Source organism: Humulus lupulus, chromosome 3, assembly GCF_963169125.1.
Source record: "Humulus lupulus chromosome 3, drHumLupu1.1, whole genome shotgun sequence".
Taxonomy (NCBI): Eukaryota; Viridiplantae; Streptophyta; class Magnoliopsida; order Rosales; family Cannabaceae; genus Humulus; species Humulus lupulus.
Window position 1 is genome coordinate 123220702 of NC_084795.1, and position 72089 is coordinate 123292790.

Here is a 72089-nt window from a genome sequence, read left to right on the forward strand (position 1 = left end):
TTGTGTCTACTCCCATCCTTTCTCAACTTTTGATGGAGAAAACTTCCTTAAGTGGAAGCAGAACATCAACATTGTGTTGATTGGTGATAACTCCAAATTTGTCATGACTGAGGAATCCCTGAAAGTTCCAGCTGAAATAGCTACTAAGTCTATGAGGGATAAGTATGAGTGTTGGCAGGTGGCTAACAACAAGGCGCGGTACTACATGTGGACTAGTATGGTCGACACTCTCAAGACAAAGATGGAGAATGTCGAGACGGCCAACGAAATCATGGATTCGCTCCAAGACATGTTTGGTGCCAAGTCAGCGCAGACTCGTTTTGAGGCCACCAAGACATATGCCAATGCTCGGATGGCACCTTCTCAACATGTTCGTGATCATCTTATCAAAATGACAAACTACTTTTAGGAAGCTAAACTGCATGGAGCAACAATAGATGAGGAAACTCAAGTTAGATTAATCCTCAACAGTCTCTCTCCATCTTTCGTGTCGTTCACCACCAACTATGTGTTGAATAAACTCAACTATGGTCTGACGCAGCTCATGAACGAGCTTCAGACTTTTGAGTCTATCATGGGTGGACCAAGTAAGGGAGGAGAAAAGAAGACAACTACTACTACTGCTGCTGATCCAGCTAAGGCTGAAGCTATCCAAGCTTCGTCTTCAAAAGCTAGGAATAAGAGGAAAGGTGGACAAAACAACAACCCCAAGCCTGAAAAGGCTGCAAAGACAAGTGCACAACCAAATGCACAGACGCCTAAGGGGAAGAACAAGAAAAACAAGAAAGGTAAAGGTAAGTGTTTTCACTGCAAAGAGAAGGGGCATTGGAAACAGGATTGCCCCAAGTTTCTAGTAGCTAAAAACAAAGTTAATGATTACAGTTCATTGATCTTGGAAACATGTGTTTTAGAGAATGAAAAATATATTTGAATTGTTAATTCTGGATCTACTAACCATTTTTGGAACTCTTTACAGCTTCTTGAATCGTGGGAGGAAGTGGACGAAGGCGGCTTAAAGCTTAGAGTTGGGAACGGAGCATTCATTGCGGTCCAAGCTAAAGGAAGAGCTCGTCTGAAGTTCAGAAATATATTTTTAATTTTAAATGATGTATTTTTTATTCCAGATTTTAGTAGAAATTTAATTTCAGTTTCCATGTTGCAATTAGAACAATTTGTTATGACTTTAACAAGTTCTAATATATCTATTTCTTTCAATGGATGACAATTGTGTATTGCATGTTTGGAAAATGGGCTTTTTATTTTGCGACCTAATGAACCCCTCGCTCTTAACAATGATTTATTCAAAGTAGCTAAACCTAGGACCAATAAACGTCAAAAGACCGAAAACGACAACATGACGTATTTATGGGATTTGAGACTAGGTCGCATTGGCTATGATAGAATTCAAAGACTTACAAAGGACGGGCCTTTGAGGGAACTCACCTTAGGTGAATAACCTGTTTGTGAATCTTGTCTAGAAGGCAAACTGACCAAGCGTCCATTCTCTGCAAAGGGTGATAGGGCCAAACCCACTTGGACTTGTGCATTCAGATGTTTGTGGACCTTTGGCTGTACAAGCCAGGGGTGGTTTTGAGTATTTCGTCACTTTCATTGATGATTACTCTAGATACTCATGTCTTTACCTAATGCATAGGAAATCAAAAACATTTTCAAAGTTTCAAGAATTCTTAGCAATGGCTCAGAACCAATTAGGTAAAACGTTAAAGATCTTGCAATCTGATAGGGGTGGAGAATATTTGGATATGTAGTTACAAGATCATTTAACCGAACTTGAGATTTTATCACAACTTACTGACCTGGGTACTCTGCAACAAAATGGTGTAGCAGAACGTCGGAACTAAACTTTATTGGAAATGGTTAGAAGCATACTTAGTTACTTAACTCTACCAACTTCGTTCTGGGGAAATGTAATTGAAACTACAAACGACATTCTCAATGTCGTGTCGTTTAAATCAATCCGCAAAACACCTTTAGAATGCTGGAATGGTCGTGAACCTAGTTTACACCATTATGGAATCTAGGGGTGTCCCGCCCACGTCCTGAGGAAAAATGAGGAAAAACTAGAACCGCGAATTGAAGTTTGCATGTTTGTTGGCTATCTTAAAGGTACTTGAGGTGGACTTTTCTATAGCCATTCAGAAAAGAAAGTGTTTACTTCTACGAATGCTACTTTTCTGGAAAATGACTATGTCCAAAACATCAAACCACACAACAAAGTAGTTTTAGAGGAGATGGTTGAAGAATTGGCTCCAACCAATGTTCCATCGTCATCAACACAAGTTGATGATGAAATTCTCACTCTTCATGTCCAACTGATGCAATTCAATTTAAATGAAGAAAGTACCATTGTCACGGAGCCTCATCGTAGTGGGAGGGTTTCTAGGAACCCAGTTCGCTATGGTTTGGATGGTGAAACCAATATGGTTGTTGGTGACACTAGTGATGATGATTTGTTGTCTTTCAAATAGGCAATGGCTAGCCCTAAAAAGGAACTATGGCTTGAAGCCATGAAATAGGAAATGGAGTCCATGTACTCAAATTTTGGTCTGGGATCTTGTGGAAGCACCTAGTGAATTTAGGGCCATTGGGTGCAAGCAGATCTACAAGAAGAAACAAGGTGTTGATGGAAATATCGAGACTTATAAAGCTTGATTAGTGGCAAAGGGTTATACCCAAAGAGAAGGCATGGACTATGAGGAAACTTTTAGTCTGGTAGCCATGCTCAAGTCCATTCGCATCCTCCTATCCATAGTAGCCACTCTCGACTATGAGATCTGGAAAATGGACGTCAAGACAACTTTTCTTAATGGAAAGCTTGACAAAGTCATTAATATGGATCAACCAAAAGGATTTAAAGTAGCTGGACAAGAAAGAAAAGTTTGCAAGTTGAATAGGTCTATTTATGGACTTAAGCAAGCTTCTCGTTCCTAGAACCTTAGGTTTGATGAAATAATCAAAACATATGGCTATGAAAAAAATATTGATGAGCCTTGTGTTTACAAACTGAAGGAAAATCAAATAGTGGTATTCCTAGTTCTCTATATAGATGATATCTTACTCATTGGAAATAATGTTAAGAAATTATCTGATGTGAAGAATTGGCTGAGCACTCAATTCCAAATGAAGGATTTGGGTGAATCAAGTTATGTTCTAGGTATCTAGATCTTAAGGGATAGAAAGAACAGACTCTTAGCTCTATCTCAAGCAGCTTACATAGATAAAGTGCTTGAACGTTTCTCAATGAAAAATTCCAGGAAAGGACATTTATTGTCACACCATGGAATTCATCTTTCAAAGAAGCAGTCTCGCCAGACTCCTGAAGAGGAAGATGCAATGAGAAAATTTCCTAACACATCTGCAGTTGGAAGTCTGATGTATGCTATGTTGTGTACTAGACCAGATATCTGCTATGCAGTGGTAGTAGTGAGCAGGTATCAGTCAAACCCAGGACTGGAACATTTGATAGCAGTTAAGCATATCCTAAAGTGTTTAAGGCAGACTATGGAGTATATGTTAGTCTACAAGGATGGTTTTCTAAACCCTGTAGGCTACAACGATTCAGATTTTCATACTGATGTCGATGACAGGAAGTCTACTTCTGGAATGGTGTTTACTCTTGGGGGTGGAGCTGTGATATGGAGAAGCGTAAAGCAATCTGCAATCTTAGATTCCACCATGGAGGCTGAGTACATAGCTGCATCAGAAGCAACTAAGGAAATAGTCTGGCTAAAGAAGCTCTATTCGGATCTTGGTGTTATTCCAGAAATGGATAAACCGCTTGTGTTGTTTTGTGACAATACAGGAGTGATAGCCAACTCGAAAGAACCTTGAAGTCACAATAAGAGTAAGCGTGTAGAAAGGAAGTATCACATTATTTGAGAATATGTGGCTAGGGGAGATGTGAAGGTTACGAAGATTGCATTTGAAGACAATCTTGCAGATCCGTTTACAAAGACACTACCAGAAGTTTCAATTAGTGCAAGTGGGAGTTAGTTGGGATTTTATGCCCTAATTAAAATCCAATTTCTTTGTAATCTCATTTATTATCAATAAAAGAATAAAAATCATTTTTTGACTTGGTCAATCACTTTGCTCACATGTTTTTTTCATGATTATTTGTTTAATATAAAATTCTATTAAATCCCGAGCATATAGCTAATCGTATTTATAGTGACGTAATCACAGTGGAATATAAACATGATTATATGTTCAAATATAAGGTAGTCCTAAGATTAGTCAGTGCATAGGATTTACTCTGACTTGCCAATCTACGATATGATCTACTTTCACATCATAGTGTTATGTTCTTTCCAAAACATTAACAAAGTAGATAAGATTAGATGTATTTGTTACATCAGACTGGACCAATATTGACAATTGATAGGATAAGTAAACATATTGTTATGATCCATTCTAGTCATGTCATATAGTTGACCATAGGTCAATTCAATCTAAATTCTGAGTGGTTAGTATTCTAACTAATTTTATTATCTGAGTTCTTTGACTTGTTCGTTACCAGCTTATCCTACGGACTAGCCCATTCTTCCATCTTGGGAACTCAGTAGTATAATTGAGTGGGAGTGTTAATCATAGATATGAACATCTATAGCTTCTGATGAAGAAGTGAAATGATGTTTTCCTTTTAGTTTGGTTAAAGGAGTTAAATGATAGAGATCTCATTTCAGTAATTAAAGCTATCTATGAATTAGAGAGTGCAAATCTGAGTCTTTAGTTGAGTCACGAGGAATTAATAAGTTAGTAAATTTATTTGTTACATTTATGATAACTTATTGGAGCTTCATTTCATAGGCCCATTGTAACGACCCAAAATCACGAATATGGCTTAAGGGCCTTGGTTAAAGTGCCGAGAGGGCATAATTGGTTTCTGTGTGAATTTATTAAATTAATGTGTGATTATATGATAAACATGTTTGTAAGGCTATATGAATGTAAATGTGATTGTATGTTATATTTGTGAGAACCACATCATTATGTGGGTAAATCTGCAGCGTGTGACTCGAGGTGATCCTAGGGAGCTAGTTAGCGAGAACTCACAACGGGACTTAATATTTGACTTGGGGCAAGTCAAGGGGTATTTCAGGTATTAGATGATTATTTGGGTTATCAGGTTATGGAAATAAATATATGGAGATATATTTGAGGTTAGGAAGCCTAGGCGGGAATATTGGGGAATTTTACCTTTTCCACCTCGGGGACGTTTCCGGTACCCCGAGCCTCGGGATTAACTTAATTAACTAATCTTAGGCTAAGTAAACAGAAAACAGCAGAACAAAAGAAACAAACCGACCCATTTTGCTCCTCTCTTCCTTCTCTTCTCCCTCTTAAGAAAACTACTGAAACCTAAGGGAATTCAACTGGGAATTCAGTTGTTTGGGCTGGAATCTTGAAGGTTTAGTCCAGTGTTCAGCTAAGGAAACTCAACTAGGATTGAGGTAAGGGCTGAATTACACACTTAATCATTAGAATTCTGAGTTTTGGCTGAGTATTAAAAGTGTTTATGGTTTTGATGTTTAAGGACTGAATTGAAGCTGAGAAGCTTGGGTTTTAGCTCATAAATTGTTAAGGAAGTGGTTCATCAAAGAAGGTAAGCTTCAATTCGTAGTTTAGAGCTTAAATTATGAGTTTCATGATTGGTTTTAGAGTTCTTGAGCTACTGGGTTTCAGAAATCAAAACGGGATTTTAATGAATTTTTAAGCTAGGTTTTTGTTGGATTGAGTTGCTAGAATCATGTTAGGAGTCTTGTGAGAAATGGGTTTTTGAATTAGGGTGCTTTGGGGTGGTTTTAAGCAAGGTTAGGATGCTAGAAATGGTGGTTTTTCTGGGCACAAAGGGTTGGGTCGCGACTCTGTTCTAGAGTGTCGCAGCCCTGTGAAGCAAGGAAGAGCCAAGGAGGCTCTGCAGTGGGGAAACACTGTAGCGCCACAGGGCATGGCCGCGGCGCGTGTCTGTAGTCAGAGAGGCCTAGCCTCTGTTTCAGGGGTGGGCCGTGGCGTGGGTTCCAAGGACCGTGACCCTTAAGGGTATTTTTGATCTTTTGGAGGTTTTAAGCATGGGAACCTAACCTAGGGTGCTTGGGATTGATTCCACCACTGTGTTTGGTGGAATTCGATGTCCCGGAAGCTAGAATTCCATTTGGAAATATTAACATGATCATTAATGGTACTCCCTATCTTGGTTGTGACTAGGTATTTAGCTAGGGCTCGGGAAGCGGATCGTGCTCGAGAGGCGTCGCTCGTAATCAGTAAACTTGGGAATTATAGGTGAGAAAATTGCACCTTGTTGTGGATTTATAATGGGACTAAGAGTTCCCTATTTTGTATGCTTTGTAAAGGATGGTATTATGCCATGTGAACAGTAAACCAATGGCCTAAGAGTGCCAAAGTTTACACTAGCGCATAGGGCGCGACTCGGCCACTGGTAGGTGAGGACAACTTATTATTCACTGATCTCAGTTTAATCGGGTTGGAGTCAGTGGGGTAAACAGAGGGTGCGACCTAAGGTGTCGACCCTGATAATTATGTGACTTATTTGTTAATATTGATTGGTGGATTGTTATGCTGTATAGCTGGGTGATAATTAGTTGACTCTTTGGTTGAATCTTCACGCTTTGTGATTATTGTGGTATGTTAAGTATATGGACATGCTTAAAGGGTTATCCAAATGTTATTATTGCTTGTTATAATATGATATGTTTTCTTACTAGGCCTTGGCTCACGGGTGCTTCGTGGTGCAGGTAAAGGTAAGGGCAAGCTTGATCAGCCCTGATTTGGAGAGCTCTGAGAGCAGAATATACATGATCAGCTGCTCAGCCGCCACATTTGAGGGGAGACAGGGACAGGAAAACCTTAAACTTATGTTTTTCCTTTAGAAAGGCTGGTGGTTGTCTGTACACTGAAAATTTTGTAAACATGCTTTTAAACTCTATTTCTTTTGGGATCCCATGTGTAAATGTTTAATTACATGGAAAGTATCTTTTGAGACCAAAACCATTTAACCCTAGCACATTAATGACTTTAGAATTCACGTTTTTAACTGGTTGGCTTGATTAGCATGTCTTGCAGCTTTACAAATACACAGTGTAGTGGTCTTGGCTATCCAGGTCGTTACACCCATGGTCCCCACTATACCTTGGATAAAATCCTCTAGATAGTCTCAATTAATAGATTTAATTATCAATTAGAATTATCAAGTTGACCAGGTCAATTTTGGATAGTTTCACGGAGTTATACAATACAGAGAATAAAATAGAAATTATGACAGATTTATTAATTAAGATAAATTAGTATATAAATAATAATTTTAAATCAATGTTCAAATTATAAATAATTAATTTGATAAAAGATTTGAATAGTTATTTAATTATTTAAATCAATAGAAAATAATACATACCTTGATTTTAAGTCCAACGGGCTTATAATCAAATGGAAAATTTTGCGGGCCTAAAGCCCATGATAATTTCAACCTAGGGCTGTTAATTGGCTATTATTTTATTATTTTTGAATTAAATAAATGACCTAGTTGAGTCTATAAAAGGAGTGCTTAGTCAGAGTTGAAAACATAAGTTGAATCACAATTTTCTAAGAAGATCAGAAGATCTATTAGGTTTTAGATTCTCTCTACTGCATAGTCCTTTTCTAAGCCTCAATTTTTCTATTCTATTGTTCTTCTCTCTATATCTATCTCATGTGTTGAGAATTTCCCACCCTAGTCTAGGTGATTCTAAGGATACTTTGGAAGGCTGTGAAGAGAATTGAAGAACGGTTCAGTGTCTTGGTAATACTCTGCGACAGAAAGGATACAAGGGTTAGAGAAATTGAAGGAATGACTCTTCATTCCGCTGCGTATAATGTAAGTATTCTTATCATTATTTCTCTTTGAATTCCATTTTAGAAACATGTTCTAGGTTGTCTCATATTAACTTGTTTAATATTAGATCTACATGAAAATAAATAAAGAACCTGTATAAGTTTCCCAACATTAACTTCTTGTCATACCACCTTAGTACGCCAAAACATTCTTCCAAGTCGGATACATGGTTACTGGCCATCTTTGATTTAACAAGGATATCATTGGCATACACCTCCATGTTTCTCCCGATTGTTTTAGCGAACATTTTTTTGATTAATCGTTGGTACATAGCACCAGAATTCTTCAGTGCAAACGGCATAACTTTGTAGGAGTATATGTTATGCTCAGTCATGAAGCTGGTATGCTCTTGGTCTGCAGGGTTCATCCCGATCTAGTTATATCCAGATTACGCATGCATGAAAGACGTGAGGGTCTCAGGGTGGTGCCTCCTTATTTTGGGTCAAGTAGGGGCGGAGGCCCTAGTGATTTCAAGAGAAAGACCCTTGACACTTCGACCGCTGCTGGTCCTGATAGGAGGGGTCAGGGTGGTCAGGGCGGCAGTGAACCATGGAGGAGTTATCTGGAGTGCCCGAGGTTTAGAAGACGCCATCAGGGTGAATGTCAGGGCAAGGCTTGCTATGTATGTGGCACGGTGGGGCACCTCAAGAAGGATTTCCCAACACTGAAGAAAAGGGAAGCAGGAAAGGTGGACAGTTTGACTTCAGCTCAAGTGTTCACCTTGACGCAGGCAGAGGCCGAAGCTAGTCCCTCGGTAGTGACAGGTCAGATTTCTAGCGCTGGCTCTCCTTTTTCTGTATTGATTGATTCTGGTGCTACACATTCCTTTGTTTCTAGTAAAGTGATTGATAGACTGTGTAGACCTAGTGAGTATTGGATTGCGGGGTTTTGGACTTTATTTCCTACTGGGGAACTGGTAGTTTCTAGGAGATGGATTAGGGCAGTGCCAGTGATGGTTGATAGTAGGGAGCTTTTTGTTGACTTGATTGAGCTAGATATGGAGGATTTCGACATAATCTTAGGGATGGATTGGTGGGTCAGATATGGGGCTACTATTGACTGCAGGAAGAAGATGGTGACTTTTGAGCCTGAGGGCGAGGATCCTTTTGTCTTTGTGAGTGCAGTATGTGGACCCCACGTACCCATGATATCTGCATTGAGAACCAGAGACTTGTTACAGGGTGGGTGTATAGGTTTTCTGGATAGTATTGTGGAAACTACCAAGATGTTGCCAGTAGGGCTAAGTGAGACCAGGGTGGTATGTGAGATTTTAGATGTATTTCCTGAGGAGCTACCGGGGTTGTCGCCACGCAGGGAGATTCAGTTTGTTATTGAGTTAGCACAGGGGATAGAGCTAGTATCAAGAGCACCATATAGGATGGCAACAACAGAGTTGAAGGAACTAAAGATACAGCTGCAAGAACTTCTGGATTTGGGATTCATCCGACGTAGTTACTCTCCATGGGGTGCTCCAGTTTTGTTTGTTAAGAAGAAGGACAGGACTTTGAGGATGTGTATAGATTACAGGGAATTGAACAAGTTGATTATCAAGAATAAGTACCCTCTACCAAGGATTGATGACTTGTTCGATCAGCTGCAGGGAAAGACGGCGTTTTGAAAGATTGATCTTCGGTCTGGTTATCACCAGCTGAGGATCAAGGATGAGGACATAACGAAGACGGCCTTCCGAACACAGTATGGGCATTACGAATTCTTGGTCATGCATTTTGGTTTGACCAACACCCCAGCAGCTTTCATGGATCTAATGAACAGGGTGTTCAAGGATTTCTTGGATCAGTTCGTCATTGTCTTTAGACATCTTGGTGTACTCTAGTTCAGAGGCAGAGTACGAGTGGCATCTTCGACAGGTTTTACAGAGATTAAGGGAACACCAGTTATATGCTAAGTTTAAGAAATGTGAGTTTTGGTTGCCAGAGGTGACTTTTCTTGGGCATATAGTTGGTGCAAAAAGGATTAAGGTGGATCCGTCCAAGGTGGAAGCATTGATAGATTGGCCGAGGCCAAGGAACGCCTCAAAGGTGTAGCATTTTCTTGGGTTGGCAGGCTATTACAGGCGGTTTGTGGAAGAATTTTCAAAGATTTCTTCACCAATGACAGAGTTGACAAGAAAGAACCAGAAGTTCGTTTGGTTAGAGAAGTGTGAGGTCAGTTTCCAAGAGTTGAAGCGACGACTTATTACTCCACCTGTACTGAGTCTTCCTTCGGAAGGAGGAAAGTTTGTAGTATACTGTGATGCATCGAGGATGGGTTTGGGCTGTATGCTGATGTAGGATGAGAAGGTTATAGCTTATGCATCGCAATAGCTGAAGGAGTATGAACAGCAGTATCCCACCCATGATCTGGAGTTGGCAGCGGTGGTATTCGCACTGAAGGTTTGGCGGTACTATCTGTATGGGGAGAAGTGAGAGATATACACTGACCATAAGAGTTTGAAATATTTCTTCACCCAGAAGGATCTGAACATGAAGCAAAGGCGTTGGTTAAGGATTATGATTGTGACATTCTTTATAACCCAGGGAAAGCCAACATTGTGGCAGATGCATTGAGCTGGAGGGGCTCGGGGCAGCTATTCAGTTTTGTTCAGATCTCGAGAGAATTAGCTGATGAAATGGTCAAGGCAAAGATAGAGCTGGTGGTGGGCCGGTTGGCCAATATTACCTTTCAGTTGACCCTGCTAGAGCAGATCAAGGAGGGGCAGTTGGAAGATGCGCAGATTCAGGAAGTTAGGCAGAATGTCTTAGTAGGGATAGCTAAGGATTATTCTATTTCTGAGGCTGGTATGCTTCGATACCATGGGCGGATTTGTGTTCTAGCGAATGAGGGGATCAGACGAGAGATACTAGATGAGTCTCACACTACGCTATACTCACTTCATCCGGGTACCACAAAAATGTATCAGGACCTACGGACATTATATTGGTGGTCTGGGATGAAGAAGGATGTGGTGGAATATGTGGCCAAATGTTTGACATGTCAGCAGGTGAAGGCTGAGCATCAACAGCCAGTAGGGTTGCTTCAGCCTTTGGGTATCCCTGAGTTTAAGTGGGAAGATATTACGATGGATTTTATGGAGGTTTACCCAAGACAGTGGGACTTTATGACTCGGTGTGGGTAATAGTGGACAGATACACCAAGTCAGCTCATTTTCTACCAGTGAAGTCAACTTACTCAGTGGAGCAGTATGCAGAGTTGTATGTGAGAGAGATAGTTCGACTCCGTGGGGTTCCCAAGTCCATTGTATCTGATCGAGACCCTATCTTTACCTCCAAGTTCTGGGGAGCTCTATAGAAAGCTATGGGGACTCAACTAAAATTTAGCACAGCTTTTCATCCTCAGACTGATGGACAGTTTGAGAGGACAATTCAGGTATTGGAGGATATGCTTAGGGCGTGTGTGATTGATTTTGAGGGGTCTTGGAGTAAGTATCTTCCGTAGATTGAGTTCTCGTATAAAAACAGTTATCAGTCCACGATTGGAATGGCTCCTTATGATTTGTTATATGGAAGGAAGTGTAAGTCGCCCATTCATTGGGATGAGATGGGTGAGAGAAAGTATTTGGGGCCAGATATGGTTCAGAAGACAAGTAAAGCTATTGAGAAGATTCGAGCCAGGATGCTTGCTTCACAGAGTAGGCAGAAAAGCTACGCTGATCCTAGGCATAGAGATGTGGAGTTTCAGATTGGGGACCACGTGTTTCTGCGAGTTTCACCACTGCGAAGGGTGAAGAGGTTTCGAGTAAAGGGAAAGTTAATCCCTCGGTTTGTTGGACCTTTTGAGATTTTAGAAAGGATTGGACAAGTGGCTTACAGGTTGGCCTTGCCACCGTCGTTGTCGGGAGTTCATGATGTTTTCCATGTCTCTATGTTGCGGAAGTATGTCTCAGATCGAACACATGTATTGAAGTATGAGGATTTAGAGTTACAAACAGATTTGTCCTATGAGGAGTGACCGGTTCAGGTTTTGGACTGGAAGGATAAAGTTCTACGGAACAAGACGATTCTGTTAGTTAAAGTGTTGTGGAGAAATAGCAAGGTCGAGGAAGAAACTTGGGAGCAAGAGACGGTGACGCGAGATCAGTATCCCGAGCTATTCAGGTAAATTTCAAGGACGGAATTTTCAATAGGAGGGGATAGTTGTAACGACCCAAAATCACTAATATGGCTTAAGGGCCTTGGTTAGTGTGTCGAGAGGGCATAATTGGTTTATGTGTGAATTTATTAAATTAACGGGTGATTATATGATAAACATGTTTGTATGGCTATATGAATGTAAATGTGATTGTATGTTATATTTGTGAGAACCACATCATTATGTGGGTAAATCTACAGCGTGCGACTCGAGGTGATCCTAGGGAGCTAGTTAGTGAGAAGTCACAACGGGGCTTAATATTTGACTTGGGGCAAGTCAAGGGGTATTTCGGGTATTAGATGATTATTTGGGTTATCAGGTTATGGAAATAAATATATGGAGATATATTTGAGGTTAGGAAGCCTAGGAGGGAATATTAGGGAATTTTACCTTTTTTCCCTCAGGGACATTTCCGGTACCCCGAGCCTCGAGATTAACTTAATTAACTAAGGTTAGGCTAAGTAAACAGAAAACGGTAGAACAAAAGAAACAAACAGACCCATTTTGCTCCTCTCTTCCTTCTCTTCTCTTTCTTAAGAAAACTACTGAAACCTAAGGGAATTCAGTTGGCGATTCAGTTGTTTGGGCTGGAATCTTGAAGGTTTAGTCCAGTGTTCAGCTAAGGAAACTCAACCAGGATTAAGGTAAGGGCTGAATTACACTCTTGATCATTAGAATTCTGAGTTTTGGCTGAGTATTAAAAGTGCTTATGGTTTTGATGTTTAAGGACTGAATTTAAGCTGAGAAGCTTGGGTTTTAGCTCAAAAATTGTTAAGGAAGTGGTTCATCAAAGAAGGTAAGCTTCAATTCGTATTTTAGAGCTTAAATTATGAGTTTCATGATTGGTTTTAGAGTTCTTGAGCTACTGGGTTTCAGAAATCAAAACGGGATTTTAATGAATTTTTAAGCTAGGTTTTTGTTGGATTGAGTTGCTAGAATCATGTTAGGAGTCTTGTGAGAAATGGGTTTTTGAATTAGGGTGCTTTGGGGTGGTTTTAAGCAAGGTTAGGATGCTAGAAATGGGGGTCTTTCTGGGCACGAAGGGTTGGGCCTTGTCTCTGTTCTAGAGTGCCACGGCCCTGCGAAACAAGGAAGAGCCAAGGAGGCTCTACAGTGGGGAAGCGCTGCGGTGCCACAGGGCAGGGCCGCTCCGCGTGTCTGTGATCAGAGAGGCCTATCCTCTGTTTCAAGGGCGGGTCGCGGCATGGGTTCCAAGGGCCATGACCCTTAAGGGTATTTTTGATCTTTTGGAGATTTTAAGCACGGAAACCTAACCTAGGGTGCTCGGGATTGACTCCACCACCGTGTTTGGTGGAATTCGATGTCTCGGAAGCTAGAATTCCATCCGGAAATATTAACGCGATCATTAATGGTACTCCCTATCTTGGTTGTGACTAGGTATTAAGCTAGGGCTCGGGAAGCGGATCGTGCTCGAGAAGCGTCGCTCTTAATCAGTAAACTTGGGAATTAAAGGTGAGAAAACTGCACTCGGTTGTGGATTTATAATGGGACTAAGAGTTCCCTATTTTGTATGCTTTGTAAAGGATTGTATTATGCCATGTGAACAGTAAACCAACGGCCTAAGAGTGCCGAAGTTTACAATAGCACATAGGGCACGGCTCGGCCACTGGTAGCTGAGGACAACTTATTATTCACTGAGCTCGCTTTAAGCGGGTCAGAGTCAGTATGGTAAACAGAGGGTGCGACCTAAGGTGTCGACCCTGATTATTATGTGACTTGTTTGTTATTATTGATTGGTGGATTTTTATGCAGTATAGCTGGGTGATAATTAGTTGACTCTTTGGTTGAATCTTCACACTTTGTGATTATTATGGTATGTTAAGTATATGGACATGCTTAAAGGGTTATCCAAATGTTATTATTGCTTGTTATGTAATATGATATGTTTTCTTGCTGGGCCTTGGCTCACGGGTGCTTCGTGGTGCAGGTAAAGGCAAGGGAAAGCTTGATCAACCCTGATTTGGAGAGCTCTGAGAGCAGAATGTACATGATCAGCTGCTCAGCCGCTATGGTTGAGGGGAGACAGGGACAGGAAAACCATAAACTTATGTTTTGCCTATAGAAAGGCTGGTGGTTGTCTGTACACTGGAAATTTTGTAAACAGGCTTTTAAACACTATTTCTTTTGGGATCCCATGTGTAAATGTTTAATTACATGGAAAGTATCTTTTGAGACCAAAACCATTTAACCCTAGCACATTAATGACTTTAGAATTCACGTTTTTAACAGGTTGGCTTGATTAGCAAGTCCTGCACCTTTACAAATACACAGTGTAGCGGTCTTGGCTATCCAGGGCGTTACACCCATGGTCCCCACTATACCTTGGATAAAATCCTCTAGATAGTCTCAATTAATAGATTTAATTATCAATTAGAATTATCAAAGTTGACCAGGTCAATTTTTGATAGTTTCACGGAGTTATACAATTTAGAGAAGAAAATAGAAATTATGACGAATTTATTAATTAAGATAATTCAGTATCTAAATTAATAAATAATTTTAAATCAATGTTCAAATTATAAATAATTAATTTGATAAAAGATTTGAATAATTATTTAATTATTTAAATCAATAGAAAATAATAGAGACCTTGATTTTAAGTCCAACGGGCTTATAATCAAATGGGAAATTTCACGGGCCTAAAGCCCATGATAATTTCAACCTAGGGTTGTTAATTGACTATTCTTTTATTATTTTTTTAATTAAATAAATGACCTAGTTGAGTCTATAAAAGGAGTGCTTAGTGAGAGTTGATAACATAAGTTGAATCACAAGTTTCTGAGAAGATCAGAAGATCTATTAGGTTTTAGATTCTCTTTACTGCATAGTCCTTTTCTAAGCCTCAATTTTTCTCTTCTATTTCTCTTCTCTCTGTATCTATCTCATGTGTTGAGAATTTCCCACCCTAGTCTAGGTGATTCTAAGGATACTTTGGAAGGATGTGAAGAAAATTAAAGAACGGTTCAGTTTCTTGGTTATACTCTACAACAGAAAGGATACAAGGGTTACAGAAACTGAAGGAATGACTTTTCATTCCGCTGCGTATAATGTAAGTATTCTTATCATTATTTCTCTTTGAATTAAATTTTAGAAACATGTTCTAGGTTGTCTCGTATTAACTTGGTTATTATTAGATCTACATGAAAATAAATAAAGATCTTGTATAAGTTTCCCAACATTAACTTCATGCCATACCTCCTTGGTACGCCAAAACATTCTTCCATGTCAGATACATGGTTACTGGCCATCTTTGATTTAATGAGCATATCATTGGCATACACCTCCATGTTTCTCCCGATTGTTTTAGTGAACATTTTCTTGACTAATCGTTGGTACATAGCACCCGAATTATTCAGCGCAAATGACATAACTTTGTAGCAGTATATGTTATGCTCAGTCATGAAGATGGTATGCTCTTGGTCTGCAGGGTACATCGTGATCTGGTTATATCCAGGTTCCGCATCCATGAAAGACATAAGCTCGTGACTGGCGGTAGCGCCTACCAACTGATCAATTCTAGGTAATGGGAAACACTCCTTAGGACATGCCTTGTTGAGATCAGAGAAATCAATGCAAGTTCTCCCCTTTCAGTTTGGTTTCGGGACCAGAATAGGGTTTGCAACCCAGATCGACTATTTTGATTCTCTGATAAATCCACATGAAGTAGGAAAGCTACATCTTCTTCTAATTCTTCCGACCGTACACTCTCCAAAATCCTTCATTTTTGGGACTTTGCAGGCACATTATTGTCCAAGTTCAAAGTATGCATTATTATACTCGGACTGATTCCCACCATATCTTTATGCGACCAGGAGAAGATGTCCAGGTTGTTCCTCAAGAATTTGACCAACTCCTTCTTCCTTTCAGCTCCAAGATTTTTCCTAACTTTTACAACTCTTGAAGGTGTTTCTGGGTCGATACTGATTTCCTCGAGCTCCTCCACAGCTTTGAGCTCAGATCTATGTTCACCTATTGGTGAATCATTTTCTTCCTGTTGGTCGACCTCGTTATCCCCTTCTCGAGGTTCTTCCATCCCACGAGTAACTTCCATTACCCGGGACTCCTCACCTTCTTCGTCTATGACCATTGCCTGCTGCCCGGGTTGTGATTTTCCCTTCATGGCTATGTTGTAGCATTCTCGGGTGGCGAGCTGGTCTCTACGTACTATGCATATCCCTGAGGTTGAGGGGAACTTCATTGCCAAGTGTTGGATCAAGGTAATGGCTTCAAAAACTTTCAGGGCGGGCCGTCCCAAAATTGCGTTATACGTAGCCGAACAATCAATTACAATGAACTCAAGTATTTTAGTAACAGTCTGATTGTCCCTGTGAACGTCGTCCCCTCACCTGAAAATTCGTACAGTGCATTGAGGTCGCCTTTAGATTGGTCACAGATAATCCCATCTTTTCTAGGGTGGACCTGAAAAGCACATTTACTGAACTTCCATTATCTACCAACAACCTTCGTACCCTTCGATTAGCGAGTTGCACAGTTACCACTAGCCGGTCATTATGTGGGAACTGGACGTGGCTAGCATCATCCTCCGTGAAAATGATTGGTTGTTTTTGCAACCGCTATTGTTTTGAAAACCTTTGCTCCAGGATAAATTCCATACCGTTATGAGTTTTCAGCTCCTGTATATACCTCTTTTGGGCTCCATTGCTCGTGCCCGCCAAATCAGGTCCTCCGGCAATAGTAGTTATATCTTCTCCTACTATTGGAGGAGGGTCGAATTTATTATGATTCATCTAATCCATTTGAGTCCTTGATTGACCTGTCAGAGTTTCAGGAGCTGGATGAGAATTATGCCCAGTAGATTGATTGGGAGTAGCTCAGTTTCAGGCGTACTGGGCTAACGGTCCAGCCCGAATGAGAGTTTCAATCTCATCCTTCAGTTATCGGAAATCATCGGTATTATGACCGATGTCATTGTGGTATTGTCAAAACTTTGAGGGATCTCTCTTCGCCCTCTGATGCCTTAATGGCTCTAGTTTCTTCCACGGAAGGCGACTAGAGTTTGCCAGGAAAATATGTTCCCGTGTATCCATTAGGTCAGTGTAGGTGGCATAAATGGGCTTGAATTTTTCCCCGAACTTGTTTTTCTTTGTGCTTTTCTAGTCGCCCTCACCATTCCCTTTCCTTTTATTTTTTCCCGCTTGGTTATTCTGGGTAACATGTTGAGCTGCAGCTGCACCGCCTATCACTGCTGCAATGGGCCAAATAGGGGCTTGGCTGGTTCCTACAATAGTAGATCGCGCCTCCTCCAAGTTTATCCACTCCTAAGCTTGGGCTAAGAACTCATCTACTAACTCAAATAATACACTAATCCCCTTTACAATCCTCTCTTTCAACATTTTTTCATTTCATACTTCAATTTTTTTAGCACAAATGAGTTATAATCCCTATATCATTTGTCGCATGGTAATATATTTTTTTCTTATGTTTTTTTTTTCTTTTTTACAAGAGAACTTTTCAAGAAAATACATATGGATCAAAACTCAATAAATATTTTTTACAAACACCCAAACTTTTCCAAAATAACCTTTCCATAATATAGCCAAAATTCCCACTTTACATCATATATCCAATCAACTCAACTCAACCTATGTTTATGGTGCAAAATAGGATGAAGGTAAAATTTTCATGTTCATGGCTCAAAGTCAAAAGCCTAAGATGTTTTCAAATAGCAAAGAATAAAATAGGAAATAGGCTCAAAAGAGGACAACAAAGGATAATGCATATAAAGGGTTAGCTTTTTGGCTCAAACGTTCCATAGAAATGCCTTAATCATATGTACACAACAAATATTTAGAATTTTGCCTCAACACATAAATCAAGGAAGTTATAGTTATCCCAATATCAACCAAACAATCCAAGTCTCTTCTTACCCATAGAACCACATTATGCATAGAACAAGTAAAATGACGTGCAATCAAAACATATAAGATGACAATATCAAAGTAAACATGATAAATCAAGCACACAATCCACACATTTTCTATACATATTGAGTACTATCAAAGTACCAGCATCATCATCATCGGTACCCATAGGTCTGAAAGAATATCTTGGTTAATACAGTCATCCAATAATCTGAAATAAACCTAACTACCAACAAAAACAAAAACAAAAACAAAAAAACATAAAGAAAAATTCATAAAAATATGCTCTCTCCCAAAACATAAACTAAACATTGTCCCCATTGTAACACAAATGAAAAATAAATAAAGTATAGAGGACTTCCCTGATTGGATGTGGCAGAAAAAACACTGACAAGTATTGTGATAAATTGGCTTTATGTCCATGCACTTCAACCTTAAACAAATGAAACTAATAATATATAAAAATAAATAAAAACTAGATAAGAAACATGACTTGCCTCCCAAGAAACGCTTTGTTTAATGTCATTAGTTCGACATTGTTTTTCTCCTTTTACTTGGTTTTCCAAGAAAAGTTGCTTTTACATGATCTTCATCGTCCTCATGATAATGCTTGAGTTTATGTCGATGAACTCGAAAGATAGACCCCTTCTCTCCTTTTAAGTTGATGAGACCACAAGGAAAAAGTTTTTTAATGGTAAATGGCTCCATCCACCTTGATTTGAGCTTTCTTGGGAAAGACTTAAAACATGAGTGGACAAGCAAGACTTGTTGTCCTAGTACAAATTCTTTTTGTGGCATCTTCTTATCACACTTTTTTAGTCTTCTCCTTGTATGCATTGGAATGAGTCATAATAGTTGGTAAATGCTCTTTTGAGGAAATTTTCTCTCTACCATGTTGTAAAGGATCTACACACATCTCATCTTTTTGATCTCCACTCACTAAAGGGTAAACTAATTCAATCCTTTTGCAAGTAGTCATAGTTACTGGCCAATTCGCACCATTGTAAATATAAAATTGAACCTTCTCTTCATTAAATTGCAAGGTTAAATGACCTATTTCTACAACAATAAGTGTTCCACCAATGGCTAAGAAAGGGCGACCAAGAATCAATGGAATCTCATTGTCCTCCTCCATATCCAATACCACAAAGTCAGCAGGAAATACAAACTTATTGACTTTAACTAAGATATCTTCTATAACTCCACGTGGATATGCAAAAGAACTATCAATAAGTTGTAAAATAATGGTGGTAGGTTTTACCTCCCCAAGACCCAACTTCTTAAAAACTAATGACGACATCAAATTAATACTAGCATCATGGCCACGCAAAGCCTTGTCAAATGACGATCCCCAATCTTACAAGGAATAGTAAAGCTACCTGGATCCTTTAGATTTTATGAGAACTTTTAATGAAGTATGGCACTACATTCCTCTCTAAGCTTCACAGTCTCATAATCCTCATACTTTGTTTTCTTTGACATAACCTCCTTCATAAACTTAACATAATTGGGCATTTGCTGAAGAGTGTCAACAAATGGAATGTTGATGTTAATCTTCTTGAATATCTCTAAAAACTTGGCAAATTTCTCATTGAGTTTCTTCATTATGAATCTTTGAGGATATGGTATTGGAGGTTGGTAAATAGGAAGGTTATGTTTCTTCATTGTTGGTTTCTCATTACTACTTTTCTTTGCTAATGTCTCCTCCTTTTCAATTTCTCGTACTATTAGCTCACTTTTTATCTTATTATCCACCCTTGTACGAGTCTTTATCTCCTTAATCACACTCCCTTCAATCTCCTTACCACTTCTCAAATAAATGGTTTTACATTGCTCCTTGGGGTTCACTTATGTGTCACTAGGAAAACTCCCTTTCTGCTGTGAACCAACAGTAGTTGCATTGTACCACTTGGACCTCTATGGACTTCATTGTAGCCCTCATGTTAGACATATGAGTATAAATATTATCCAACCTCTCTTCATTCTTATTGAATCTCTTGCTGGTCTCCATCATAAAAGTACCCAATATGTCCTCTAAAGATTGCTTCTTCTCTGCTTGTGGTTGAGCATTAAAACTAGGAGATGGTTGCAATACATTTCGTTATTGGCATAAGATAAGTTCTCATGGTTTCTCAACCCCAGATGATAATAGTTTGGCATATTGTTACCCCGGCAGTTGTAACTTCCATTAGACACATATTGTGCTTGCTCATGAGTTAAACTAACTCCAAACTATTAGGATGCAGTAGCAGCAACGCTCTTAATGATAGATGGGCTATTTTTGGTTGATAAGGCAGTAATCTGAGCTGCTATAGATGTCATAGGATCTAATTGTAATAATTCTTCTACCTTTGGAGGCATTGAACACTCATTAGGCCATTGACAACTTTTAATAGCCATCTATTCCATCAAAATAAGTGCTTCGTCAGCTGTTGTTCCCAATAATGCACCTCCAGTAGCAACATCTATTATAGTTCTAGTTGGACCATTCAACCCATTGTAGAATATTTGCACTTGCATCCAGTTTTCATAACCATGTTGGGGGCAGTGACGTAGAAAATCCTTGAACCACTCTCAAGTTGTCACTATAAATTTTCTTGTCATTTCATCCCATGTAGTAATGGAGAGTGGTGGTAGAGATTGTAACAAACTCCTTGCTCTATCCTTTAGAGAACATGGAAAAAGACGCAGTCTAGTGGCATCATCAAAAAAACCATTCATCTTCAGTATAGCACAAACCTCCAAGAAAATTGCTTGGTGAATATTAGGATCTTCAGTAGCCGTACCCCCAAAGTGATTTTGTTGCACCATATTTACCAATGCTAGCTTCAACTCAAATTTATTAGCGGCAATGGACGGATTAGCAATTCCCGTGAGGTTCTCATTAACAATGGACATACAATAATCACGAACTGCCCGTTGTTGTTGTTTTTGTTGTGGGTTTGGTGGTGGATTTTCTTTGACTTTAGCTGTAATATCCGCTTTCTTAAAAGAAAGGTTATTTTGGGAAATTGGGCTGACCAGGGGTATATTGGTCATTTTGTGAACTATGTGATTTCATATGTGAATGTTTATATAAATTATATATGTTAAGATCTGTCAGTTGTGAGTACAGGCATTTATGTGATTTATATATTTTATGCATTTTATTGATTTTCAACAATAGTGGATTCTTTCAAGCGATAATAGCGAAATGTCACAAAGGGAAATACTCAACTTGGGTCGGGTAGGAATTATTATTTTAGGTAATTAGTAAGAGTGGTATGATTACCAAATTAACCTTAATGATGACTAAGTGGGTAAATAGATGGGAGGGGTATTTTAGTCATTTGGTGAATGGATAGAAAAGAAGACCATTAGCTTTCTCCTTTCATTTTCAGTATATGTTCTTCTTATCCTCATATACTCTCTCGAAAGCTCTTGATTTTCTCTAAGATACCAAGGGAAATTCGAGATTCTTAAAGGGTTAGATTGCTGCCAATCACTTCACCATCATCTAGGATTCAAATCTCATAAAAAGGTAAGGAAATTTATACTTTTGTTCTTCATGTGTTCTTGATGAGAATTTGGGAGGTTTTTCTTGACTTTCGTATATTGATGATCCTAGGTTGTTTAGATGAGTGTATTGATGATAGAAACATGTTTAGAAATGTATTTGAGGCTTAGATTTAAACTGAAAACTATTGAATCGGTTGGATTTCAAAATTGGAGAAAATGGATTTTAGAACCCTAGAATTTCAATTCTTGATTTGAGACTTGGATTTGATATTTAGATGCTACCTAGATGATGTATGTAATTCTATATAAACTTTTTTGGTGCAAAGTTTTGAGTCCCTTAGTGCTTTGGGATGTTTGGGGTCGAAATTGTTGAGAAATTGTAGAAATTTCTTGGTTGTTTCGCACTGGCGTCACGGCTCAAGTAGATGAGCATCATGACTCAATTGCATCTCATTTGGGCTATGAAATCCTCTCTGACTTCGGTAGCGCCGTGACCCTTTTTGGAGGGCGTCGCGGCTCAAATACATTTTATGGTTACAATTTTTCAGATTTCATATTTTGACCATAACTTTTGACCCTGATGTCGGATTTGGACGTTCTTTATATGGTTGGAAAACTTGTGAAAAGATCTACAATCCTAGAACCTAAGCCAAGTTTAGATGCCATTATTTTGGAGTCGGAATTATTTACTAAGCTTGGTATTAATCGATTTTGATCGAATTTGTTTAGGTTTGGTTAGAGACGCTTGAACAGAATCACACTTGGGTCATTTTATGAACTAAATTTCTAGAATTCAGGTAAGTAGAGTGGAAACCTACATGCAGAGAGTATGTTTGGTATTCGTTCTTTCTTATTGAATTATTCTTACTATGATAGTATGATTAACGATATACTTTGGTTTTGGTTATGATACATGTTTGGATATATGCATGTATGGACTGTTAAGAGCATGAGTGTTATTATGAGTGGGTCGTTGCAAGAACGGTATTGTTGAATTATAATGACATGCATAGGTTGTATTTTATTACATTGAAATATGCATTATGATTATGTTGATATGTATTATGATTGTGATGGACTTTCATGTGTTTATGAATTGGTTATGTTTTGGGCTTGAGAGATGCGTCTTGTATAACTTTTCTTGCTAGGCCTTGGCTCGCAGGTACTTTGTATGCAGGTAAAGATAAAGGCAAGCAATGAGTTGGAGAGCTGTGGTGGTTTGAGTACATGTTAGGGACAATGTGACTATGGGTCAAACCACTGGATGTCTTATGTTATGTTTTATCAAGTATTTTGTTATAAAATAACTATGAGATTGGATAGCTGTGGTGGTTTGAGTACATGTTAGGGAGAATGTGACTATAGGTCAAACCACTGGATGTCTTATGTTATGTTTTTATCAAGTATTTTGTTGTAAAATAACTATGAGATTCCGAAGTCTCTATTTTTTTTAGTAACACTGTTTGAATGATATTTTACTTTATTTTAATTTAAATAAAGTAAACTTATGGTCTTTTCGATTAAAGTATTTTATGTCACGTAAGTAACCCTCGGTATGTTGGGGCGTTACATTAGCTCCACCAACATTAGCACCAGCATTGTTGTCTCCTTGATTTCTATTCTCTATTGCAAATAACATTCATCTTGCCCTTATCTTTCTGAGTATATCTTCAATTTCAGGATCAAAAGGTTCAATTTTAGTAGAGCTTCTAACTCTTCGCATAAACTATGCATAATTGAAGAGCAACAATGAACTTAGGAACAAATAAAATTTAAATCTAATGTAGAACATAGAATTGTAGAAATAATATTAGAAAAAATTAAAAAATGTCAATCCTCGACAACGACTCCAACCCTTGAGCAGAACAACCAAAGCAACTTGGAGCACTTTAAAAGGATTGTCTTCAACTGTTTTAAAATGTTTTGGGAGCATAATCAGAATGTTGATTTTGACTATCTTCCCGAACATGTAAAGCAGGCCCAGATAATGAAATACGATGCTCGTCTTGCTAAGGACAATGACCCTCATTCCGCTCCTAATGAAAAGATTTATCTGGTTACTAGTCTTCATACTAAGGATGAAGTTGATACTGCTGCAGACCAGCATTCTCCAGGTGCTTGATTTCCATGTTTTTCCTTCTTTCTTTGTAATATATTTATGCAATATCCGAACAACATGTTCGTGATTTTGAAACAATAGGCTACTTAATGCAGTGTTCCTTTTAAATTTTTAGTATGACCAAGCAATTCTACTCACGGTGTAAAGACAATCTTTTTAGTTGTATTACAATAGATGATTATGCACTGCAATGCCTGTTTGCATGACCGATCTTAGCACAACACTTTATACTTTCCAAAAAATTTGAAAAATATTCTAAGTGTTTTTACATGATTTCACTCATTTTGCTCATGTGTTTACATATTGTCATATGCTTTGCTTGTGCCTTATATCTCGTGTGCCCCCCAAGTGATTGAGGGGCTTACGGTGCTTGGTCACCCATAGACCTGACCTATTCGAACATATGCTGCTCGGTATAAATTGTAATAAATATTTTAATATAGCAGAACAACACACTAAGGATCAAATACTTGTATAAAAAAAATACTATAATTGGCAAGAATAACTAATCGCGCACATTTCCATTTATTATCTTGTAAAAAATGTCATGTTTGTACGAGTGACAATAATCGGTTTTACACTTATAAGCGACCATCCATAAAAATGACAATCTTTTATTCGAAACATGTAAATAAAATTCTCTTAAATACAAGCCACCCCTTTAAAAAGCGGTGTTCATTGGTAGTATTTGCGTAGGTGCTCCCCGTTCCAGTACCTAGGAATCAAATTTCCATTTAATCGGGCAAGCATGTATGTTCCTGGTTGGAGATTCCCTATGACTTGATAAGGGCCTTTCCAATGTGATTGAGTGCTCTAGCAGTCTGGTTGCGGGTGTTCAGAAAAACTCATCGTAGTTCTAAGTTGCCAACAACAAACTTTCTTTTGCGCACTCTAGAGTTGAAGTATATAGTAACTTTTTGTTTGTGAGTCGCTACTCATAGTTGGGCTTGTTCTCTTCTTTCCTCGATCAAGTCTAATGATTCTGCCAATATTTTGTGATTTATACTCTGGTCATATGTTATCCTTCGATGTGATGGTAGATCTAGTTCAACAAGAAACATTGCTTCATATCCATATGCTAAGGAAAATGGAGTATGGCCAATTGTTGTTCGGTGGGTTGTTCTATACGACCAGAGTACTTTGGGTAGTTCTTTTGGCCATGCACATTTAGCTTGCTTGAGCCTTTTCTTAAGAATGTTCTTCAGGGTCTTGTCAACATCTTCAACTTGTCCATTTGCCTGTGAATGTGCAACTAAAGAGAAGCTTTTGGTAATTCCATGTCACTTGGAAAAGTCAGTAAATAGGTCACCTTCGAACTGTGTTCAGTTCTCTGGAGCTATCTTCTTTGGCAGTCCATAGCGACAAATAATGTTTCTGACCACAAAGTTGAGAACTTTCTTTGACGTGATTGTTGCAAGAGGTTATTCTTTCGTCCATTTAGTGAATTAGTCGACAGCTAAAACTGCATACTTGACTGCACCATTTCCTATTGGTAAGGCTCTAATCAAATATATTCCTCATACTACAAATAGCCAAGGGTTTTGCATCTACTTTAACTCGTTTGGAGCTGCTTGAGGAATCATGGAGAATCTCTGACACTTGTCACATTTTCTTACATAATCCATCGCGTTCTCATTCATTGTTGGCTAGAAGTACCCTTGCCTTAATATTTTCTTAGATAGACTCTACCCCTCAACATGGTCACCACAAAACCCTTCATGTACTTCTTGCAAAAGTTCCTTGGCTTTTTCTTTGGTGACACAACATAGTAATGGTAATGAATACCCTCATCAGTATAAGATTTCATTACTAATATATATATCGATCAAACTATCATAACAACTTTCTTGCTTCATTTCGATCAATAGCTAGTATTCCTTGCTTGAGTTAGCGTGTTATGGGAGACATCCATCTATCGACATCATTTATAGCCATTGTAGAGTCTTGCTCACTTATACTAGGGGCTACTAGATGTTCAACTAGAATTATGTTTAGCATATCAACATCCTTTATAGTTGCCATTTTTCCCAAAGCAACTGCGTTGAAATTTTGGTCGCAAGGTACATGTTGTATAATATACTTATTGAATTGTGCCAACAAGGCTTTGGCTATGTTCAAGTAGGCAACCATCTTTAATCCTCGCACTTGATAGTCTCCTAGAGTTTGATTCACCACCAGTTGTGAATCATTGTAGATTTCAAGCGACTGTGCATGGACATCTTTAGCTAGCCTTAGCCTGGGGAGCAATGCTTCATATTCAGCTTCGTTGTTGAAGGTGAAAAACCTGAATCTAAGTGTGCAATGGAAGCGATGTCCTTCTGGAGTGATCAGAATCATTCTTGCTCCAAAGTTGTGTTCATTAGAAGAACCATTAACAAACAACTTCCAAATATGGAACCTTTCTTCTTATTCTTCCACTGTAGGGATCTGCTCAATGGTTGGAAATCATGTGTGTTCACCTACAAAATTTGCAAGTGCTTGTCCTTTTATTGATGCTCATGGCTGATAGGTGATCTCGAATTGACCTAACTCCATAGCCCATTTTAGTAGTCGACAAGGTGCTTCATGATTTTTCATTGCTTGTCTTAGGAGCTGGTCAGTTAATACTATGATTGGATGGACTTGAAAGGGCCATCGTAGCTTTCTTGATGCGAGCAAAGATAGTATGCCAAAATTTTAATTTTTGGATATGTTTATTATGTTCCTACCAGCCTTTTGCTGATGTAATACACTGGATGTTGAACTTTATCTACTTCTCTGATCAACACAGCACTGGCAGCATATTCAATGACTACTAGATAGACAAACATAGTCTCTCCGTCGATTGGCTTGGACAGAATGGGAGGTTGCGCCATGTGCTTTTTGATTGCTTAGAAAGCCTGCTCTCATTCTTCTAGCCATTCAAATTTCTTGATGCCTCTTAACTAGTTAAGAAATGTGATGCATTTGTCCGTTGATTTAGATATAATCCTGCTGAGAGTAGCGATTCTTCAAGTTAGACTTGGAACATCCTTGGTTCTAGTTGCTAACTTCATTTCGATCAAAGCTTGGGATTTTTCAGGATTTGACACTATTCCTCACGCGTTGACTATGAATCCAAGAAATTTACCAAAACCAACTCCAAATGAACATTTGAGAGGATTTAAGTTCATCTGATATTTCTTCAAGACGTTAAAGCACTCCTCGAGATTCGTGACATGCCCCCTAGCTTTCTTTGACTTTACTAGCATATCGTCATTGTATACCTCCATGTTGTCGTCGATTTGGTCTTTAAACATATGGTTTACCAAGCACTGGTAAGTCGTACTAGTATTTTTTAAGCCAAATGGAATCACCTTATAGCAACATAGTCTAGTGTTTGTTCGAAAGTTGGTGTGTTCCTCGTCTGGGGATACATTCTAATCTGGTTATACCCTGAATAGGCATTCATGAAGATAGTGTTTCTTGTTTGGAAGTGACATCGACCTGCTAGTCGTTCTGGCCGGTGGAAAGCAATCCTTCGAGCATACTTTATTTAATTCTGGAAAATTCACACATCTCCTCCTTTTACCATTTCGTTTTGGGACAAGTACAAGATTAGAGACCCATGCTGGATAAAACAATACCTGAATGAATCCATTCTCCTTTAATCTTTCAACTTCTTCTTTTAAGGATCTTGACCTGTCCTTATTGAGCAACCTTCTTTTCTGTTGTACTGATGGGAACTTTTTATCAATGTTAAAAACATGACTCATCACGGTTGGGCTAATTCTGACCATGTCCTTATGAGACAAAGTAAAGACGTCCTGGTTTTTTCTTAGAAACATCACAATTTCTTCTCGTACATTCTTTTCTAAATTTTTATCGACCTTGACCATCCTGGTCGGATTTTATTCCTCTCACTGGATCTCCTTGAGATCCTCTACAGGTCCTACCTCTTCAATAAAATCCCCAAAGTGAGGATCTATCTTCTCTTCCTCGCTTTGGAAAATACCTTATTTTGTGACTGGTCATCTGTTTGGGCATTTAGTTCATTAGTATTGCAGAATACTTATGACTTTCATTTATCTGCACAAGGGTTGCTCGAAAAAACCATGTTGGTACTCTCACCACCTTTCTTCACTTTTGTAATGGAGGAGTTATACCACTTCTGAGTTTCCCTTTGGTTCCCAAACAGATATCCTACTCCTGAATCCGTCTGGAATTTCATGGCGAGATGCCATATTGACGTGACCGCTTGGAGATCTACCAATATGGGTATCCCAATCATTGTGTTATAGGCTGAAGGATAATGAATACAATGAATGTCACCAAAATTGTCCTGATTGTATGTGTTGTTTCTGTAGTGACTGGGAGTCTGATCAACCTTGCTGGTGTAACCCTTCTCCTGTGAAATCATAAATTTTCTGGTTCATTGTTCCAATTCTCGTACTGACAACTTCATTCTTTCCAAGGATGACTTATACAAAATGTTAACTCAGCTCCCAGTATAGATCAGCACTCGTTTCACCATCATGTTGGTTATTTGAACATCTATGACCAGTGTATCGGAATGTGGGTACCTGACATGTTGTGAGCCCTGCTCGAAGAAGGTTATTAAGTCTCCTTCTACCCGAGTTTTCTTGGGAGTTCGATCCTCGACTATTAGCATTTCATTTTCTTGCTCGTGATGCAGCGTTCTGCCATATCTTTCCTATGCTTTTCCACTCTCACCAGCCAAGTGTGGTCCCCCACAGATCATGAGCAAGGTGCCCACTACTAGGGTAGGCTATAATGGTGGTAAACATTTACTCCCTCATGTCTGTTCATTACCTCCTATAGCTGCTTCTTGGGGGTCAACCCCTGCTCGGACGTATTGCCTTAGGTGTCCTTGTTGAATTAGAAACTTAATTTCATCCTCCAGTTGATTGCACTCATTCATATCATGGCCATAGTCATTGTGAAATTAAGAAAATTTGGTTGTATCTCTCCTTGATATATCTTTTCGGATAGGACAATAGTATGACTAGCTTGATACATGTCTGCTCAGCTTTCGACCAATGTTGTGCAATTGGTGAATCTTGGCTTGTACTTGATCAGTTTTGAGTGTTTGTTATCGGCGCAGCAGAGTCATTACTCGCTCATTTCCCTCCATTTTTTCTATTATTTCTTCCACCATTATTATGTTTGCTCGAATTACTACCAGCCTTAGTCTGATCCTCCTTCTTTTCTACTGCTACTTCTTTTGCCTTTCCCTCGTTGGCTATGGCATATTCCAACTTAATGTATTTGTCTACCCCATCCAAGAATTCTTGGGTAGTTCGGAAACCATTCTTCCATAGGCTACTCCATAGAAAAGATTAGGGCTGCACATCTGGACTCGAAAATGCGCAAGAACCGCCCGACCCGCACCCGAAAACCCAAGAAAAGTACGAAACCCATTTTTTCGGGTCACCAACTGCACTCCTCCTCTCCTCCCTCGCTATGTCCCTCTATCTAGATTCTAGACCTTCTTGATAGCGGCACGACGTTGGCTTCTCCTTCTCATCGACGTCGTAGGTGGCAGCACAGTAGGCATTCAGTTGAGCAGTGGGCATTCGGTTGAGCAATGGGCATTCGGCTGGGCAGTGGGTAACTTTTTTTCTAACTTTTCTTTCTAATTTAATTTTTTTTGTATATGCATATACATATATATATATTTGATACTATATGATATACTATAACGAATGAGATTCTATATTATATAGGATTATATTTTTGCATTTTGTGAAATTTTTATTTTTAGTTTAGAATTTTGTGAGTCTTGATTTTTGGTAATTAATATAAACTTTTGATTTTGTTATTTTAAAAATTAAAGTGTGGGAGATTGTGATTTCTGATTGAGCAAGCAGTGAGAATTTGAGCTAAAATTTAAATTGTTGTTAGAATTATTTAGTTTAATGGATATTGGATATTTGGAATTTGGAATTTTTTATTTTGTTGCTTGATTGTATATGTGTGTTGTTGAGTGTTGTGTTGTTGGTGATTGTGTGTTGTTAATCATTAGTGGACTAGTGGATTACTGGATTTTAGGTTTGCTTTGTTGTTAGATACTATTAGTTTAGTGGATATTGGATATTTGGATTGGTTCGCTTTACTAGATTAGTGGATTCTAGGCTTGTTGTGGGTGGTTGCTGCCTGCCTGCTATGTTGTTAATTATTATATACTGTATATGTTTTTGTGCTCTATAGGTTATGGATATGGATCAAGTGGATGAAATTCCCCCACTAGTACCACCACCTCCACCTACCGATAAAAAAGAAACTCCTACAGACCAGGTGCAGGGTAAACCTAAAAGAAGGGGTAGTAAAAAAAGATAAAAACCTCATTTCGCTCCAAAAAAACAAAATGGTCAAATATTTGGGAGCATTTCAAAAAATTGCCCCCAGTTGATCCTAATGATAAAGAAAAGATAACCAAGTGCATTTTTAGTTATTGTGGCAATGATTTCTTTTGTGATAGTAGAAAGTATGAGACTAGTCATCTATGGAATCACTTTAGGAATGTTTGTGAGGTTAGTCTGTATAAGGTTGATGAGAAAAAAGCAAAAGATTTTAAGTTTTGAGTCGGTGAAAGGAGGGAAGGAGGGGAAAAGAACTTTAGTTCTAGTGGCTTACAACAAAGAGGCATGTAGGCTTGCCCTATCAAAGTACATTCTCTTGGATGAGTTACCTTTTAGACATGTCGAAGTGGGGGTTTCCGAAAATTTGTTAGAACCATACACCCTAGGTTTGATATCCCTTCCAGGGGTAACGTTGCTAGGGATGTGTTGAAATTGTATGATAAAGAGAAAACGAAGTTGAAAAATATTTTGAAGCAAGAGAGGGTATCCATCACCACTGATACATGGGCTTCTATTCAGAATTTAAACTATATGGTCATCACGGCGCATTGGGTTTACTCTAATTTCCACTATCAACAAAGAATCATAATTTTTTTTCCAAGTGGTAGATCACAATGGGGAGACTATTGGCAAAAAGATTGAGCATTGTTTGAATGATTTGACATTTCAAAATTATTTTCCATTACGATGGAAAATGCCTCTTCAAACGATGTCGCTATTCGGTTTTTGAAGAGATAGTTTAGAGAAAAAGAAAATGGTCTCATTTTAGATGGGAAGTTTCACATATGAGGTGTTGTGCCCATATTGTAAACTTTATTTTCATTGAAGGATTAAAAGAGAAGCATGACTCAATTGCTAGCATTAGACATGTTGTGAGATATGTTAGGTCTTCTCCCACTAGGCTCAAAAAGATTAAAGAAGTTGTCTTAGAAGAAGGAATTTAATGCAAATAACTTCTATGTTTAGATGTCCAGATGAGGTGGAACTCTACATATCTCATGCTTAACTATGCATTAAAATTCCAAAAGGCATTTGAAAGTTTGGATTCAGATGCAAATTTCATGAAGTATTTTGATGAGGTTGACATAGATGGGAAGAAAAAGAAGGGTCCGCCAACTGAAACAGACTAGGAGAATGTAATGGTCCTTGAAAACTTTTTGGAGACTTTCTACAAGGTGAAATTAAGGTTTAGTGGATCAACCTATGTTATGACGGACAAGTACTTTATTGAAATATGTAATATGTAGCGCACTTTGTATAGAATGGCAGTTGAGGAGGATGACCCGTTGTTGGGGAGTATGGCACAGAACATGAAGATGAAGTATGAAAAATATTGGGGAAAGATTGAGGAGTGCAACGAGGCCCTTATAATTGCCTTGGTTCTTGACCCACGATACAAGCCCAAGTTTCTCAACCATTGCTTCAAAGCTTTTTATGGTCTACTAATGTGGGCTCAGAAGGTTAATGAGGTGGAACAAACATTATGATCACTATTTCATTTGTACGGTGGGGGTTTTGCACTACTTTCCATATATGACCCAGTCTCACTATCATTCTCACCCTCAGCCTCGGCCTAGTAGATCTTCCTCTTCCCCGTTCACTTCTATAACGACCCCAAATTCGCTAATAAGACTTAAGGGCCTTGATTAGTGTGCCTGGAGGGCATATTGGGATTTATGTGTGACTTTATTGAGTAAAATGCATGGTTATGATTTAAAGCATGTTATATGACTATTTGACTATTTGAGATGCATGACTATGTGTATTATTATGCATGTAGGCCCTGATTGTGTTGGAAGGGCATAATTGTAATTTTGGCCATTTTGGGCATAACTGTATTGATATGTGCTGATTGTTGAGACCACATTGTGATGTGGATGCATCTGTGATTTGTGACTTGAGACGATCCCAGAGAAAGCAGATTAGCGGAAAAGTCCAGGCGGGAATTTATACCCGGCTCGGAGCGGGCCTGGGGGTATAAACAGGAATTTAGAGAATATATTGAGATTAATTTTGATAATGAGGAATACATATTTGGTGATTTATCAGGTATTGGGAAGCAACGGGAAAATATTAGAGACACTTGAGGAATTAGCGGGAATTGGGTAAAATGACTAAAATGGCCCTACATGGACAAAATGGTGTAGAATTAATAGGGAGGGCATTTTGATCAATTGGCTTCTTAGAGATAGATTAAATGAGGCTTTATATAGTGAGTGTGATTGTTAGAGAGTGTGAGAAATCTGAAGGAAAAGAAAGAAAAAGGAAGAAAAAGAAAAGAGAGAAAAACAGAGGGTTTTCCAAAAAGGGGCGGTTTGAGGATCCTAGCATCATTTCTCTTCAAATTTCTTGGGGCAAAGCTCAGAGGAGAGCTAGGATAGGCTGAACATCAAGGATCCTAAGCTAGGCTTGAAGATTTGGCAAGGGATTAGCAAGATCACATCAATGTTTGAGGTAAGTTTTTTAGAGTTTTCCGTTTTGGGTTTTGACTGGTTTGGGCTGTGTATCTAAGCTGGATTGATGGGAATCTTAGGGGAATTTCTGGGCAAGCTTTGAGAAGAGCAAGCTAAGGAGGCCTAGGAGTTGAATCAAAGTCGAAATTGCATCAACGGTATGAATTCTAAGCCTTTAACTTGATGTTTGACTGAATTTCTGGGTTTAGGGTTCATCTATGGTGAATCTTGAGATTTGGGATGCATGAGCTTGGGTTTTGAGATTTGGGGATGCTTGGGATGAGTGGAGAGTGTTTATAAGCTTGATTTTGAGTTTTGTGAAGATTTGGGGAAGTTTGGGTTGAGATTGGCTCAAAGAAATCGCAGAAAAAGAAAACTGGTGTAACTAGCGCTACAGCGCTAGTCTTTGGGCGCTGTAGCACTAGGCCCTATTTCTGGGTGGTGCGGTTCTGCTTGTAGCGCTACAGCACTCTCTTTTGAGCGCTGTAGCGCTACCCTGTTCCCAGAAAGGGGTTTTTGGGTTATTTTTAAGGGATTTTGACCTAGGGTTCGGGGTTCGATTCCACCATCTTGTTTTGTGGATCTAGGACTTCCGGGGGGGCTCAGGATTGGTCCCGAGGCTAGGTCTTCGGACTTGAGGTTCGGTGATGACTTTGACCTATGGCTGTGTTTAGGTGTGCGCTAGGGCTCGAGTGGGATCGTGCTCAAGGAGTCAAGTGATGAAAGCTATCAAATTGACAGGTAAGAAAACTATAGCACCCGTAGGACAGGGCATGGGCCCATAGTGTGATTGCAGGGCACGGCCCTATGTTGCATTATATGTTAGGGTGCAGACTTGATTGGATTGATATCAGGGCATGACCCTATATTGCCTTACATGTTAGGGTGCAGACTTGATTGAATTGATACATGTTTGAATGTTATTTGAGCTATACTATTTATGATTATAGTAAGAATGTATGGCAACAGAGCCGGGAACAGCAACGGAGTCGGGGACGGGAAAAGAGCCGAGAACAGCAGCTGGGCCGGAAGTAACACTTAGCACGCGAAGTGCTTGTAGACAGGGTGGGACCCCAATGGATACAGGGGATATCCTTATGGTGAGGACCGAGACCCCAGGCTTTGGTAAGGCCTCTGGGACGGCATGGTCGTGTTTGTTTAGTCTAATGGAATACTTGTTTATCTGTGGATTACCTGATATGTTAACTATATAAATCGCATATGTTATGTACTGTATGAGTTTTCTTGCTGGGCTCCGGCTCACGGGTGCTCTGTGTTGCAGGTAAGGGCAAAGATTGAGTCAACCAGCCATGAGTACGGAGAGCGTGAAGCGACGCGTACATGTTTGGCCTGCCCGACTGCTTGGTTGGGGGTTTATTTGAGAAATGGCTGTAATAATCTGTGATTTTAATAATTAATCGACGGTAACCTTATTTTAAGTTGTAAATAGTTTTCAAACCTTATTTTGGGATCCCAAAGGTTAAATACTAGAAGTTTTCAATGAAACAATGCATTTTTAAAGATTACAGCCTTAACTTTTGCTTAGTCACACTTTTGTTTTAAAAACCTCGGTTAGCGAGTTCATTGCACATTTTTCGTTTTAAAACCCACCTAGTAACGGCTCTAAGGAAGTAGGGCGTTACAACTTGTAGTTCTAGTTTGAAGAAGTATGCTTTGTTGGATGATGTGTTTGTACAACAAAGGAAAGAGGAAGATGGTGGTAATACATAGAATGAGGTCGATAGGTATCTAACTGAGGATGATAAACTTATGATTGAGGGTAACAACTTTGATATTTTGAAATACTGGGCAGGAAATGCATCAAAATACAAGATCTTGTCAACCATTTCTCGTGATGTGTAAGCCATACAAGTTACAATTGTTGCTTCTGAGGCCGCCTTTTCAACTAGTGGTCGGATTTTAGATCCTTTTACGATCTCATTGAGTCCTAAGATGGTTGAATGTTTAATATGTCTCAAAAACTGGTGGAGCGATTCACATCAACCAATCATTGTTCGAGACTACATGCATGAAGTAGAAGTGCTAGAGACGTCAGAGATGCTCAATTATGGTAAGTTATTAAACAAACTTTTATTTGGTATTTTAGTTGTAATTGATAATTATTGTTTGAATCATATTTATGGAAATTTTGTGGACTTTTTATTCTTAGTCTCAGTAGTTTTGTAACTCTTGTTAAGGACTTTGGATTTGGACTTTTTAACTATGGTCTATGGACTTTTAAATTTTAGAATTGAGTGAATTGCAATATCCATTAGCCAGTACTCAATTGTTTTATAAATTAATTTTTTTCTAATTAGTAAGTTTCTTAGTAATTAGTATATAAAACTTTTATGTACTAAGAAGTATATTTTTAATTAATGGTAAAATACTGATCACTTAAAAGTTCACAAAAAGAAATAGGCCAAATTGTAAAAGAACAATAGTTAAAAAACTAATTTTGTAAGAAAAAAATGGCATTAAAACAAAAAGGAACCCACCTGAACCCGCCACCCACCCAAACCCGACCTAATCAAAGCCCGACTAAACCTGATACAAATTCGGGCAGGTTCGGTATTGGCCTTTCCCACTCGAAACCCAAAAAACCTTAACCCTTCAAACCCGTCCAATATGCAGCCCTAGAGGAGATTTCCTTTTTGCTCTGATTGTTATGCCCATCATCCTTTCTTCGTCACCAACAGACTTGGTTCAAGCAGTTGCTCTCATAAACATTTGGATGTACTCCTGCATATGCTCATCATCCATTTGTCTTATGTCGACCAGCTGATTGGCCTCTATTTGGTGTACACAAGCAGCATATAATTTCTCGTAGAATTCCTTGACAAACACCTCCCATGAGGTGATCATGGCAGGCTAGAATTTAAAGTACCACTCTTGTGCAGTATTAGATAGAGTTGTAGATAATATCCTGCATCAAACATCTTTTGATACTTTTTGTATATCCATATGTATCTCAAACTTATTAACGTGAGACACAAGATCCTCTTTTCTAGTGTACCTAGGCAAGACTAGAATTTTAAACTTGCTCGAGACTTCTACATTAGCAATTTTGCTGATAAATGACGTGCATTTCCTCCGATCATACTCTATATCAGAAGTTTTATTCCCTGCTAATTGCTTAACAACCTAATTTAGTGCATCTATCTAGGCCTGTATTGTTGTTGGAATCGATGGAGAAGGGACGGTTGTAGAAATGTGTTGATCATGTCTTTCTGTTCAATCATTCAAGACATTCCATAGGTCCTCATCTCTTCGCCTCTGGTCCTCTCTTCCTAGTCAATCAAACACATTTGCGCTACTAGGTCGCCCCATCATTTTGACTCTCTAGTCTTTTTTCCATGGGAAGGGGCACCTGCTATCCCTGTGTAATGCCCCGAATTCTCCGATGTGTTTAACGGCATGAATAGTAGGCCGGGAGGGCCATACTTGCTTAATTATGTTATTAATTGATAAAATTCATGTATATGTTGATTATATTATAATATGATGTGAAACGCGTGCATGTGAGTCCATATTCTTAATTACAGGGGTGTGATGATAATTTGGCCCGTTGAGGGTGATTTGTGTATTTGGGTGCATAACTTGGTTTGTGAATAAGATTCCATTATTATGGAGATATATTCGAGCTATTCGGCATGAGGCGGTTATTTTTAGTGGATTAGCGGTTTTGTTATAACGGGGTCAATTTTGGGGTAATAGAAATGTTCATTTGATGATAAATTGGGAATATTTGAGATCAGGGTGAAATTCTGGAGGTTTTGACTATAATGTCCCCGGGGGTGTTTTCGGGACCCCGAGCATTAGGTTTTATTTGAGGTTACTTAAGGTTGAAGTAGCTTATCAGATAGAACATACGATAAGAAAACCTTCCGTTCTCCCTTTTCAAAGTCCGTTTAAGCGTTTTTGACGAATTCTTGAGTTCTAGGAGTCGGAATCGAGTGACGATCGAGGCATAGCGATCCTAGGAAAGATTAGAAGCTTCTTGACCAAAGGATTTGACGGAAAACAACCCAATTGAAGGTAATCGAAGTTTAAGTTTTGAGTTTTTCTGAGTTTCTAAGCTTTGAATTGATTTTTTGAATTGTTGAGTTTCCGTTTCGTTTGAACCTTGGGTTTTGAGGGTTTTGATGATTGGGGAATGTTTAGGTATGATTTAGAAGGTTTTGAAGTGCTAAAAACGCGGTTGGGAATGGCCCAGGGTTGGGAGCCGCGGCCCTGTTCTTGAGCGCCGCGGCCCTAGTTCGATGAAGCAGGTGTCAGGAGATTGGCCTTGCTGGGCGCTGCGGCCCTTGATGGAGGGCGCCGCGGCCCTTGCCTCAGAGAACCCTGGGGGCCGCGGCCCAAGATGCTAGGGCCGCAGCCCTTGCCCTGTTTTCGCCCCGTTTGCTCGTTTTGACCCCGGGAACCTAGTTTTAGGCCTTGGGAGTGTCCTTGCTACTTGGATTAGTTTGGATTGATCTCTTGGAGGCTAGATAATAGTTTGAGAGCCCTTGATTATCTTGATTATTGATGGTGTCCTATATGTGTTATGATTAGGTAACCGCTAAAGGACTAAAAGCTAAACCGTTCTCAAGGGTCGTTCTTTTGTTCACTCTAACTCGAATCAAAGGTAAGAAAACTGTACCCCAAGTGTGACATGCATGGATATTCGTGAGGCATGTTGGTTATGTAATATGGACATGGATTAAATATAGAATGCTTAGCATAAGTTGCTCACTTGTGCATAGTACTGACTCATTAGTCAGGTTTGGCAAAGGTGCTAGTATCAACTGTGAAGTTGTGACTCATTAGTCAGGTTCGGCAGTGGCACTGGGCACTGGTCACGTTGCACTGACTCATCAGTCAGAATTGGCAAAGGTGTTAGTATCAATTGTGAAGCTGTGACTTATTAGTCAGGTTCGGCAGTGATACTAGACACTGGTCACATAGCACTGACTCATTAGTCAGAACGGCCTTAGCGTGGATCACGCAAGCCAACAGAGATTAGATCTAATCGACTATTAGCATTGAATGACTCAAAGAGCATTAATGCAAGATCGACCCCGAGGGTCGATGATTGAGATAAGCACTTGGAGGCTAGTGGCTTACCTAGCAGCCACTCTCCCTCTTGAATCATGTGATGTTCACTCATTGGTTTGAAAGCGTTATGTTCAGTGTGATTATAATGATAATCATGTGATAATGTTTCTTGCTGGGCTTTGGCTCATGGGTGCTATGTGGTGCAGGTAAAGGGAAAGAAAAGCTCACCTAGCCTTGAGTGGAGAGCTGATGTGGTGATGTGTACATATGCGGCCGCTTGACCACCACGGTGAAGGAGTTCTCAGAGGAACTAGGGCGTTTACCCTATTTTTGCCGCTTAGGGTAATGACCACTTTGTAAATTTAAAACAGTAATGACCACTTTGTACTGAGAACAACTTGTAAACGTTTTGATTAGCTCTGCAGAGCAGTTTGTAATGGAAATCTCCATTTCCTTTTTATTGGTTTTATACCTTAACCTGTTAATTACACTTAGAGCACGTTTTTTACCAAAGGACTCAGGTAGCGAGTCAAATTTCCGGTCCACCGTTCACCGTAACTGTTCTGGGGTAACCAGGGCGTTACAACTTGGTATTAGAGCAATGCCGAGGTTAAGGTTCCTGTAGACTGGCTGGGCATGTACGCACATCACTGAAGTCAAGCTCGACTCATGGTTTGGTAACTCTTTACATAGTTATGTGCATAACTGCCTAAATGTGGTGCAAATGCTTTACCTGTATGCATGAGATATTATGAACTGTTATGTGATACATGCTGAGTACTGAGTGCCATAAACATGTATCTGTTTGTGAATATTGAATGACTGTGGAATATGATAATTGTCTGCTTGTTCTTGGACCGTGAGGCGGCAAGAGGTTTAGTTATTACTACCTGACTGGCCGAATTAATTATTGTTTCAGTAAGGTATCAGTGACAGAATGAACCCAGAACAGATAGACACTACAGCTGGCCAGAGTGGTCAGGGTCAGAATAATGACAACAGCCAGGGTTAAGAGAATGACCAATCCCAGATTCCACAGCCAGCACCTGCAAACTGGCAGCAATTGTTTAATGATTTGCAGGCTATAGTGTTGAAACATGGAGAGGAGCTTCGTCTCCTGGGGCAGCAACAAGTGCCTATAGTGGCCAGTGTTGCAGAGGCACCTCCGGTGTCAGTGCCAGTTATTGGGCAGCTGCCTGGGCTTGAGAACAGATTGGAACCTCTTTATGAGCGGTTCAGGAAACAGCAACCTCCAGTTTTTGAAGGCAGCGCTGATCCTGTTAAAGCTGAACAATGGATGAGCATGCTTACCACTATTCTTGACTTTATGAGGGTTGTTGGTAGTGAGAGGGTGGCCTGTGCTGCCTATATGTTTCGGGATGATGCCCGGATTTGGTGGGAGGTGGTTGGCTAGACCAAGAATGTTAATCTCCTGAGCTGGGAGGAGTTTCAGACCTTGTTTAATGAGAAGTACTATAATGACGCTATTAGAGCGGTGAAGGCTGATGAATTTATGAGGCTATTTCAGGGAAGCTTATCAGTAACTGAGTATGCCTTAGAGTTTGACCGTTTGGCAAAGTTTGCCAAAGAGCTGGTGCCCACTGACGGGACCAGGAGAGAGAGATTCCTCCAGGGGCTACAGCCCAGGTTAGCCCGTGGCGTTCGCATCACCACTGTGGCAGGAGTCACTACTTATGCACAGGTGGTGGAGAAGGCACTCACAGCTGAGAGTGCAGAGACCAAGATCTGGCGTGACAGTGCAGCCAGAAGGGACTTTAGGAGGCTAGTTCCTCCATTTGTTGGTTCTGGGAGGGGTGTTGGCCCCAGTGATCAGAAGAGGAAGGTTCCTGATACCTTCCCAGTTCCAGGTCCTGACAGGAGACCTCATGGTATTACAGTAGGTCGTCCTGGGAGCAGTGAAGCCTGGAAGGCTCGTCCTGAATGCCCTAGGTGCAAGAGGCACCATTTGGGAGAGTGTAGGGCAAAGGCCTGCTATTTGTGTGGAGTAGTGGGTCACCTTAAGAAAGATTGCCCTCATATAGGGAAAGAGGAACCCAGAAAGGTGGACAGCTCGGCCCCAGCTCGAGTGTTCACGTTGACTCAAGCAGAAGCTGAGGCTTCCCCCTCAGTTGTTACAGGTCAGCTTCTTAGTGCAGGAACCCCTTATCATGTGTTAATTGATTCTGGTGCTACACATTCCTTTGTTGCTAGTAGCATTATTGATAGGTTGTGTAGACCTTGTGATTTTTATGCTGTGGGGTTTGGTACTTTGTTACCCACTGGGGAATTAGTGGTATCCAGAAGGTGGGTCAGATCTTTGCCAGTGATAGTAGAGGGCAGAGAGTTGTCAGTGGACCTGATAGAGTTAGTTATGACTAACTTTGATATGATACTGGGTATGGATTGGTTGGCAAAGTATGGGGCAACAATTGACTGCAGAAGGAAGATGGTCACCTTTGAGCCTGAAGGTGAGGATCCTTTTGTGTTTGTTGGTACTGTGCATGGACCTCGCGTTCCTATGATTTCTGTGTTGAGGGCCAGGGATCTACTGCAGAGAGGTGGCATTGGATTCTTAGCCAGTGTGGTTGACACCACTCAGGTCATGCCAGTGAAACCAGAGGATACTAGACTTGTATGTGAGTTTCTGGATGTGGTTCCAGAGGATTTGCCAGGATTGCCACCACACAGAGAGATTGAGTTCGTTATAGAACTGGCACCAGGGACGGAGCCAGTGTCTAGAGCACCATACAGAATGGCCCCAGCTGAGTTGAAGGAATTAAAGGTGCAGTTGCAAGAGCTGCTGGATATGGGTTTCATTAGACCTAGTTTCTCACCCTGGGGTGCTCCAGTTCTGTTTGTAAAGAAGAAAGATGGTTCTCTGAGAATGTGTATAGATTACAGGGAACTGAATAAGTTGACAATTAAGAACCGATATCCTTTGCCAAGGATAGATGATCTGTTCGATCAGCTGCAAGGTATGAAGGTATTCTCTAAGATCGACCTTCGTTCTGGTTATCATCAGTTGAGGGTCAAGGAGGGATACATACCAAAGACTGCCTTTCGTACCAGGTATGGGCATTATGAGTTTCTAGTTATGTCATTTGGATTGACTAATGCCCCTGCTGCTTTTATGGATATGATGAACAGAGTGTTCAAGGATTACTTAGACCAGTTTGTGATCGTCTTCATCGATGATATTTTGGTATATTCTCAGACTGAGTTAGAGCATGAGCAGCATCTGAGGTTGGTTCTATAGAGATTGAGGGAACACAGATTGTTTGCAAAGTTCAAGAAGTGTGAATTCTGGTTGTCTCAGGTATCCTTTCTCGGACATATTGTCAGTAAGGAGGGGATTAAGGTAGATCCAACAAAGATCGAAGCGGTCAGAGATTGGCCAAGGCCAAAGAATGCTTCTGAGGTTAGAAGTTTCCTTGGATTGGTAGGTTATTACAGGCGGTTCGTGGAAAGGTTCTCGAAGATTGCTAGTGCTTTGACTGAGCTGACACGCAAGAGCCAGAAATTTGTGTGGTTAGATAAGTGTGAGAACAGCTTCCAGGAACTGAAGCAGAGGTTGATTACAGCTCCGATTCTGAGTCTTCCAACATATCAGGAGAAGTTTGTGATTTACTGTGATGCTTCTCATCAGGGTTTGGGCTGTGTTTTGATGCAATCAGAGAAGGTTATTGCCTATGCTTCTCGCTAATTGAAGGAGTATGAGAAGAGATATCCTACTCATGATCTAGAGTTGGCAGCTGTGGTTTTTGCTTTGAAGATATGGAGGCACTATCTCTATGGAGAGAAGTGTGAGATTTATACAGACCACAAGAGCCTAAAGTACTTCTTCGCCCAGAAGGACCTGAACATGAGGCAAAGGTGTTGGCTGGAGTTAGTAAAAGACTATGATTGTGAGATTCTGTATCACCCAGGAAAAGCCAACGTGGTAGCTGATGCTTTGAGCCGGAAGGGTCCAGGGCAGATTCATGGTATGAGGCTGATAGCTAGAGAGTTAGCAGATGATATGACCAGAGCTGGTATAGAGTTGCTGGTGGGCCAGTTGGCTAACATTACGCTACAGTCTACACTGTTAGAAAGGATCAAAGAAGGTCAGTTGAGTGATCCACAACTGATCAAGATCAGAGAGGATGTTCTGGCTGGAGCATCCAGAGATTATACAGTGTCTGAGGTAGGCTTGTTGAGATACAAGGGGCGGATATGTGTTCTGTTAGACACTGTATTGAGGCGAGAGATTCTAGATGAATCTCATACTACACCTTACTCTTTGCATCCAGGAACCACAAAGATATACCGGGATGTGAGATCGTTATATTGGTGGCCGGGGATGAAGAGAGATGTAGTAGAGTATGTGGCTAAGTGCTTGACATGTCAACAGGTCAAGGCTGAGCATCAGAGGCCGGCAGGGACACTGCAGCCTCTGGATATCCCAGAGTGGAAGTGGGAGGACATCACAATGGACTTTGTGGTGGGCTTACCCAGGACTACTGGTCAGCATGATTCTGTTTGGGTGATAGTGGATCGCTACACCAAGTCAGCTCACTTTCTGCCGGTGAGGACTACATATACAGTTGATCAGTATGCAGATCTCTATGTGAGAGAGATCGTGCGGCTCCATGGTGGACCTAGGTCGATCGTGTCAGATCGGGACCCCACTTTTACTTCCAAGTTCTGGGGGAGTTTGCAGAAAGCCATGGGGACAAAATTGAAGTTCAGTACAGCTTATCATCCTCAGACAGATGGGCAATCTGAGAGGACGATCCAGATTTTGGAGGACATGCTGAGAGCATGTGTACTGGATTTCGGTGGGTCTTGGAATAAGTATCTGCCTTTGATAGAATTCTCTTACAACAACAGTTACCAATCTACCATTGGAGTAGCACCTTATGAGATGCTATATGGTAGGAAGTGCAGATCTCCCATCCATTGGGATGAGACAGGAGAAAGGAGATACTTAGGTCCTGATGCAGTTCAGAGGACCAGTGAGGCTATTGAGAAGATTAGAGCTTGAATGCTTGCTTCTCAGAGTAGACAGAAGAGCTATGCAGATCCCAAGCGTAGGAACATGGAGTTCCAGGTAGGAGACTATGTTTTCCTCAGAGTCTCGCCATGGAAAGGGGTGAGAAGGCTTGGGAAGAAAGGCAAACTGAGTCCTAGATTTGTAGGTCCATTTGAGATCCTGGAGAGGATTGGTCAGGTGGCTTACATATTAGCTTTGCCTCCGGCGTTGTCTACCGTGCATAATGTATTTCATGTATCAGCTCTTCGGAGGTATGTATCTGATGTGGGCCATATTCTGAGTTATGAAGATCTGGAGCTTGAGCTAGATCTCTCCTTTGAGGAGCAGCCAGTTCAGATACTTGATAGGAAGGACAAGGTCCTCAGGAATAAGACAATACCTTTGGTTAAGGTATTGTGGAGGAACAACAAGGACGAGGAGGCGACCTTGGAGCTGGAGTCAGATATGCAGAGTCAGTATCCCGAGCTGTTCAGGTAAATTTCGGGGACGAAATTTCAGTAAGGAGGGGATAGTTGTAATGCCCCGAATTCTTCGATGTGTTTAACGGTGTGAATAGTAGGCCGGGAGGGCCATACTTGCTTAATTATGTTATTAATTGATAAAATGCATGTATATGTTGATTATATTATAATATGATGTGAAACGCATGCATGTGAGTCCATATTCTTAATTACAGGGGTGTGATGATAATTTGGCCCGTTGAGGGTGATTTGTGTATTTGGGTGCATAACTTGGTTTGTGAATGAGATTCCATTATTATGGAGATATATTCGAGCTATTCGGCATGAGACGATTATTTTTAGTGGATTAGCGGTTTTGTTATAACGGGGTCAATTTTGGGGTAATAGAAATGTTCATTTGATGATAAATTGGGAATATTTGAGATCAGGGTGAAATTCTGGAGGTTTTGACTATAATGTCCCCGGGGGTGTTTTTGGGACCCCGAGCATTAGATTTTATTTGAGGTTACTTAAGGTTGAAGTAGCTTATCAGATAGAACATACGATAAGAAAACCTTCCGTTCTCCCTTTTCAAAGTCCGTTTTACCGTTTTAGCCTTTTTGACGAAATCTTGAGTTCTAGGAGTCGGAATCGAGTGAGGATCGAGGCATAGCGATCCTAGGAAAGATTAGAAGCTTCTTGACCAAAGAATTTGATGGAAAACAACCCAATTGAAGATAATCGAAGTTTAAGTTTTGAGTTTTTCTGAGTTTCTAAGCTTTGAATTGATTTTGTGAATTGTTGAGTTTCTGTTTCGTTTGAACCTTGGGTTTTGAGGGTTTTGATGCATGGGGAAGCTTGGGAACTTTGTTTTGATGATTGGGGAATGTTTAGGTATGATTTAGAAGGTTTTGAAGTGCTAAAAACGCGGTTGGGAATGGCCCAGGGTTGGGGGCCGCGGCCCTGTTCTTGAGCGCCGCGGCCCTAGTTCGATGAAGCAGGTGTCAGGCGATTGGCCTTGCTGGGCGCTGCGGCCCTTGATGGAGGGTTCCGTGGCCCTTGCCTCAGAGAACCCTGGGGGCCGCGGCCCAAGGTGCTAGGGCCGCAGCCCTTGCCCTATTTTCGCCCCGTTTGCTCGTTTTGACCCCGGGAACCTAGTTTTAGGCCTTGGGAGTGTCCTTGCTACTTGGATTAGTTTGGATTGATCTCTTGGAGGCTAGATAATGGTTTGAGAACCCTTGATTATCTTGATTATTGATGGTGTCCTATATGTGTTATGATTAGGTAACCGCTAAAGGACTAAAAGCTAAACCGTTCTCAAGGGTCGTTCTTTTGTTCACTCTAACTCGAATCAAAGGTAAGAAAACTGTACCCCAAGTGTGACATGCATGGATATTCGTGAGGCATGTTGGTTATGTAATATGGACATGGATTGAATATAGAATGCTTAGCATAAGTTGCTCACTTGTGCATAGTACTGACTCATTAGTCAGGTTTGGCAAAGGTGCTAGTATCAACTGTGAAGTTGTGACTCATTAGTCAGGTTCGGCAGTGGCACTGGGCACTGGTCACGTTGCACTGACTCATCAGTCAGAATTGGCAAAGGTGTTAGTATCAACTGTGAAGCTGTGACTTATTAGTCAGGTTCGGCAGTGATACTAGACACTGGTCACATAGCACTGACTCATTAGTCAGAACGGCCTTAGCGTGGATCACGCAAGCCACAGAGATTAGATCTAATAGACTATTAGCATTGAATGACTCAAAGAGCATTAATGCAAGACCGACCCCGAGGGTCGATGATTGAGATAAGCACTTGGAGGCTAGTGGCTTACCTAGTAGCCCCTCTCCCTCTTGAATCATGTGATGTTCACTCATTGGTTTGAAAGCGTTATGTTCAGTGTGATTATAATGATAATCATGTGATAATGTTTATGAAAAGTATTATGTTTTCTTGGTGGGCTTTGGCTCATGGGTGCTATGTGGTGCAGGTAAAGGGAAAGAAAAGCTCACCTAGCCTTGAGTGGAGAGCTGATGTGGTGATGTGTACATATGCTACCGCTTGACCACCACGGCGAAGGAGTTCTCAGAGGAACTAGGGGGTTTACCCTATTTTTGCCGCTTAGGTCGGCGGGATTGTAAATTTAAAACAGTAATGACCACTTTGTACTGAGAACAACTTGTAAACGTTTTGATTAGCTCTGCAGAGCAGTTTGTAATGGAAATCTCCATTTCCTTTTTATTGGTTTTATACCTTAACCTGTTAATTACACTTAGAGCACGTTTTTGACCAAAGGACTCGGGTAGCGAGTCAAATTTCCAGTCCACCGTTCACCGTAACTGTTCTGGGGTAACCAGGGCGTTACACCCTGCCTTTGTCTATCCTGACGACCAGCTTCTCTTTTTTGGTCTCGGTAATATTTCGAGTCTCCTTTGTTGTGGTCGTGTCCATCTATGTATTGAGACTGGCGCATTCGTGTCTAGCTATAGCTGATGTCTCCTTCTCTGTGACCAAAGTCGTCTCGATAAACATGTGGCGACCTTTGTGGCATGCATTGGTCGCTAGGTCTTAGGGTATTCCAATGCCTTGGAGGTCCTTTGATCACAGATCCTATGTCTTGCTAAATTCTATTTTCTGGTGGGAATTTCTCGGGTTCCCTTCCAGACAGTACCTGTTCATCAGTGAATAGACGTCTTAGGCTTCGAGGACGTTTCTTGTCCTTATTTTTCCTTGGTGGCTACTTACTCTGTTGACCAAACCTTTGAGGTTGGCGTTGCTCGTTATGACTACCATATTTTTGTGGATGATCCTCTCCTGGCATTGCTTGAGGTTGCTAGTTTTGAGGTGGCAAAGGATTTTGAGGCTACTCAGGACATTGGGGACCCTGTGTAGGTCGATGCCCTTGGGCGATCTGTATAGCAGGTTCTAAGGCGATGGTTGCATCTCTCAACCAGCAGTCCATTTATGCATCCCTGGCATCCAACTCTCGTTGTTGCCTGTCGATCTCTACCTTTTGTAGGATCATCGTTTCAACCACATTCTCTTGGTTAGCTTTCATGGTAGCTAACTCATCTTGGAACATTCCCAACGCTGCTCCCTGGGTTTCAATGTTCATCTCCTCGCTCTCTTCCTCCAACTCAACCTAAGATTCTTCTATAGTAAATCCTGGGGCAGAAGGTGGAGGAGGATCATGTGGGCCCTTGTTGTCTGGCCCGACTTAGAGCGTCCCAAAATTTCCTAATAAAATTAAGTGCATTGATTAGCATTTCAGGACGACACGTGAGATAATTATGTGTGAATTAATGGATTTATATTATTATATGATTAAGTATGCATGATTATGTGTATTAAATGTGTTTAAAGACCCACTTTTATTAAAAAATGGCATTTTCATAATTTTGACTCGTTGAGGGTATATTTATAATTATTATGTGCAACGAGCTTGAGACCACATTATTATGTGGATATATTTGTGATTTTTAGCATGAGTAGATCCGTTCGAGCGATTTAAGTGGAAAAGTCACAATGGGGATGAATACTCGACTCGGGGTGAGGATAGGGGTATTTTGGGAATTTTAAGAATTTGAGATAATTGACAAAGTGAGTTAAATTGGGGGAAATATTTGTGTTTGATGGATTAGTTAACAAATTGAGAATTTGTTGTGTAATTTAAGACTTAGAAGGGAATTATAGGCAATGACCAAAATGCCCTTGGGTTTGGTCAAATGGGCATTTGTGTGGGAAGGGGCATAATGGTCATTTGACCATGTATTAGAAAGAGGAGGAAAAGATGATAACTCCCTTTTCTCTTTCACATTTGAGAGTTTTTTTCCCTCAACTTCGCTCTAAGTTCTTTTTTTTTTTCAAAACCAAGAACTTCCCAAAGGATTCCTCAAGCTAGACCAAGCATTTTGAACTTTGAGGATTACTAGGAGAGGGATTGAGCTCAAGGAAGAGATTTAGCCACTTTCAAGGCTTCACTCTAGTTGGAATTTTCAGATTTGTAAGCAAAGGTAAGCTTGTTTTCTTGCTCTTCTTTTAGCTCATAGTGTTTTTTTGAAAATTTAGGGGTTTAGTGCTCAAATTCAAAATTTGATGGTGCTGGATTGTTTGAATGCTAGATTAAGGATTGGAACAAGTTTATCATTGTTTTAAGCTTGGATGTTTACTGCTAGAAGGTGTAATTTAGGATTGAATTGTGGAATTTGGGCTACTTGGGTGTTAGAACCCTAAATCCCCAATTCATGTGCATAGAGGGGTAATGATGTTATATTATGTATGTGTGGTTTTAAATAGAGTTTGGGGCATATTTATAAATTGAGTAAAGATTTTGGGTAGAATTGGTTGGGACTTGAGGGATAAAATCGCATGGGAAAAATTCAGATTTATAGGTTTATCGCGGTTGAGCCAGGGCCTTATGGGTTGGCATCGCAGCGCAAATGCATTTTCATTAGAGCATTGTATTACTCTCTAACTCTTGTGGTGTCGCGGCCCTTTGGGAGGTTGTGGCGGCTCAAAATAGGTTTTCTTTAGATGCCTCGGCGCCAACCCTATTTTAGGTCATGATTTCGGGTTTTATAGTTAGACCATAACTTTTGACCCGATGTCGAATTCGGACATTCTTTATATGATTGAAAAGCTTGTGAAAAGCTCTACAGTCCTAGAACCTAAGCCAAGTTTAGATGTGGTTATTTTGGAGTCAAAATTTGTGAACTAATCTTGGTATTAATCGATTTCAATCAATTTGGTTTAGGTTTGACTAAAGACGCTTGAATGGGATCACACTTGGGTCGTTTCGCCGCTACTACTGGAATCCATGTAAGAAAACTGGCATATGCACATGGAGTAGGTTGTTTTCTACGCTTATTAGCATTGATTTTTCTGTGGATGATCGATACGATCTGTATTTGGAAATCGTACGGAATGTGGGTCGATCGGCAATCATGTGGAACGTAAGTTGTGAAGGCGGAGTCAATTTGAGGGAGAAGTACCCACTCGCCTGGCATAGGTCGTAAGCTTAGTGCTGGGAGACGCGCCTCGCTCGGCAAGGCCGCTCGGCACGACCAAGAGATGATTTATGTGTTTGAATTAAGCATGTTTATAAGCTGTGAAATGTGTTAATGGTTTATATGTTTGGAAAGAATATGTGTATAAACTGCAAAGCCTGCTAATTGTTGTTTGTATTGAATGTGATTATTATTATGTCTTGTGGGATTTTCTTGTTGATCATTGGCTCATGGGTGCTCTATGGTGCAGGTAAGGGCAAGGGGAAAGTCAATCAGCCATGACTTTGAGGGCTTTAGAGCGGCAATTACATGTTCGGCCTGCTCGGCCACCATGGTTGGAATATTTTGTGGGCTTTTGAGTATAAAAGTTAAATTTTATCACTTATGTCAACTATTTTGTTCACCCTAAATGTAATTATATTTTGATAAACCTTTTAGGGATCCCTTGTAAACATTTAAAGTTTTAATGAAAATTTTATACCTTTTGACCAAAAAATTTAGTACCTAATCCTTAATTTAAATTTAAATAACACTTTTAAGTTCAAATGACTCGCTTAATGAGTTAAGCACTATTTTAAACACACAGTGTAACAGTCCTGGATTAGTAGGGCGTTACACAACTGTTGGCCTTGATTCTTCTTAGGAGGCATGATTGGTGATTAGAAACTGGTTTTTGATGTTCTTGAGTTCAACTCTCAATGAAAGCACCAAAATTTTGACCAACAATTTGGCCAACGACACAGAGTCAAATAAACGATATGAAAATGAGAACTAAACTTAAGAATATGAAGACGACACAAAGAATGTATAGTGGTTCAGCCCCAGATATTGGTAATGACCTACGTCCACTTATACTTTTATTATTATAGTGAATATCCCAAACCTACGATCAGATGAGCTTGTGTCAACTGAGTTTCCTAAGCTTGAGAGAGTACAAGAATTGGTGTATAAAAATAACAAAACATCTAGCTTTTTGTCTAGATTTTATAGGCCTCTATTTATACGCTTAGGAATTTACACAGATGGGTCATGGGCCTTGCATAACTTGCGTAACAAGAAATAATAAAATAATGCGTAAATAATACATTTTACATTTGAAATAAGAAATATCTTGTAAATATCTCTGTTCTAACAATATTCTAGTATTTTTCCCGCAGCATTCGACCAGCCTCGGTTGAGTGTGTATCGATCAGCTTGGTAGTAACCTATTGAGTGGAGCTTTGACTAAGTCTTGACTAGTTGTATGATGAATCTTCCTGCAATTCTCTGTCTACTAATCGAGGGTCGCCTAGCCTCCTCAAGAAATTATGATGTCATTTGGTTGCCACATGTTCAGAATCCTTGCCACATCATCACGTCAGTTTTTTAGGGAAAACAATATATATATATATAATGATTATGAAAATGAAACAATATTCATATTATAGAGACCTTATCTGATTACATGTCTTTAAAATCATATTCAGGTAGTGAAAGTAACTTGGTATGAATGGTTATGCACACACACTTTAGGATTTCATCAGGATTGTCAGGAAAGTTTGTGAAGCAGTATTCTCACTTTTTAGCATTTGTTTGATCTTGAACCATATACATTATGCAATCTTTGAGGCATGTTTATTGATAGCTATTTTGTTTGTCTTTAGTTTTTTTTGCTCGGGACTAGCAATCCATTAAGTTTGGGGGTATTTGATATCGTGTGCTTACACTATAATTGAGTACCTTATAATTTATTGTTTGATAGTGTTTTGGAGTTTATTTTACTTAATTTAAGTTATTGTTGTAGTTTTGAGATTCATTTGAGCAAACAAAGGGATGCAAGAATATTTGAAGAAGAAAGAAGAAATCTAATGCAAAAAGCATCATTCAGTGTCTCGACGGCTATCTTCAGTGTCGCAATACTTAGGGAGTTGTGAAATAAATAGCTAAGGTCGCAACGGCCAGAGTTAGTATCGCGACACAGAGTGAAAGGGAATCTACCTTACTTTCTTACTTTTCTTGCACGTTTTGACCTAGCCTATAAAGGATGGGGAGGAGCATGACTTCAGACACTTTTTTAGAAAAAGAAACTAATTCACAAAGCCTAGAGTGAGAAGGAGAAAGAGGAGAATCAAAGCTTTGAAGATTAGAGGGGTTTTCTACCAAAAGTTTTCATCTCTTATATTCTCTTTATTTTTCTTTTCTTTGTAAACTCCATGATGATGAAGCTGTTTATGATATTTTGCATGGTTTACACAATTGTGATGATGAGCTAATTTCTTATTCTAGGGTTGCAATTGGAACTCAATGTGTAGTTTGAACTAATTATTTTATCTTAATTCTAAAATCAATGTTGAATTATTCATTTATTTTATGCTTAATGCTTCTAATTACTTTATCATTTATTAGATTGATTAAAAAACTTTAATGAACTTGGAAAAGGGAGTTATGTTGAATAGAATGATGTATGATCACTTAGAAATCTTTGAGTTTCACATAGGATAGGAATATACCTATGTGGCATGTTTGAGAACATGTGCTTAGTGAGTTTTGTTGACCCTTGATTTGGCCAATGACATGGAGTCACAAAAAATGATAAAGATTGTAGAGCTTAATGTAAGAATGTAAATGACACCAGGAAGTTATAGTGGTTCGGCCCCAAAGATTGGTAATGACCTACGTCCACTTAGTGATTTTATTGAGATAATGTCCCAAAAACCTACGATCAGCGAATAAGGGTTCACTGAGTTTCACAAGTCTCAAGGATGGACGAATTTTGTATATAAACTCACTATTTCTCTGTGAATACCAATTCTTGCATGTCCAATAAACGAATCATATGAGTCCTATTTATAGGCTCATGGATGTACATATCGTCCTATGGGCCATGTTCAATTGACGTTACAAGCGTAAGAAAATAATAACATAAATAATGATATTTACATTTAAAATAGTTAAATATCTCTTGAATATCTAACTTATAACCATCTCTGTGCGTTTGTTTCGGTCCCATGAGCAACTCTAGTCGTATGCTTTTGGTATACCTTCTTTTCCTGCTGCTCAGCATATTCGTGCGCCTATCGAGTAGCTTAATTTCTTTCATGACATTTTGGTCGTTGGTCGACCAGTCTTTCATTAATAGTCAGTCACGTGTTGTTCATGTGCCTCATTCACATGTCACACCATCATGCTAATATTTAGGAAAACAAGTTTTTTTTTTTTAAATTTGATTATCATAGGAATATAGGCAGTTGATCAAATAAAATGTCTTTGCCTGAACATTGGGAGATGCTTGTAAATAATTATGGTTCTTGGTTGATAATTTGCATTGATGGATGGAACTAAGTGAGAATAATTATGTTTAAAAGAAATGTTGAGGGAAAATTGTAATCCTAGGTTTCTCTAAAATTTGGTTAATTTCTATCTTTGAATTGTCTATCTTAATTTTCTTTAATTTTTTATTTCATTATTATTTGCATAAAAGCAAGGAGAAATAATTTTAGTACTTGACACATCTTTAGTGATAAATTCTCTGTGAGATCGATACTGTACTTACTCTTTAGTACTTGTTGTGATAGCGTGCACTTGCGTTGTTAAAAATCCACAACACCAACATAATCGAGGAAGGCACAACATTACTTTAGAATTGAGTAAAGCCCTTACTAGGACAACGCCGTCCTTGCAGGCGTGGAAAATTCTGCATGAAGTTAGTGATTTTGTAACGACCCGAAAAATGCTAACAATAGTTTTGCAGAATAAAAGTCATTCATAACATTTAAAAGGTCTAAAGAATCTGGATAAAAAAACTTTTACAGTAATGTGTGCTCAAACTAAAAATATTTACATGAAGGCTTAAACAGTATTGTGATAAACCTAACGTAGTTTAAACATAATCAAAAGACTCATTTTGAAAGTGCAAACTCCCATAGGTCGGGTCACATGTACACTTTCGCAAGCAAACTCTGTCTCTCACTGTGTAAGCTTCCTTGACCTTACCTACAACATGAGCAACTAGGTAAGCAAAAATGCTTAGTAAGTCAATTTAACAATATAGAGTAAAAACAAACAACAGGAACCAATGACATAGTCATTGTCCTCACAATACATAGCTTACCACACTTATGGCTACGGATAAATCCGGACCCTAACCAAACAATTTCAAGAACGCCTAAGCGTCGTGGTAGCATTGCCTCCCCTTCATCAGAAACTGAACATGAAACCCCACAAATAATCCAGACCAAAACAAAAGTGGAAAATAATGTCTAATAACATAATTGACCCCAGAAGCCAATTCGGGAGTTGCCAAGTATCCCCGAGTGATTAGTGCTCAAAAATATCATTTTATTAATCTTAAAGTGTAAAATTAATTAAGTTTTAATTAATATTTTCACGAATTCATTGTCATATACTTTATATTTGAAAATATTAATTTTAATTTAATTTGTGTTTAATTTTTAGGAAATAAAATATATTTTTGACACAAAGAAAAAGAAAGGAGAAAGAAAGAATTAAAATTGAAGAAATCATGAAGAAAATGGTATTTTTGAATGAGAAATAGGCCCAAAATCAAGCCCAAAATGGAGCCCAAACCCAGCCTATGGCTGTTCTCCACGCTTCCAAATGGAAGCTCCTCATTCGTCCATCCGAGCCAGCGCCTGACGAAGCCGCCGAGCCGCACGCCGCCGAGCCAAGCCGAGCCGCTGACGCTGCCGCACCTGCCACCGTCTGACACGCTGCCGACTGACGCCTCCAGCCCAACATCCAACCCGAGCACGCCACCTGTCCCTCATCGTGAGCACATGCTCCCCATGCACCCAACCAGCCGCCTGCCACAATCAGTCCCTGTCTCCCACGGCTCAACACATTTTCCCCACTTCCACCAGTTTTTTTATGCCACTTTCCCACTATTTTGTACACGGTTTTACACGTTTTTGAGTCCTATTTACACTATAAATAGAGTACCAAAAGGGGTAAAATTTCATCAGATTGTGAAGTGAGAGTAGAGAGTATTGGAGAGAAAAACACTTATTTTTCCTTTTTTTCTTTTACATTTTTGTGAGTGAAAACAATGCCTATTTTAGGCTAAATTCTCTTGTGGAAAGGCTAGAGTGGAGTTCATGTTTAACATTATAATTTTAATATATTGATTCTTTATTTTGTTCTTCATTTCTATATATTTGTTACAATTAAATTTATTTTCTTCTAATTTTTATTCTAAATTTATTATTATCTTTTACATAAGTCTAGTCATGCTCTTCTTATGTAATTTAGGTTTTTAATTTAATTTAGAATATTTGTTATATTATATGCTTTTTACTGCATTCTGCCATTGGTATTTTGTTGCTCTAAAGTATATAATATGATAGGTTTTTAAAATTAGAAGTTAGTATAATTTAATTAAAGAATATATTTTAAGGTGAGCTTTATTTTATATATTTTCCAACTATAATTAATGGTGTAGAATTATAGTTGAGTAGAATGAATCAATTTTATTAAAATATATATATGTTTGCATGAATGAAACTTATGCCTTCCATACTTTCTTTATGATTCTAATTCCTCGATTTTATTCATTTAATGTTTATATTGTTTTTCAAATTTACATTTTTCCAAAGTTTATTATTTTTAATTTACTAATATTTCTTTTAATTTTGTATTTTACCTCTTTGTGGATAGCCCGATTACTACTGCGACCGCTTAAGAGTTATTGGGCGAAATCAATTTTTGGCGCCGTTGCCGGGGAGGTAATTCTACAATTAAAGGTTTGCCTAGTAAATTAATTTTTTTTTCTCTATTTAAAAACAAAAGTAGTATAATTTTAAATTTCTCTTTTATTTTATTTTTCCTTAGTAATTTTTTTATTTATTTATTGTTTATTTATTCATTTTTTTATTTTATTTTTAGAATTTTATTTCCTAGATATAGGTTTTTTCTGAAAGAAAAAAAAAAGGCATAAAATTTTAAATCATAAAATTTTAAAAAAAGAATCAAACAAAGTATTGAGAACATTTGTGTAATTTTGGAAATTAGTAAAAACCAAACTTGTTCTGTCTTAGAAAAATTGGTTCTTAAATAAGGCCTGTGTTAGCGTTACCCTCCAATCTTTTCTAAGAACCTCGGGGAGTTCTAGAAAAGCTCTTGGGCCTAAAGTGGTACCTTGGCAGCCTTTCGAATTGGCATGGGAACATTTTTGGTGTATAATTATTACATTATTACACATTTGCGCTTATAATACTTACAAAATAAAAATATATATATATTTATGCCACGAAACAGAGACACACTAGGGAGATTTGTGAGACAACAAGTAGAAACTTTAGAAAATTCTCCTAGTTCGTCGTTTTCTTCCATTCGTTCAAACACTCCCAATTCACCGAGACTTCCTGAACCACCCACGATGGCTCATCAAGATGAAGTCCAACCAAGAACGCTACAGGATTATTTACATCCTACGCGTATAGCCACACCTTCATGCATAATGTATCCCAACAATATGCCAAATTTCGATTTCAAACCCGGCATGATTAACCTCTTACCAACCTTCCATGGGTTGGAAAATGAGAGTCTGTACGTGCATATAGGGGAATTCGAAGAGGTGGTGGCTACATTCAACAACCGAGCTGATGTCACTAACATTGTGAGATTGAAATTCTTTCCTTTCTCACTCAAAGACAAAGCAAAAAGTTGGTTGTATTCCTTAAGGCCTAGATCTATCGGAACATGGGACGAAATGACAAAAGCATTCTTTCCCAAATATTTCCCGCCCCATAAGACTAGCAGCCTTAAGAGGCAAATCTCTACCTTCATCCAGAAAGACCATGAAACTTTCCATCAGGTCTGGGAGAGGTTTAGAGATTTGATAAATCAATGCCCACATCATGGATACGAAAGTTGGCATCTAATCAGCTATTTCTATGACGGTCTCACAACCGGACAAAGAAAATTCATACAAATGATGTGCAATGGCGAATTCCTTCAAAAAGATCCCGATGAAGCTTTCCAGTACCTCAACGATCTTGCTGAAAATTCCTACACATGGAATGGATCGAGTCCTATGGACAAGCCACGATCAACTGGAATCTACCACTTAAGGGAAGATGACAATGTCAAAAGCCAAATTGAATCATTGAGACAAAAATTTGAGGCTTTCAAATCTCAAGAAGGTAGAGGAATCCACATGGCTGCAAAGGTCGAGACACGAGATCCATGCTTCATCTGTGGAGGGACGGAACATCAACCGCAAGAGTGCCCAACTCTTGGTGAGCTAAGAGGAGGAAATGAGGAACATTGCAATGCTTTAGGGGATTACAAGAAGCCTTATAACCCTTTCTCAAACACTTACAATTCTGGTTGGCTCAACCATCCAAATTTCAGCTGGAAGGATTCGAACCAAGCATCTGGAAGCCAATGGAGGCCTGAGCAGCAACAACCACCTAAATCATACAACGCTCCTCAAAATAACATGCACTCAAGTAATTCTCTTGAGAATACTTTGCAAATGCTTGCGCAAACTCAGATAGCCTCAACTCAAGAGCTCAAATCTTGTTTCACACAAATGGTAGAGGAAATGAAGGACATGAAAATCCAAATGACAAAGCTAAACACTACTTTGGCGATTCAAGAGCATGGGAGACTCCCCGCTCAACCTCTAATCCATCAAAAAGGGAAACACATGGCACAAACCTCCTCCTCTGCAGATACAAATTTCAAAGAGGTTAATGCCATCACTACTCGAAGTGGTCAAAGTACGGTTTCACCGTTAACTAAGACAACGAGTACGTCAATGCCCACTCCAGATGATGATGTGCCAATAAGCATTCCAGTAAAGGCACCCTTTCCTCAAGCTTTGAAATCCACTGGAAAGGTACTGGAAAATCATGGTGAAATCCTAGACCTTTTAACACAAGTGAAGATCAACTTGCCATTGTTGCATGTGATCAAACAAGTGTCGGCTTATGCCAAGGTTATCAAGGATTTATGCACCGTTAAAAGAAAGCACCATGTCAAGAAAACTGCATTCTTGGCAGAACAAGCTAGCGTGGTAATTGACTGCAAAACACTGCCTAAGTACAAAGATCCTGGTTGTCCCACCATCTCATGTCAAATTGGGGAACATGAATTTGGTCAAGCACTTCTATACTTAGGAGCAAGTGTAAATATCATGCCATATTCAATATACTTGCAATTAGGTCTAGGAGAACTCAAGCCCACATCTGTGGTGCTACAACTGGCTCATCGATCAGTTAAGAAACCTCGGGGAATAGTAGAAGACGTTCTGATTCAAATTGAAAAATTCTATTACCCTGTTGATTTTCTCATCTTGGACACTCAATCTGAAGTGAGTATAGAGTCCAAAATTCCCATCATTCTTGGTAGAACTTTCCTCGCAACAGCTAATGCACTCATTAACTGTAGGAATGGTCTCATGAAAATCTCTTTCGGGAACATGACTCTAGAAGTGAATGTTTTCCACATCGGCAAACAACCACCTGACAACGATGAGTGTTTCCAATCCTATCTGATCGATACACTTATTTCGGAAGAGGTCGAATCGAAATACACATCTAATCATTTTAATCACCTCTTCCAAATTTCAGAAAGTTCTGAGCCCGATGAGTCTGTAATCAACCCTGAAATCATCAAACACTCACAGGCTAGAAGAACCATGTTTTGGAATCCAATCTTTGAGGAACTCCCTCAAGATCGAGAAACACCAAAACCATCCATTGAACAAGCTCCTAAACCAAAGTTGGCCCAAATTCCTGACGGTCTTAAGCATGTTTTCCTGGGAGCTGACAACACTTTTCCTGTCATAATATCCTCCAAGATCACTGCCACACAAGAGCGCCAACTCATCAATATGTTGCAAGAACAAAGAGATGCATTAGGATGGACGATAGCTGACATCAAAGGTATTAGTCCATTAATTTGCTCCCATCACATTCAATTGGAAGACGGGGCTATACCGCGTCGTGACCCTCAAAGAAGATTGAACCCAACGATGAAGGAAGTAGTAAAGACTGAAGTCTTGAAACTTTTGGATTCTGGCATAATCTATCATGTTGCTGACAGTAAATGGGTCAACCCAACTCAAGTTGTTCCCAAGAAATCTGGGGTAACAGTGGTACAAAATGAAAAAGGGGAACTTGTTCCTACCAAGGTCACAACTGGGTGGCGCATGTGCATTGATTATAGAAAGTTAAATGCAGCCACCCGCAAAGACCATTTTCCACTTCCATTCATTGATCAAATATTGGAACGTATGGCAGGTCATCCTTTCTATAGTTTTCTCGATGGTTATTCAGGGTATTACCAAATCAAGATTGCCTTAGAAGATCAGGATAAGACCACATTCACTTGTCCTTTTAGTACTTTTGCCTTTCGGCGCATGCCATTTGGCCTGTGCAATGCTCCAGCCACTTTCTAGCGATGTATGATGAGCATATTTAGTGATATGATCGGGAAATGTATGGAAGTATTCATGGATGATTTGACAGTCTTTGGAGATTCCTTTGAATCAAGCCTTCTCAATTTAGAGTCTGTGCTTAAACGTTGCAAAGAGAAAGGCTTGGTACTCAACTGGGAAAAGTGTCATTTCATGGTGCCATCAGGCATAGTCTTGGGGCATGTCGTGTCGGAACGAGGAATTGAGGTTGATCAATCAAAGATTGAACTCATATCAAAGCTTCCCACCCCCAAGACTGTTAAAGACATTTGATCTTTTCTTGGGCATGCAGGATTCTATAGGAGGTTCATACAAAATTTTTCAATAATTGCTCGCCCTTTGTCAAACCTCCTAGCAAAAGATGTTGTGTTGAGTTGGACACCTGAGTGTGAAGAATCTTTCCGAACGCTCATTGAAAAACTCACTTTTGCCCCTATCATTCAGCAACCAGATTGGAACTTACCGTTCGAAATCATGTGTGATGCTAGCAATTACGCTATAGGGGCTGTCTTAGGTCAAAGAAGGGAAGGGAAGCCCTTCATTGTCTATTACGCAAGTGGAACTCTTAACAGTGCTCAATGAACTATTCTACCACTGAAAAAGAGTTACTTGATGTAGTATTCGCACTTGACAAGTTTCGTTCCTACCTGATTGGTTCACCTATCACAGTCTTTACGGACCATTCCGCCTTAAAATACCTCCTTTCTAAAAAGGATGCTAAGGCGCGTTTAATTAGGTGGATCCTTGTTACAGGAATTTGATCTGACTATAAAAGACAAGAAAGGAGTTGAAAACGTGGTAGCAGACCACTTATCTCATCTTGAATTTTCTGATTCCGCTGATGGCCCAGCCATTCGAGATGACTTCCCTGATGAACATCTCATCGTGGTCACTAAGTTGCCATGGTACGCTCATATCGTCAATTACTTAGTGACTGGTGAACTTCCAACTGCATGGAGTGCACAAGATAAACGTAAATTTTTGGTCGAGGTTTGTAACTTTTATTGGGACGACCCATATCTTTTCAAGTATTGCCCCGACCAAATTATGAGAAGTTGCATTCCAGATGATGAAATGATGAAATTTTTAGTGTTCTGAACCTTTGTCATAATGAAGCTTGTGGTGGTCATTTTTCTATGAAAAAGACTGCTGCAAAAATCTTACAGTGTGGTCTTTATTGGCCCACTTTGTTCAAAGACACTAACAATTTCTACCGATCATGTGAAAGGTGTCAGAAATTAGGTGCCCTGTCCCGACGACATATGATGCCATTAAACCCAATTCTTGTAATAGAAATATTCGATTGTTGGGGGATAGACTTTATGGGACCATTCCCACCTTCTTCTGGTTACCTTTACATTCTTCTCGCCATAGACTATGTCTCAAAATGGGTGGAAGCTGTGCCTTGTCGAAATAATGAAAACACAACTGTTGTGAAATTCTTAAAGGAAAATGTGTTATCTAGGTTTGGCACACCTCACGCTATCATAAGTGATCAAGGCACCCATTTTTGCAACTATTCTTTTGAGACCTTAATGCAAAAATATGGTGTAATTCATAAGGTTGCATTGCCTTATCACCCACAGACAAATGGCCAAGATGAGTTAGCTAATCGAGAAATCAAGCAAATCTTAGAAAAAACGGTTAATCCTGGTCGCAAAGATTGGTCCTCACGACTTCTCGATGCTCTCTGGGCATACCGCACTGCTTACAAAACTCAACTTGGTATGTCTCCTTATAGGCTAGTCTATGGTAAAGCCTGCCACCTTCCTGTTGAGCTGGAACACAAAGCTTATTGGGCAGTTAAAAGCCTAAATTTTGATCTCAAGGCGGAAGGACTTAATCGTAAGCTTCAGTTGTCAGAAATTGAAGAGTTAAGGAACGATGCTTATGACAACTCTAGGATCTACAAGGATAAAATGAAAGTGGCTCATGACAGGCAGATCCTAAGAAAAGAATTTGAGCCAAACCAACGATTGCATCTTTATGAATCTCGTCTGCATATCCACCCTGGCAAGCTGAGATCAAGGTGGACTGGCCCATATGTTTTGAAATCTGTCTTTCCCAACGGTGCTGTTGAGGTCATAGACCCAACTGATGGGAGAGAATTCAAAGTAAATGGCCACCGATTGAAACACTACATAGAGAGGGTGACCCAGCCTGAAGAAGTCACTCTCGTGGAACCGGTTTATCAAGTCTGAGTAGTGTTCCAAATTGTTTGTACATAGGTTTGTTTTCTGTTTATTTCCCTTTTGTCATTTTATTTTATTTGTTATCATTTTTGTGTTTTCAGTTTTTCATGTTTTAGAGAATCAATATTCGATCTACCACTCGACGCTCGCTATCCAGGTGTTCTCTTTCCCTACTCTTTTACATTTATTATCCTTTGAGACATTGAGGACACTGTCAGATTTTGGTTGGGGGTGGTGAGCATATTCATGCACGTTCATGTTGATTTTTGTCATATTAATATTTTCACGGTCAATTTTTTTTAAAAAATTACTTATTTATTTTTGCAAAATGTTACTTTTGAGTCAATTTTTGTTATCTGTATTACTAAGAGTTTTCTAGAGTTACCTAATGCACATGCCAAATGTTGTGGTAAGATGGTTGTTAGCACATATTTGCTTAGAAATTTGCCCTGTTTAAGTAATTCATTCTTTTGTGTGAGAAGTGAGACTTGAGAAAACAACTTTTAAATTTTTATTGATTCTTAGAAATGGTCATAATTATTTGGACAAGGTATTGTGGTATGAATGGATGATGTTTTAGGGATAATATTTTCTATAGACAAATCTTATTAGAGAGCCTTTTATTATGTTGTTCATGAAAAAGAAAATGAAAAAAAAAAAGAAAAAAAAAAGAAAAAGAAGAAAGAAAAAAGAAAAAAGAAAAAATATATATATATACAAAAAAAAAAGGAGAAAGACACAAGAGCAATATTTCTATCATTTTCAATTATGCTGTCTCTTGTGTCCAAAAAAAAAATGTGTGTTTATTAATTTCATGTTTTATTTTATGGCTCTTACAATAAATGTAAAGATTGTCTATTTAACTTAAAATCTCGAAAAGCTGGTTTTGTGGTACTCTTTATGGTGGTTGTCCAAATAGTTTATTTCCTATCTTTGTTTCAACAATTATTTAAGAGTTTGTCCTAAATATATACCCATTTGATGAGTGCTTACTTCTTTTCCAACTCCATGAGTGAAACCCTTAAACTTTAAACATTTTCAATTACATGAGAGGTCAATGGAGTTGAGACTTTTACTTGGCATAATTTCAAAGGCTTTATGTGCTATGGTTTGCGGTAAGAAGGTTCAAGTTTGGTGCACACACTCACAACTCTAGATTTATTCGAAGTAATTTTGATAACTCTTGTTGACTTGTTACTAACATTTTGTGTTAATACTTAAGTTATTTTTATAATTTTGACCGGAAATATATCATGTTGACATTTATCATTTCGCTTGAATTGCTAGAGACTAGCAATAAGCTGGTTGGGGGTTGTGATTAGTGCTCAAAAATATCATTTTATTAATCTTAAAGTGTAAAATTAATTAAGTTTTAATTAATATTTCCACGAAAATATTTTCAAATATAAAAGCATCACAGCTCAAATCACAATGGAGACTAAAGCCTCAACACTGATACCTAATTCAGAAACTCAAGGGTAACCATTAGTTACCTAGAGCATTTATACTAATTTCAAACAAAGAACGAGGTGGGTGGATCAACACCGTCTCATTGAGCCTCTAGGTTTACCTGGTATACTTACTCTTAGCCAAATGTCATGGTAGCTAACCATACCCAATAATAATGTTACACAGTAGAGAATAAGCACCCCTAGGATCATGCAGACTCCTAATTTTATCCGGTATACTTATCTCTTGGCCAATTTTTACAGTCGCAAACCGAATTAAAACAATACAACATAATAGAACATAAGCACCCCTAGGATTATGTAGACTCCTAAGTTTATCCGCTATACTTATCTCAAGGGTCCCAAGCATCACCCAGACCACCCATATATAGAATCTCATGTGGAGCATAAGCACCCCTAGAGACTATCTCCAAATGAGCCCCCTCTCTAATACTAGCATATAAGCCCTACTTCTAGCAAGCAATACACTAGTCAACTCATGCTACATACACGTGAATCATAAACTAACTTACCATTTGTCATTAGCTGCACACAAGCAAACATTCCCTCAGAGAATCCTGCTTCGTTAGCCAACACTATATACAATGTACTTGGATAAATTATGGCATTATAGTATATTACATTCTACTTGGGCATTAAGGTCATAACAAAATACCTACCAAGGGTATTCTCGTCCTAAAACATTTTAAACCATAACGGCATTTCAAAATTTCGAGAAAACTTCCCTCTTGGGTCTAGTTATTTGAAAGTCAGTTTCCTACCAAAAATCTTGCTCCGTTCTCTCTACCGAACTTTGCCGAGAAAATATCGGTTTGGAAGCTTAAAGTTTTACCAAACTTTACTCTTTCTTAGATTTCACCACAAGTCCCACATTTTCTAGTAAAATCACATTAATTATAAACTTTGATAGTTTAAATTGAAATAATTAGTTAAGAAACAATTATAAGAAATACTTAATTAAGTTTAATTTATTTAAAATAAATTAAGATAAAAATTAATTTTATTTTAAAAAGATTATTTAATTCATGTCTTGGAAAATTAGGGTTTTGGACCCTTTTTTCATTTTTCTTAAACAAAACAACTTAATTAATAAAAATATTACTCTTTTGTATCCAATTAATATTAATAATCATGTTAGTGTGTTAAACCAAATTTCACAATTACTAAGATTAAATTATCATTCTCTTAGCCAAACACTTTAAAGAAAATACCATTTTTTCCTTGATTGTAAACTTTGAAACTTTAGTTTCTAAGTAGTCTAGTTTTAGAAATTTATATTTTGAAAAATATACTCTCAAAAAATTGCAAACTTTACAGATGCAAACTTGGCTATTCCAAGAAGTTCCTTGCCAAATGTTATACAAAAATGACCTTTTTTTCTTAGTGAAATATATTTCTAAAAGTTTCATTTCAAAGAATTCTAGAAATAGGTCAATCTTTTTAGTAAACTTTGGAAATTCATAAAATTCATTTGGTTCAATTTGCGTCTTAAATTTCTCTGGCCCATACTAAGACATGTAAACTTTATCTATACCAAAACTTAGGTCATTTGAACCATTTTTACTTAATGAAATGAGTTCCCAAAATTAGTTGTCCATAAGCTATTTTGAGCTTCTAAAAATTTTGTCAAACTTTTCAAATTCATAACTCTCAGCCTTTTTAATTTTTTTCTTTAAAACTTTATCAGTTGATTTACCACTACAAAAATAAAGTTTCAACCCAAAATCAGCCAAAAATTCAATAATTTATCCATAGAAATCATTTTCCAAAGTTGGCTATTTACCTAGTTTTTGAAAAGTCATTTCCCAGATTACACACAAATTTTGCAAAAAACATATATTGGCCAATTCAAAGCCTTTTTGCACATTTTTACACAATATGGATATCTACACAACCTAAAATACAACATGGAACCAAAATCATATTTACACATAATTCATTTGACCCATTGGAATTCAGGTCCTAAATATTTTCTTACAAAATCAAGATTTCCCCTATGGAAAGTTGGATTCCATCAATAACAAACACCTAAGCCCTTATGCATATATAATCAGCCATCAATCAAACATTATTACAGTTCCAATAATTAATTAAAGCACATCAAACAATTAAATCATGGAAGTTTCATCAAGAATTCAACAAAAACACATAGGAAGTGATCAATTACCTCTTGGTGACCTTAGTTAGGATTTTGGTGATTTTTAACACCTTGATTTCCTTGTTGAGCCTTTAGTCTACATATATTTTCTCCTCAAAAGAACAAAAATTAGATTACACAATCATATATACTCAACTATGTGCATAAACTAACTAAGCACAAAACATTAACAAAGGTAATCTAGCTTTTACTTTTATAGAGCAAACTTGATATGTAGATTCCTTAGCTTCAAACTAGCACCCAAGCTCTTCAAAATAAGTATAGGATAGATGAATGATGAGAGATGAGATGTTTGCGAAGAAAAATTTCAGATAGTTAGGGCCCTAAGGCAATCGTCTATGTGAGGGAATTGGAGAGAGAAATGAAGAAAACTTAGCTCCTAAGTTTTTACCAATTGTAACTTATGAAGACTTTGATCCCTTTTTCTTATTTATTTGTGATAAGAATTGTTGTCCGTGTTTTCTTTAAGTAACATGTGGTAGTCATTAAGGAGTAAGTAAGCTTTGCGGAAGGTAATGAAGCCCTCTGAGTTTGCCTGGAGCTCCTCGGGAGGAAGGTCTTACTCGTGTTAATCGTGCATCACCTCCAGAAAAGTATGTCCTCGAGGTAAAATACCTCCCGAGGACTATGATTATGATGTCCTCCAGATCCCTTCCATCCAATTAATTTGGGTCTGCGAGGATCATACTCAGGGCTTGGAATGTAGTGCAAGGTTTCAAGCACAATGACCCTTGACCACAAGCATCTATCTGACATATTACTATTACCCAAGTCATGGTGTCGAGTTCATACAAATGACAAGCAGGATGTCTCACGATGCCGCCTGACATGGGAATACATGTAGCGACCTCCTAACACTGCCAGGGGTGTGTTATTCCATAAAGTTGGGGGTTGTAACCTTGTAAATGGGCCTGATGAGATACGCCCTAGCCCACTAGCTCCTTAACTATGTGAATGTGTATTTATTAGTTGTTAAAACCCCACAAAAGGAGAATGTTTGTATTAAATCCCCACTAAGGGAATTAATTGTCAGTATCCATCAATAAATACGGTTAGGGTACACTTTGTAAAGGATCCCTGATTGAATACCCACTTTTGTATTCAGAGCATTGCTAAAATGCTGCTTGAACTCCATAGAAGCTTGAGACTCCCAATCTTCTCAAATCCTAATACAAGTGACTCGTGGACTAAGGTTAATTAATAACTTGAACCATGTAAAATCTCTATGTTCTTTATTGCATTTTCTTTAAGCTTGATTTAATTATTTGATAGCAAAAAAGGCAGTCAACATTTTGGTGCTCTCATTGAGAGCATGAAGAAAGTTGTGAAGATTCAGCCAAGGTGACTACCAGACGGAATGCCATTGAAAAATTCCCTACTCCAACCATCGCTCAGGGAGGAGAGCCCAGCTGACCACCTCCACTAGCAGACCCAGAAGTGGCCCACGACGATGGCTACGATTAAGATGACGGATATGATGGTGAGGATGGAGACGACTACTACGAGAGTGAGAACTCTTTGTCGTTCTACGTGGAGGAGCCACCAAAAATGGTGGCCCTCAAGTGTCAAGTTGCCTCCCAACAGCAGAAAAAGAGGCCCAGGAGGAGAATATCACCACCTTACAAGAGGTGGTTAACAGCATGAAGGCAACTTTTGCGGCTTAAGGGCAGCAAGTGTACCCTCATGGAGAAGTACCACCTAGGCAGCCAGTTGGCGTTCCACCATCTCCACCAATGGGCTTCCCTCCCAAGCACCCCACTGATATGGCGCAAGATCCGTTAGTTTGCGTGGCACCTGTGCACCCAGCTGAAGCTGGAGCACCCCTAGCGCCTCAAGCTAGTGGGAAAGAAAAAGTCGAGCCATCTTAGAAGAAAAAGAGGACTTGTCAAGCTTTTGAAATCATTCATGTCCCGAGGAGATCAAAGATCCTAAGTGTCACGGTGCCCGAGGACACCGCCAAGCCTCTAGTGTCCACGGATCCCAGGGCTTTCTTGTTGGTTTTTATAGATCAAATAAGAGATTATACACAGTGGAACAACAATCAAAATTGTTAATTTAACCCCAAAATATTTATAGATCTACTTCTTTACATACATATATATATTGAATCAAAGATATGAATAGAAAATTACCTCAAGTCCTTCCTTGATGCTATCTTTTTGTATGGCAAAAATCCTTGAGATCTCACACCAAGATCTTCCAAAATGTTCTTAGCACACAAAGAACGAGTGTGGGCTCGCTATACAAAATAATAGGCAAAATCTATTTATCAAGTGTTCTCAACACATGAGATCTGATAAAGTTTGGACCTAAGTTTGTGAAGAACAGTGACCTATGCTTGTATCACTGTTCTCTTTCTCTTAGAGAGATTTCATGATATATTTTCTATCCCTGAAAAGTATCGTTCTGAAAAACTAATATCCTATATTTAATATATCCAATATATTAAAAATAAAATATTAGTTATTTTAAACAATTTGAAAATAACTAATCAATAATAAGATTTTGTTTAAATAATAATATTTTAATCATATTACAATATCTCATTATTTGTTTAATATTTAAATAACTAAAATTGTGGAACCAAGAAACTGTCATGAGCTTCTTATGCGTGTAGCACAGTGACTGTGCACTATGCTACACGTGTACCACATGCCAAGGAAAGCATGTGATTTTTCCCAATTTTTTTTATTATTTAAATACCAAAAATCCCAAAAAATAAATTAATTCAAAATTAATTATATTTTTGTTAAACCAAATAATTAATTAATTACACATAATTATACAATAATTATGTTTAGTGCATAGAAAAATATTTTACTTATCAAATAAGTCATTTTGCCCATTTTTGTATTTACCTTTTTCAGTGTTTGTTTGAGCCATTTCGGGGACCATGGACCTATAACATTAAGCTCCAATAAATTGAAACTAAATAATTATACTCTTTAATTATAATAGTTAATTTATTAATTCTGATATTTCTCCACTATAAATTCAGAATTGCACTCTTTATGTTATAGATATACTTTTACAAAAATCTTATTCTAAGTTGTCCATTGATATAACCATCTTACAATAGTTCAACCCTCTAATTAATTAGTTCATAAATTAGAATGGAATGATTACCATTTTACCTTTCTAATTTACTTCTTATTCCTTAAGTACCATTTGAATGGAATAATTATCATTTTACCTTTCTAATTTACTTCTTATTCCTTAAGTACCATTAATTCACTAGTGAATAATTAATCTATAATCTAATTATAGATTTGAGCTCAAAATCATTCAGTTCCAGAAGTAGCTTTTAAGGGAACTAATATACGATCCGTTAGGAAAGATTAGATTCCGTATTGTTGATACATGTTCCCAGCCATCTATGATATTAAATCTCCAAAACAAAAGTCATTAGCCTCATTCTATGAAGAGACCTTAACGAATGAATCAAAAGATTTAATAAACATGAACAAGAGTTCATGAACACTCCGGATTTAGGTTGATCTATAAATGATCATCAGTTATGATATGAATTACAAGTCTTTATTATTGAATGGTTTTGGGATAAAGAATTTTATTCATATCGGTCCATATCATATATAATTGTATTATATAAAGCACATTTATCGAGATGTCTTACCACATCAATAATCTAAATCTAGATTATTTGTATCAACATGATACTCAGCAAACCATACTTACAACCCCAATTAAAGAATTCCATAACTTCAATTTGTTGTTGTTGACTATTTTTATTCATTCATGTGATCTTAATTCTCTCGTACTAATACAAGATCACATCCTCAATAACCAATATGGAATTTTTCTGATATTCTCAAAATTATTCAAACAATAATTTAATAATCTAAATATAATAATAATAAATTATTGTATTTATTTATTCATCGAAATAATAAATGTCTTTTGCATGCTTTTAGGGCATGCTCCTTACAATCTCCCACTTGTACTTAAAGCAAGTAGGGCATTTCTCTCAATCCCATATTACGTACATGACCCTCGAATTTCTTTGCAGTAAGCGTCTTCATAAACGGGTCTGCCAGGTTGTGTTCTGATGCGGATTTTAGAATGGACACATCTCCTCTATGTACAATAGCTCTGACTAAGTGGTATTTGTGCTCTATATGCTTTCCCCTCTTGTGGCTTCTTGGTTCTTTAGAATTAGCCACTGCTCCATTGTTGTCACAGTAAAGAACAAGTGGTTTCTCCACTTCTGGTACAACTTCCTAATTGGAGTAGAACTTTTTCAGCCAAACTACTTCTTTAGCTGCTTCACAAGCTGCTATGTATTCAGCTTCCATGGTTGAATCATCTATACTGGATTGGTTAATGCTTCTCCAGACAACTGCTCTACCACCAAGAGTGAATACTGACCCAGAAGTAGACTTTCTACTATCCTTGTCAGATTGAAAATCTGAGTCAGTGTATCCAGTAGGTTCAAGGTCACTACGCGAATATACTAGCATATAGTTCCTCGTTCTCCTGAGATACTTAAGAATATGTTTCACCGCAATCCAGTGTTCCAAACTTGGATTTGACTGATAACGACTGACAATCCCTACTGCATAACATATGTCAGGTCTAGTACATAACATTGCATACATTAGGCTCCCTACAGCTGATGCATAGGGATACTTTCTCATGTCCTCTTACTTTTGTGGTGTCTTTGGACACTGATCTTTGCAAAGAGTAATTCCATGTCTAGTCGGCAATTGACCCTTTTTTCAATTTTCCATAGAGAATCTTTCAAGCACTTTATCAATATAATTTTCTTGTGAAAGTGCCAGGAGCTTGTTCTTTCTATCTCTTAGAATTTTAATGCCTAGAACATAGCTCGCTTCTCCCAAATCTTTCATTTGGAATTTGTCAGCCAGCCATCTATTTACATTTGATAATGTCTCTACATCATTCCCAATGAGTAGGATATCATCAACGTAAAGAACTAAGAAAACCACAACTTTCCCTTTGATTTATTTATAAACACATGCTTCGTCAACATTTTGTTCGAAGCTATATGTTTTGATAGTTTCATCAAATGTTAAGTTCCAAGATCTTGATGCTTGTTTCAATCCATATATGGATTTCAACAACTTGCATACTTTTTGATATTGATCCTTCTTAATAAACCCTTCTGGTTGTTCCATATATATGGTTTCATCAAGTTGGCCATTCAGAAAGGCTCTCTTGACGTCCATTTGCCAGATCTCGTAATCATAGATGGTAGCTATGGATAAAAGTATGTGAATGGACTTAAGCATGGCCACAAGAGAAAATGTTTCTTCATAGTCTACACCTTCTCTCTGTGTGTAGCCTTTGGCCACAAGCCTTGCTTTATAAGTCTCTACCTTTCCATCTGCACCCATTTTCTTCTTGTAGATCCATTTACATCCAATGGCATTAACATTGTCAGGCAGATCTACAAGTTCCCAGACTGAATTGGAATACATTGATTCCATTTCTTGATTCATGGCAGCTTGCCACTTATCAACATCAGGGTCTTCCATTGCTTCTTTAAAAGTCAATGGATCATCATTTTCAGTATTTGATACAAGAACGTGTGCCTCATGTTCATGGCAAATAGGTTGTCTCACAATCCTCCCACTACGACATTGCACTGGTTTTTCGTTTTCAGGAATTGTGGTTTCTTTTGTTGTTTTATCATTAACTGATGAAGAAGATGGAGATGAAATTTTATCTGTCATTAGTTCCTCTAAAACTACTTTGCTCCGAGGTTTAAAATCATTCATATAGTCGTGTTCTAAAATGGTTGCATTCGTTGAAACAAATACGTTTTGATCGCTTGGACTATAGAAATATCCACCTCTTGTTTCTGGAGCATAGCCCACAAATATACACACCTCAGACCTTGAATCCAGTTTTCCAGATTTAGGTCTTAGCACATGAGCAGGACAACCCCAAATACAGAAATGTCGTAAACTAGGTTTATTTCCATTTCATAATTCTAGTGGTGTCTTTGTCACAGCTTTGGACGGAACTACATTCAAAATGTAATTAGCTGTTTGAAGTGCATATCCCCAAAATGATAAGGGAAGTGAAGAGTAGCTTAACATAGACCAAACCATGTCCAACAAGGTCCGATTTCTTCTCTCTAAGACTCTGTTTTGTTGTGGTGTTCTAGGTGCTGTAGTTGGGATAGAATATCATGCTTCAGTAAGAAATCTTTGAATTCAGAACCCAAATATTCACCACCACGGTCAGATCGAAGAGTCTTTAAAGATTTACCTAATTGCTTCTCAGCTAAGGCTTTTAAGTCTTTAAACCTACCAAAAGTTTTTGACTTCTTAAGCATTAGGTAAACACGACCATATCTAGAATAGTCGTCAGTAAATGTGAAAAAATATTCATAACCACCTCGAGCTTGAATTTTAATTGGACCACATACATCACTATTTATAACCTCTACTGGTTCTTTGGCTATATTTCCCTTCGAAGTGAAAGGTCGTTTAGTCAATTTTCCTTCTAAACAGGATTCACAAACTGGTAGGGTTCCAACTATTAGTTCCCTCGAAGGTCCATCTTTAGTTAACCGGTTTATCCTATCTAGACTAATATGACCTAATCTTAAGTGCCAAAGATACGTGTCATTTTCTTTAGAAACGTTTTGTCTTTTGTTACTTTGTGGAATAGCTACTTTAAATAATTCAGAATTATTGAGTGATTTTTCAATTGGATTAAGCATGTACAGTCCGTCCTTTTGTTTTGCATGACAAATATTGTTCCCATTCCTTGAAATAAAAATCATATTATTATTAAAAGAAATGCCAAAATTTGTTCATGTAACAAAGATAAAGAAATAATGTTTCTAGTAATTTCAGGAATAAATAGAACATTATTAAAAACTAGAAAATTGTTCTTAAAATTTAAATGGGCTGTTCCACATGCTTTAGCTAAAACAAGCGCTCCACTTCCCACTCTCATAGTCATCTCTCCTTGCTCCAACTGCTTTGCGGACTCAAGCATCTGCAAACAAGAACAAACATGGTTAGTGGAACCAGAATCAATTATCCATGATAATTTATCTTGTTCCACCATACAAGCTTCGAGTACAAGTAAATATAATTTACCTTTCTTTTTATCTTTCAGCTCGGTGAGATACTTTGGACAGTTTCTCTTCCAATGACCATTGACATTACAATGGAAATACTTTCCGTTGGGTGCCTTTTGTTTGGGGTCATTGTTCTTTTTGTTCTAAGGTGCCTTGGATGACTTCTTTGCCTTTTTCGGATTGTCCTTTTTAGGTTTGCAGTCATTGTTATTGCTTTTCCTTTTCTTCTTAGAAGAAGATGGTTTTGCTTCAGCCTGACTTGAGATCGTCTTGTTCAAAGACTCAAACGTTTGTAATTCATTCAACAATTGTGTCATGTTAAATTCTAATTTGTTCATGACATAATTTGTTGTGAATGTAGAAAAAGAAGGAGTTAAAGACTCAAGTATAATGCTTACTTGTGTCTTTTCATCCATGACTACTCCATGCGTCTCAGCTTCATGGAGTACACTGATCATGTTCAAAGCATGCTCACGCACAAATTGACCTTTCTTCATCTTAGCATTCATGTAGGTTCTAGTAGCCTCATGAAGACTTTGATCAGATGGGCGCCCAAACATTTCCCCTAAGAGATTCTAGTATCTCAAAAGCAGTTTCCATGGATTCATGCTTTGTTCGTAAGACATCACTCATGCTTACAGGCATATAGCACTTAGCTTTTGTAATGACCCAACTACTCTAGACCTTGGACCATTACTAACTTCTATACAAAACTTACGAAAACATACATTTGAAATAACATATCTTTATTTCAGAACTGTAAGGTAAAGGCTTAAAACTATATAAAATTCACAAGTATGACATTAGGATCCCATTGTTAGAAACAAAACATAACTTTGACATAATGAAAACTTAATTAAAAGTTATTACAACCAATTGCGGAAAAATACATAGAAAACCATAATTAAAGAGACTTCATCCTCGAATCGAACTCTCGATCCTTCGATTCCATTTCGCCTCAATACACATCCCCAAGCTTCCAAGAACCTTTCCCGCCACCAAAGCTATTTTCCTGCACATATAAACAAAAAGGAGTGAGCCTAATGCCCAGCAAGGAAAATCTAACACATAAATCATATACATAAAATTCATATCAACATATACTAAAATATATCATATCATATGTCACATATACTATAATGGCCATTATTACTTGGGGTCCTATAAACTAAACAAGTCATATGCCCATTAGATTTGTGGGGATTGCTAGCTAAGCAAGTCATATGCCCATAAATTTATTGGGGCTTGTTAGTTGTACAGGTCATATGCCCAAGTCTACAAACATACATAACACACAAATCATAAGTTAACATAACACATAAATCATAAGATAGCATATGGCATAACACATAATATCCTATCCTATTTTCCTTACCAAAAGTACCGGGATATGAGAACAGGTTTGGGACTTTGGAACACTCCTAAAAACCATAAATGAAAGGGTGAGTATACTGAAGAAAGAGGAATGAAAAGAATGGACGAACTATACCATCAAGAACATACTTACCAAAAACCTTATGTTCAAGATCTTGGATTTCCTATCCAAGAATAAAGAATAAAGTTAGGGTGCTGAGTAGAAAACTATAAGAACTTAAGAAAAACAATACCAAAATGAACTAGAGTTTGGAATGCCTTGAATGCTTCTATGACTGATTTAAACCTTGAACCGAAATGTGCTATAAACCTTACTTCCCAAGTGTTTGGTAACCTTATAATGATTAAGCTTATAATCCCCTACCCAAGTGTTTACACTCTCAAAAATAACCTAGCAGCTTGCAGCCTCTGAACTTAGCTTGATGAATGAATAAATGGCTGGATACTAGGTCTTATTTATAGAGTTCAAGAATGAAAAGATCTTTATTTAACTTGAATAAAATAATGGC

General features: G+C 38.6%; 2 protein-coding genes and 1 non-coding gene across 3 annotated transcripts; all 3 read right to left on the reverse strand.

Annotated features, from left to right (window-relative positions):
* Positions 1-18766: 18766 nt before the first annotated feature.
* On the reverse strand, positions 18767-19261 carry LOC133825005 (uncharacterized). Its single transcript, XM_062258009.1, has one exon. It carries the CDS (start codon positions 19259-19261, stop codon positions 18767-18769), a length of 495 nt encoding a protein of 164 aa, XP_062113993.1.
* A 1274-nt stretch (positions 19262-20535) lies between these two features.
* Positions 20536-21000, reverse strand: LOC133825006 (uncharacterized). The gene has a single exon (XM_062258010.1). The coding sequence runs from the start codon at positions 20998-21000 to the stop codon at positions 20536-20538; it is 465 nt and encodes a 154-aa protein (XP_062113994.1).
* A 33642-nt stretch (positions 21001-54642) lies between these two features.
* LOC133827758 (small nucleolar RNA R71) lies at positions 54643-54749 on the reverse strand. The gene has a single exon (XR_009890410.1). It is a non-coding gene; the product is annotated as a small nucleolar RNA R71 (small nucleolar RNA).
* Between the last annotated feature and the right edge of the window lie 17340 nt (positions 54750-72089).

What these genes read in the sequence shown, in the direction of transcription:
- LOC133825005 (XM_062258009.1), bottom strand. Translation starts at nt 19,261, where the DNA reads ATGTCGTCATTAGTTTTTAAGAAGTTGGGTCTTGGGGAGGTAAAACCT.
- LOC133825006 (XM_062258010.1), bottom strand. Translation starts at nt 21,000, where the DNA reads ATGACCAATATACCCCTGGTCAGCCCAATTTCCCAAAATAACCTTTCT.